Raw genomic sequence first — 60,948 nt, forward strand, 5'->3', positions numbered from 1 at the left:
GGACAAAGAGGCCAGTGGGGGAGACAGGCGAGTTGAGGAAGATGGCTTTGTCCATGTCCTTGATCTCAGTCAAGTTCAACCACAGGTGGTGCTCCAGTACCACCAGGCTGGCCATCGAACGCCCAATAGCCTGAGCCGTGGTCTTGGTGGCATGCAAGGTCAGGTCTGTGGCGCTGCTCAGCTCCTTGAAGGTGGCTGAGTCGTGTCCAGCCTCATCCAGGACCCGCAGGAGCTTAGCCTGGTACACCTGGAGTACCGCCATTGAGTGTAGCGCAGATGCTGCCTGGCTGGCCGAGGTGTACACCCGTCCAGCGAGTGTCGACGTAGTGCAGCATCGATTCAGGACCAACAGGACTTCTACATCATGGTCCTCGAGTGCTTCTCGCACAGCGTGGGTGTCTCTCGCTTAGTGGAAAGCAACGGCGGCAGCATCGACGAGAAGTTTGCACGCTTCATCATGTGGGGGGCAACACTAGTCTCTGATGTGTGCGCCGTGGGGTTTACCATGGGGACATAAAATTAGAGAACCTGCTGATAGACTTTAAGAACCTCAAAGTCAAACTCATTGACTTTGGATGTGGTGATCTCCTGACAGAATCTGCCTACACAAGATTCTGTGGTGTGTATTAGTTCTCAAAACTCTTGTGAATCAGTGAACTCATGCTGCGGTAGAGACTCACACATGGGACAAACTCTCTTTCCTCCAGGCACAATGATGTATTGCCCTCCCGAGTACAGGATGAAGGGTGAGTTTCATGGAAAGCTGGCGACAGTCTGGACTCTGGGAATCCTCTTGTTCAGAATGCTGTGCGGACACTTTCCAGATACTTCCAACCTATACAGGATCAATATGAACACCTGGTACAAACCTGGCTTGACAGAAAGTGATTTGTACAAGTACAATTCTAATGCTAAACTTCATAGGCTTTATAGAAGATGGCAGAATAGATAATGCAGGAATTTGTTGGCCTTCTGACCTGAAGATCTTAGAAGGATTCAGTAGAGCAGATGTAAAGTTTACGGTAATAATCAGACATCTCTCCATCTTTCTGCACAGATTGCTGCCATTTGATCTGCTCTCTTCTGCAGCAGAAGCCTGAACATTTTAAGAACTATTTAAGATGTATTTTGAACATCTTACATGTTCTAAGTGTTATGAATTTAAGCAAGTAAACTAATTTCTGTTGTTTGTTCAAGGTGTAAGACCGGTCACAGCCTCTCCAGAAGTGTCATCGGTTCAGAAAATCTTTCTGTTTGAGGAAAAAAATCCACCAAAAACAAGAGCTCAGGATGAAGTGAAGGACAAAAGTACTGAGATGGAAACATCCAGAAGTAAATGACAAATATGTTATGAGAATATTGAACTCTATGTAGTTTCCTGGAGGTCTTCAAAGTCACTTCGTAATTTACACCTAAAAATAAGAAACTTTCTTACCTGTTCTAAGTGTAATGAATTTAGGCAACAAAACTCATTTCTGTTTTATTTGTTCCAGGTGTGAGACCAGTCACTCCAGAAGTGTCATCTGTTCATCTGTGTGTCTGTGGGCTGAATCCAGTGTCGTCTCCATCCATCCACTTTAACCTCTTACATCTTGGCTTGAAGCAGCAACATAGCATCTGGCGATATTGCTTTCCGAAGGATGTGAAAATAAATAATTGTACTGTTGTAAATAATTTGAGAGTTGAGTAGTTCCCCTGAACAGCCGCAGAGGTTCCTATCAAAGCCTTCAGCGATCTACTGTTGAGTCAAAAAAAGTTATCAGACATGTTACCATACAGTGCCTTTATAGTACATGGATTAATCATAATTGATAAATGAAAAACCTGAATGAAAATTGACATATTGCATTCTTTCAATTATAACTTAAACCTAAATGTAAATCTTTGAATATTTCTTATTTAATTCCATAAAGAAACACTTTTATAAAAGACTTAGAGAAATGTGAATGATTATTTTGCCATATTGGTCATAAATAATAATAAAAATATTTTTTTATTTTACAAAATTTAGGGAGGCTGTTAACTAATATCTGCTCTTATGCATAGAGAAAATGAATATGTTTCATAAAAGTGTTTTGTTTCTGAAGCTTCTCCAGCATTACACATTTAGTGTGTTACCCTAATCAAACACACTTGATTCAGGTCATCAGCTCATTAGTAGAGACTCCAAGACCTGAAATGGGTGTCAGACAAAGGCCCAGTCCCAAATGAAAAGCATTGCCTTTGTGGTCCACACTTTCATAACGTAATGTGTCCTTTGACTGTCTTTTAGAAATCTGCAGAGGCGCTCGCTTCAGTGCGCTTGTGAGCACCGTTCTGAAACCTACAATGACAAATGGGACACCCTATGGTCTTGTAGAGTGCACATGAAGTGTGCCATTTGTACTAATTATGCACTTATATTTTAAATAAATACAGAGGAAGTAATTAGAAAGGGAATATGCCTTTAAACAGTCTAGGCCTTTAGCACCTTTTTGCTTCATTAGGAAAAAAAACATTCTTTGTCAACAGTGGTTATGTGTTATTTGTGGAGTATTTCGTGATAATATTTTACGATTAATCATGCAGTTACCGATAAATGAAATCATGACCATTTTGGGAAAAGTTCGATTCTCAGTAATTCATGGTAAATCTTTAGAAAATTATTTTAAGTCACCAAAATGTAGGCTCATAAATAAATTGGATATGAAAGTCAATGAAAGAGCCTGTCAAATACAGAAAAGATTTTGATATTGTGGTTGTTTTATGAGATTTTTGTCAGTCATTTTTCTTACATGGCAGGTAAAATATTAAATGTTAAAGCAAATTTATCCAGGTAACCTAACAGGCCTATCATATTTTGGTAAATTGCTTATATGGGATAGCTAAAGAAAATCTCAAAGACAGGGGTCACATAAAAATCATTAGTTTGCTTTGTGTTACAATAAACTGTAATATTTTATAATATGTCATATAGGATATTTTGATCATAGGCCTAGTGTCTTTGAAAATAAGCTACATAAAATAGCAAAATAAATATTAATATATTTATATTCTTACATACGTAACAGAAAATTTGCTTTATTTGCTTTACTGCGTTAGATGATAACATGTTGTCTAAAAATGTTTTCACTTCAAATATTATTTTCAACAAAATGTATTTAAAAGATATTTAACATTTATTAATAAACATATATTTCCAACATATTTGTACAATATTTAAAAATATTAGTAACCATACACAGTTGAGTTGTTCATCTTTTAGAAGTTATTGCACAGTCAGATTCAGATGTAATTAAGTATAATGGTGAGATCACCCTTGTCTTCACAGGTGTGAATCACAGCATTATTCATGAAGATTCATGCCAAGGAACAAAGTGTCTTACAAAATTTAAATCAATTGTTTTATATGAACGAGTAAGCAGGATCATTTTTACATCATTTGAAGCAAAAAATCTAGTCTACAAACTCCAATACCCAGAAGTCTTGAACACATTTAATATTTGATTTGTGGCTGTATTTCAGTTTGTTTTTTCAATAACCACACAAACATTCTCTCAAAAATACAAACATGTACATGTTGCTCACATATTATGATAGCCTAGTTCGTGCTGAATAGTGTAATGACACTTTTGCCATTAATAGGTTTACAAGCAACTGAAAAAAGCACAAACGTCAGGACATGTCACCGTTTCCTCAGACCCCAGGGGGTTAATGTCTTTAATACCTTTCTGGACCTTGAATGTGGTGGTTATATTGCTGTCTATGGAGGAGTCATATACCCCTCACATTTAAATCAAATCTCTTAATTTTTGTTTCAAAGATGAATGAAGGTCTTATGGGTGTGGAACAACAGGAGTAATATTTTTGGTAAACTAACCCTTTAAAAAGGCATAGCTCACCCAAAAATGAAAATTGTCATTTACTCCACCTCAAGTTGTTCCAAACCTGTATGAATTCTGCTGAAAAAAGTTCCATATTTTGAAGAATATGGGTAACCAAACAGTTGATGGACCCTATTGACTTCCACAGTACTTCCCAGCCAGAGGACAGAAACAGCAATTGGAATTTTGATATACAGCAAGTTATAACACATTGAGCTCATTAAATTCTCTTTTAAAGCTCAACCAGGAAAAAAGACAATAGATTACATTTAAGCCTGGTTTCACACAGACAGGTCTTAGACCAAGCCAGGATTAGGCCTTAGTTCAAAAAAAAAAAAAAGCAACCCACACACTTTAATGCATCTTGAGACAAAACAATGGCTCTGATATAATTTAAGATCTGTCAGTATAAGTTAAAACTCATGCATTTTAGTCTAGGACTAAAATAAGCGTTGTCTGTGAAACCAGGGTTAAAGTCTACATAGCTGCATTTTATCATTTTTTTCTTAAAACTGGTAAAAAACACGAACAAGAGGCAACTTAGCATGTTAAAAATGGGAAATACCTTTATTTCAGACCATTAAAATAAATACTATACAGAGTCCAATGTAGAAAAGATTTAATACATGGCTTCTGTCTCAAAAAGGTTAATAATTATCACATTTGTAATAAATTTGTTTAAAAAAATAGCACTGACCACCCCACATGTAAACCCTACATCCAAACCCACCCAACAAAAGACAGGCATTTTTTTGAACAATACGAAGACATAATGATCTCTATATACTCTACTACTGCAGTTTGGTCCTTAACATATTTAGACCCCTCCAACACAGTTTGGTGAGGTAGGTTATAGGAGCAACACTCCTCAATAGGACTTTGATGCAGAGAAAATCTGAGGCAATACAATGGTGGGTCATTAACCAGTCATGCCAACCATTCCAAATTCACTTCTAATGCCTTCAGCCACTCATCCCGCCAGAGTAAAGCCTATTTACAAAAATCGAAAAAGCTACAGCCACGCACACAGGACAACACAAAAGATGTAACAGAAGAATTGGACAACTTGAGAAAATTACTTGACCACATTTTGCAATCGTAGAATCGGATTTGTTCCCACTAACCAACTTCCTTTTGGACTGAAGCAACCTTTTCTTTTTTTAAATAAAGCAGATCTTAACCTACCTCGGATGCTTCGGTAAAAGGAAAATGGCAGTGACTCGCAGTTTGGAATAAAAGTCCAAGTCCTCCATATAAAACATGAATCACTACATAGTTTACATCCTTTGCCCTGTGCAAAAAAAAAAACAAACAAAAACTTCCAATGTAAAGTCACATCTCAAATATGGTTAACCCAACACTATCAAGAAAAGCAGGGTATGTCTCCAATCCATTATGCGAGTCAGTGCATTAACATTTACACCACACATGCAAATAAGCCCTGCAACACCTCCTCTTGATCAGTAGATGGCACCATTTAAAATGGGTAAGACCAAATGAGCCTTATGAATCTTGAGTAATCATTCTGAATCATCAAGAATTCAATGATGTGGCCAACATACTGGATTTATGAAAATCATCCCCTCAGAACTGACAGTACTTGATTTGTGAGGGATTTGCATGAAAATGGATGTAGGTTGGAATGAGACTAAAGAGGGAAGAGAAGAAAAAAAAAAAAAGAAAAAAAAATATAGGGAAAGAGGAAAGGGTCTTAGATCAGATCAGCAACGTTCATGGGCATTTCCTCCACAGTAGTATTGTAGAAGGTTTCAATGTCTCGGAGCGTGCGCTTGTCATCTTCGGTAATCATGTTAATAGCGACGCCCTTTCTACCAAAACGTCCACCACGGCCGATTCTACAAAAAAACAAAACAAATTACACAACAGCCACAAATGCACAAACCAGACAACCATCACCACAGAAAAAGCTCTTAGACTCACCTGTGAATATAGTTCTCCCTGTTGGTTGGAAGGTCATAGTTGATAACCAGAGAAACCTGCTGCACATCAATGCCTCTAGCCTATAAAAGTAATAAGAGTACAGTCAGAAACAGTAAAATTCAAAAAAGTGGTCAACTAGTAAACCCAAGTTAATTAAAATCAACACTGTGTTTGAAAAACAAATGTCAGCTGCTTTAAAGTTGTGTTGAGGGATTGGTGACCCAGGCACTGTGGATAGCAGTTAGAATAATCTCCCAAAGAACTTGATTCCCATCACAGCACAGAACGCTGGTGGAAGAGGGATCCTTGGTGTGCCATCTCTGAACTGTGGGTAAAGGGGAAGATGAAAGGTTGCTTACCAGCAGGTCGGTAGTGATGAGGACTCGACTGGAGCCAGAACGGAACTCTTTCATGATGATGTCCCTCTCCTTCTGCTCCATGTCACCATGCTATGGAGTCACAGTGCAAAAATTCATAACAAAGGCATTTTGAAAGACTATACACACCTCAACATGTTATAGTCACTCACCAGCGCAGAAACAGTGAAGTCCCTCGCATGCATTTTCTCAGTCAGCCAGTCCACCTTCCGGCGGGTGTTGATGAAGATTACAGCCTGAGTGATGGTCAGGGTTTCGTAAAGATCACACAATGTGTCCAACTTCCACTCCTGAAAGACAGAGAAAAGACCTTAGCAAATGGAGAGAGCGAGACAGACTGGAAAAAACAGCTCTGCCACTAGGTGGTGCCGTTTTCAGACTCAAGTTATGATCATGTTCCCAGAGTCCTACAGGCTCAAAATGCACTGCCAAGCAAAACGCTTAACAGACATTGAGCACTGCAGTGAGTCTGGGATCAGTTGACACGCATGGGGATCATCACAAAACAGCATTACAACTTCAGTCACAAACAGCTGTACACTTTGGACAAATGACAAAATGAACAGTTGAGTAATAATTCCTTTCTCTACCCTAAAATTATTTCACTCACCTCCTTCTCAACATTGATGTAGAACTGCCGGATACCCTCAAGGGTCAGCTCTTCTTTCTTAACTAGGATACGAATAGGATCTCTCATGAACTTTGTAGTCACCTCCAGCACCTCCTGAGGCATGGTGGCAGACAAAAGAATCACCTAGAAAACAAACAAGGTTACAGCTTACAAAAGGAGTCAACACTAACCACAACCTGAAGATGCCCATAACACAAAAAGGTAACAATTTACAGTCATCATGATCAAATCCACGGCAATCAGCCAAGCTGATCAAGGTGGAGGAGGAAATTTAACATGTATTCATTACTTCAATTAACTCATTGCTTCTACCTTAAATACATTGTTAGCCAACTGTGTGATATGTATACATGTACACTGCTGAAATACATTACTTGGACAAAGTCCCCTCCGGTAACACACTCTAAATTGTAATGTAGACCATGCATCTTCTGTAAAGCTGCTTTGAAACTATGGATTGTAAAAAGCGCTATACAATTAAACGTGAATTGAATGCTATGTCAGCTTTCATCTATATAGAAGTTACTACAAGTTGCACAGCAATTTAAAACATTTAAGGTATGAAGTGTCAGCTGCTTAATAGTCATGAAGAGGGACCAAGAGCCCAATCATTGTGGAAAGCAGTTACATTTCTCTACCAAAGCTCATGATTCCCAAACAGCATACAAAGCTGGAGAGGAGAGGTGACTTTGGTGTGGGCACCAAGAAAAATTGTAAACTGAAAAGTATGAGATTACCTGAGTATCTGTGGCCAACTTCTGAAAGATCTCATAGATTTGGTCCTTGAAACCACGGCTCAACATTTCATCTGCCTCATCCAGTGCAAACATCTTTATATATTTAGGAGCTGAAATAGTAAAACAAAAGTGTCACGTCTAAGACATTAGGCATGCAGAATACTAACCTATGAAATTTCTCAACTACCCATTCAGTTTATTGCAATGAATGCTAAAACAAGTCTCAAGACAGCCCACTAAAACAAGTGACCATTTGTACTTACAGAGATATCTGCGGTTAAGCATGTCAAACACACGGCCAGGGGTCCCAACCACTATGTGGGGCACATCAGCCTGAAGCTTCTGAACATCAGTACGGACATTAGTGCCACCAATGCAGGCATGGCAGGTTGCCCCCATGTAGTCTCCAAGAGCCAGGACAACCTTCTGAATCTGAGGAAGACAAAGACATTTTAGCAATAAAAACTTTATCTGAACCACCACCTGTGCTTACAATAACAAAAAGTTATGTTTTAACATAACTTTAGGATAAGAATCTGTGCCCATAGCATGAAACAGTCTTTGTCTCACTGTGATGAGCTGACTGGGATGAATATGGCCTTCATTTCCTCTGCCCCTAACAGATATAGGACTGCGTCACAGATAGACACAGCCTTGCCCAAATGATAGGGGACATGCTTAAAAACTGAAGCTCTCTTTCCACACTTTTCCTTTGGAGACACAGAAGACAAAGACAACCTGTGTGCTACAGCAAACCTGAATGAGTAATGCTTCTCACCTGCTGAGCCAGCTCTCTGGTAGGAGCCAGAACCATAGCTTGTGTAGCCTTCAGCTCCACATCTACCTGCTGCAGAATGGAGATAGCAAATGTGGCTGTCTTTCCTGTGCCAGACTGAGCCTGTGCAATGACATCATAACCTATAGACAGAAAATTGAAGATTATTAATCAAAGGCCATTTAATTGCATCGAGTTTCAAACTGGCTGTAATGTTAAAAAGTAACGTTGAAAGTACTAGTGTTGTCAAAAACATCGATACCGAAATATCTGAAACTATTCCAATACCCCTTCTCTACAGTATCGATATACAGATACCAGCTACGCATTCTCACTTTCTCTTCCCTCCGGTGAAGTGACTTCCTCTCACGTTGTGTCCACTGGCGTGGAGTGGTGTGAGTGTTTTCAGTTCATTCCTATGGAGTTTAGGAATAAGCTGAAAATGCCCGCTTTGCTCCACGCCAGTCGACCCGCATTATCACTAGTCTCAGTCGCTCCATTTGGATAGTGCTTGCCTCACGCGCATCACTTTAGTAATTCCCACAGGTTTCACGCTCACACCACTGATCTATACAAGTGGCGTTCTCATAAAGCCAAGTACCAAACTGACTTGGTTTTCATGGCATATAGCGCTTAAACGGTCAAATACACAAAATTATCAAAACACCCATTTTGGTGAGTAGGCCTGTTCAGTTAAGTCAGTTTGGGAACACAGCACATGTTTCTGCGCACAAGCTCTTAAAGTGATAGTAACCTAATAAACCCGCTGCCATTGGTCACGATAATAAAAAAAAGAAGACAAAATTAAGGAAATCACTTGCTGCTTTTGTAACTTAAATTGCATTTAATTTTTACAGTAAAGACAATCCAGTGTTTTATTACATTTGTGAATTTGTCCAAATACTATTTTTAGACCCACCTGAAACACCTAAAGTTTGTCATGTTTCTTTAATCTATGTGCACTATTGTCTGCAATTTCTTATTACACTTTTTTTTTGGGGGGAAATACACTTCAGTTTTAAATAAAGCTTCCCCATGCTGTGAACGCTACTGCAGCAAAATTACCCAATTAAATCAAATTATGAGATAAGAACATCTGTATGGCAGTATACATGGGAGTTTTTCCCAGTGGTATAGAAAACGTATCGAATATTGATATTTTTCAAGGTATCGTATTGAAGTTAGAAATTCCAGTATTGTGACAACACTAGAAAGTATGGAAGCAGATTGTGCCCATAGCATGAAACAGCCTATGCCTCACTGTGTTGAGTTGACTGGGATGAGTATGGGCTTTATTTCATCTGCCCTTACCAGATATAGGTCAGAGTGTCACTGTCAGACACAGCCTTGCCCAGTTGATAAGGGTGCGAATAAAGAGCTTATAATTCAATAATTAAATGACTAAGCAGACGAAAAGAAAATTCTACATACCCTTGATACAAGGGAGAATTGCCCTCTGCTGAATGGCAGAAGGTTTCTCAAAACCGTAAGCATAGATTCCTCTGAGAAGAGCCTCTCGCAGGTTCATATCATCAAAACTATCAACAATCTCCTTCCAGTTACTCTGTTTAAAAAAAAATAAATTTAGTTGCTGCCGATTTAAAAAAAAATAAATAAAAATATCAATATAATTAAAGTAATTAAATGGCTCTTAAGAGACACCAACCTCAATGATACCATCTGGCTCCATCCCCTCAGGGCCATTGTCTCTGGGTCTGAAATGAGAGAATGTAATTAGTACAGCTTTGATGTAAAACTCATTTCACATTATGATGCCCAAAGCAGCTAAAGGACTAAAACATAGCATTTAAGTGGATTTTATCCAATTCTTCAGTCACTCAGCCCACTATAGTGTTGGGTTTTACCTACAAACATCCCATACATATTAATCCATTGTTAAATGTTTAAAATACCTACATTAAAGGGAGCGTTCGCGTAAAAACGAAAACTTAAACTCAACTTGTGGGGGGGAAAGTCAGAATGACTGCCTCAGCTACTATTCACTTGCATTGGATCATTTTCCATAAAATGAAAGTGAACGGTTACTGTGGCTGTCATTCTGCCTGATACCTCCTTTTGCGCATATAGGTTTGTATTACGATTTTTTTTATCATTTGTAATAGTTAAAATATCGATTTTGCATTCCTTTAAGACACTGACATCGTAAATTAGGAAAATGACCAAGGGGCCGCCATTTTCAGTCAGCGCCATTAACAACGTGGCTCCGGTACTTCGTCGGAAAAAAACAATCGATCATTACAACGTAACGTTAGCATCTTATACGAGCGGTATAAAATAATACCATGCGTCAATTCATTAAACCAATCCATGTACACATTTCTTTCTAGACCCATAGTATACAACTAATCGTTTCACCTACGACATACTTTCCCCTTTTCTTTCAACATTTTAAAAGAATAAACGGCATCTTTATCATTTATATACACTTTAATAAAAGAGGCCTGTGAGGACAGGCCTTGGGCCTACACGACAAGAACACTCTATTGTCTAGCCCAGGAAAGGCCATGTGCCCTACATATTTTCTCATTTGTAGGCCTACATTTGCGGACAAAATACATTTTTAATATCACATGGCACTCTATACGGGGATCTCAAGTGAAGTACACTACAAAAAACGTTAAAAATATCGACAAACTGTTTCAAACGAGGAAAAGGGAGCGACCATGTGCCGCATGGACGCGCCGGTTACACGAGGAACTGAACGAGCGCGTGAGACACGTTGCGTCACAAGAGCCGGCATTCTAACGGATCGTCGAACAGACGACACAAAAACCATATGAAAAGACTCTTTAATAAACATTGCGAGTATAATCTAAAGTAAAACGACCGGTACTTACACTACATGGTGAAAAAACACACTTTTTACGAGGCGGGAACAGCGAGAGAACGAACGTGCCAAAACGGCTGATAATGCTAGTTTTTGAAACGCCGATGGAAGAAAAATATTCGTTATTATCAAATAAATCATGTTAAATCAGTGATACCGACTAAGCATTTCCCGTAAAACGTTTATAATCTTACATAAGCAAAAAAAAATCTTGGAACACGTTGTCTTACCTATCTTCATGTTCAGACGACATTATTACAAAGGACTGTAGACTGGCGGAAACGCGCAAATACTTAAACCATGACGCCGACCAAAGCTCACTGATTGGACAACTCCTCGCTCAGTCAGCTTATAGACCCGCCCACCGCGACTTCCCATTGGTCAAGAGACGATTGGTACCTCCTTTTTAATAAGGGCCTATTTAAAGACGTCACGAAAAAAAAAAAATTCTTAGCTGGAAGTTGAAAAAACATGTGAACCACAATTTTTCTTTTCTTTTAGAAATGTGATGTGTGGTTTTCCAGAATATATATATATTTTTAAATGATAAATACTTAATTTTCTTTTAGTAAAATAACAAAATTCATTTTATATATATATTCACAAAGTACAAACCACTTTTCTGGCCCTAAAATATTTGTTGTCTATTTGAGTTCGTTTCATAATCAGAAAATGTAAAAGCGACTAAATAGCCACAATATATGAGGACCTATTTTTATGAAGGGATTATATATTGGACCATCAGTTAACTTCGTTTATATGTTAACTTCATCTTAATATGCTTATTTCCATTTGGCCTCCCCTTGGGTTTTGTGTTTGTTTTTTAACTGTTACTAAGAGTAAAAAAAAAAAAAGTTTTGTTCACTTCCAGAAAATATAGTCAGAGGTAACCCTTCCCTTATTACCCAAGAGCTGTTTTCCTGTTCATAAATGTTGCAAGTGTGTCATTTATGATTCACAGCTATTGTTACTACCATTGGGTCATTTTAAAGTCATATAAATGTTTTGTGAAAAGCTTACTGGGATTATTTCCAGTTTGAATAATGGTGAACACATTATTGGTTAACACATTATTAATTGCGATGTGACTAACAGAATAACAATTTAAGTGTTCTGATGATTACCCAGATCGTTATTTTCACAAGATGATTTATTTAAAAACAAAACTGCAGACATGATTCGTCACTTGCATCAGGGCACAGTTACTCTCATCTTTATGCGCAGAACAAATACAAAACCCACAACAGAGTGATCCATTTAGGCAGTACATCACAAGGGCAAGACAGGCTGTCAACAGTTGATTACCTCAGATCTTTCAGTCAAGATGTTGGGCTCCAGTATGAAACCAACTGAAAAGGTTATACAAAATAAAAATAAAAGTGTATGAGGATGAAATATCCTCATTGTGAAGTCTTTCAGGCTTTTTGGACAAATGTATCTTTTTCCCCACTGGTTGTGCAGCCTTTACACAAATATCACAGTGAGAGCTTGCAATGACACAGTTCTTTGTACATAAGTCTCCTCAGCTTGGGCATGTCCTGTTGACGGAAGGTGAAGGGCTGACCCAATGCGAGACACTTGCAGTACTAAAGAGGAGGTGGAAAAAATGAAGAGAGAAATAAAAGGTAAATCTTGTGTGTAGAATTGGGGAAAAGACATCTCGAACAAAATATATTCTGACAATATTTCTCTGTGCCTTTGTGGAATACAGATTGTTGCATTTTGGATGAAGCATGTCAAAGCGATAGTTCACCCAAAAACAAAAATTCTGTCATCATTTACTTACGTTCATGTTGTTTCAAACCCGTAAGACTTTTCATCTTTGGAACACAAAGATGTTTTTAATGAAATCCGAGCAATTTCTGTCCCTCCATATATTAGACAGCTATGCGACTACTACTTTGATGATTTAAAAAGTTCATAAAGAGATCATAAAACTAATCCATATGAATTGAGTGGTTTAGTCCAAATATTCTGAAGAGACTTCATTATATGATGAACAGACTGAATTTAGGCTTTTATTCACATATAAACTTTGATCAGCGAACATAAACAGAAGCTCAATCATACCTGCTTGACGCGTGAAAAACCTCTTCCGGAAGCTCAGAAGTTCTGGGTAAAACATGAGAATGAACCTCAAGCAAACATGCTTGAGCTTCTGTTTACCACAACTGATGTGTGAGTTGATGAATGTTTATATGTGAATAAAAGCGTAAATTAAATCTGTTCATCATATAAAGCAATCAAAGTCTCTTCTGAAAATTTGGACTAAACTGCTCAAATCAAATAGATTAGTTTTACAATCTCTTTATGAACTTTCTGAAGCGTTAAAGTGGTAGTTGCGTAGTTGTCAATAGAGGGACAGAATAGCTCAGATTTCATTAAAAATATCTTAAAGGTGCCTTAGAACGCTTTTTCACAAGATGTAATATAAGTCTAAGGTGTCTCAAAATACCCCATAGATTTTTTTTATTAATTTTTGTAATTATTTTAATTTTGTATTATAAATGTGCCGATTCAGGCTGCTTCCCCTTTAAATGCTCGTGCTCCCCGGCTCCAAGCTCTCGACTTTATATACATTGCATAAAGTTCACACAGCTAATATAACCCTCAAAATGGATCTTCACAAAATGTTCGTCATGCATGCATGCATCAGATCATGTCAGTATAGTATTTTTTTGGATGTTTACATTTGATTCTGAATGAGTTTGAGGTTTCGCTCCGTGGCTAACAGGCTAAAGCTAACATTACACACTGTTGGAGAGATTTATAAAGAATGAAGTTGTGTTTATGAATTATACAGACTGCAAGTGTTTAAAAATGAAAATAGCGACGGCTCTTGTCTCCGTGAATACAGTAATAAACAATGGTAACTTTAACCACATTTAACAGTACATTAGCAACATGCTAACAAAACATTTAGAAAGACAATTTACAAATATCACAAAAAATATCATGTTATCATGTCAGTTAATATTGCTCCAGCTGCCATTTTTCGCTATTGTTCTTGCTTGCTTACGTAGTCTGATGATTCAGCTGTGCACAGATTCAGACATTAATACTGGCTGCCCTTGTGTAATGCCTTGAATGGCTGGCATATGCAAATATTGGGGGCGTACACCCCGACTGTTACGTAACAGTCGGTGTTATGTTGAGATTCGCCTGTTCTTTGGTCTCTTTTAAACAAATGAGATTTATATAAGAAGGAGGAAACAATGGAGTTTGAGACTCACTGTATGTCATTTCCATGTACTGAATTCTTGTTATTCAACTATGCCAAGGTAAATTAAATTTTCAATTCTATGGCACCTTTAATTTGTGTTTCGAAAATGAATGAAAGTCTTACAGGTGTGGAACGACATGAGGGTGAGTAATTAATGACAGAATTTTCATTTTTGGGTGAACTAACCCTTTAAAGGGAATCCCTGGTGTTAAGACTTATATGGCTTAATATAACATAAATGATGTCTCTTACTGAAATATGTAGTAAAAAACCCATGAAAGATTTACGTTATTTAAAAAAAACGTGACATATTTGGACCAATTTGGACAATGGCCATTCTGTTTGCGTTCTATGTCGGTGACATCAAATGGTTGCACTCACTACTCTACTGACACTGTCCTATTGCTATTTTTAATGCAACACAACTCGGAATATAATATACAATGCCACATTGTGCAGCTTTTGGTTGTAATTTTCAGTCGATGAGCCACAAGAGAAGCGATGCAAGTCTTCACTGCTTTCCTAGCGATAAGAGGAGAAAAGAATGGCAAGTAGTTAAGAATGTGGACGAATAAAACTTCCTAAAGATCCGCGTTTTTGTTCTCTTCAACAAGCCCTGGTGCCTTTGAGGGTTTTAGTAGACCACAGCAGAAAGAGCTTACAGTTGGCGATGGATATAAGTGTATGCTTTAACCAAATGCCGCGCCTGTCGTGGAGACTGACGAAGGTAAGCCTAACACATCTCTATTGAGACTGCCTCAAAACTCATGTGTGCCATGATGCACAAGATATCTGTGATCACATAAAATAGTAGCATCTTCTCAGCATGTTTAACTGTGTGTAATGCATTCAGGTGACATAAAACCTCAGACCATGATCAGCTCTATGAATATGGTGTATGTACATACCTGCAGGACAAATGCACCACAGTCACTGTCATTATTCTGTCTGCCAACATTCTGTAACATAAAAGAGGCTTTATCAACTGTCATTCAGACATTTGTGCAGCATTAGATGAAAAAAAAAAGGCAAGCTGAACGTCATTGAGCCATCACAACAAGTAGCAATTTGAGGAAATTGTCACTGCAGTGTCTGGACTCACCATTTTAAAAAACCCTTTCCACCCTGTGAGAAAGTCTTTCTTGTCTTTTATCATGGCTTCTGCCTGCAGGTATTTAAAAATATGCTGTGGAGGGAAAAAAATGATCACTTAACCAATTAGAGTAACAAACATAAAGACAAAGGTTAAGATTTTATTACATTGTTTTAAGCCCGGGACACACTGCACGATTTTTGGCTGTCCCAGACAAATCGTGATCGTGGCTCTAATCGATGGTCCTATGTCATACAGTGAGACTGGTACAAAGATGGCTGTTGTCACAGTCTTGTGACCAAAGATAGCCTATGATCATTTTCTGACAGTGCCAGAAATTCAGCATCAACGCACAGTGTGTTTGCCGCTACGACCTACATCTACTGACCAGTGGCCAGCCGATCAATATGCTTCATGAAATCAATGCAACATGGCGCTAAAGCTTAAAACTGCTTACCTCAAGCTCTTTTCACAACACAAAAACTACAGCTGCCAAAGTGTGATTCAACATGGTCTTTTTGTTTACCACTAGCGCATGCTGATGACGTTTTAATATTCTACAGAAACTTGCATCATAGCCTACGATTCAATAGATGTCATCATCGTACACACTACATGCTTGTTGTACCCAAGTTTAAAAAAATCCATGTCGCACAGTGTGCAGTGTATCCCGGGCTTTAGACATTACACACAGGTTCAAAGAAATGTCATTGTTTGTGGAGAAGATTTTGACTGTACTATAATACATAAAACACTATATTTTTTATGAGGTTTATACCTTGGGGCAACGGCGATTTAGAGTTCGCTGAGAATCGAAGTATGTGATGGAGCGCCGTTTAATATCAACCGAGACCAGTGACCAGTGCACTTCTAAATGAATGGGAATCAACAAAAGATCCTTCTGGAAGATGTCCACCTGAAACATGTTTGAACTTGTGTTGATGAAAGCAAGAACATGAACATGCGTTCTGCAGATTTACTTTAACGATTTGCAATGAAGAATGAACCCATAAAAGGATTAGTTCAACAAAAAATTTAATTTCTGTCATTAATTACTCACCCTCATGTCGTTCCACACCCGTAAGTTCCCATCTTCGGAACACAAATTAAGAAATATTTGATGAAATCTGAGGGTATCTGATCCACACATTGCAACTTTTGACGTCCAAAAAGGTAGTTAAAAACATGGTTAAAATAGTCAGAATGACTGCAGTGGTTCAACATTTATATTATCATGTTATGAAGTGACGAGTATACTTTTTGTGCGCAAAAACAAAACAAGAATAATGACTTTATTCAACAATCTGAACCGTTGTCATACGTAGTTAACTCAGTGGAGGCTTCATTTTTTACGTCCGAATGCCTGCTCATTACTGGCAGGATCCTGTGTTAGCATCACACACATGCGTCGCGCTGCTCATGTGTTCAGCTTCGGCTAATAATGAGTTCACTACATATGACAACGGTTCTAATTGTTGAATAAACTCGTTATTTTTGTGCACAAAAAGTATTGTTGAACCACTGCAGTCATGTTGACTATTTTAACCATGTTTTTAACTACCATTCTGGACGTCAAAAGGTGCAATTACTGCCTACGTGTGGATCAGATACCCTCGGATTTCATCAAAAATATCTTAAATTGTGTTCCGAAGATGAACGAAGGTCTTACGGGTGTGGAACGACAAGAGGGTGAGTAATAAATGACAGAAATTTCATTTTTGGTTGAACTAACGCTTTAAGCAACACAACTGTTTTCAATGTTGATGATGGTAAGAAATGTTTTTTGAGCTCCAAATCAGCATATTAAAATGATTTCTGAAGGATCATGTGACACTGAAGACCGGCGATGCTGACAATTCAGCTTTGCCATCACATGAATATATTACATTTTGAAATAAATTCTAATAGAAAAGTTACTTTAAACTGTAATAACATTAGTTTTCTATTTATTCAAATACATGCAGCCTTAATGAACATAAGAGACTTCTTTCAAAAACATTAATAAGTCATTTTTGTATGGTAATCCAAAATTTTGAATGGTAGTGAACTTCAAATCAAATAATAAGAGATTTACAGTTCTTACATTCTTTGTCCACCGTTTCACTCCATCATAACCTTTGGTCCTCAACTTGTCATAAAAGAAACTATTGAAGAAGTGTACCTAAAAGTAAATGAGATGCCATTAGACACAACAGAAACCACTGAATGCAAGTGGATACAAATGAACTATATGGCAGAACAGAAGAATTACATAGGAGAAATGAGAAGAAAGAGAGGAAAAAAAAAAAAAAAAAAATCACCTTTTCAGGCACTGAATCCATCACAAGGTCTCCATACATGTTCATGACCTTAAGAAATCAGATGAAAAAACAATGCGAGCATAAGCACAACTGAGAAAAGCTAAATAATTAAGGGGATAGTTCACCCAAAAATGAAAATTTTATGTTTATCTGCTTACCCCCAGGGAATCCAAGATGTAGGTGACTTTTTTTCTTCAGTCGAACGCAAATTATGATTTTTAACTGCAACCGCTGCCGTCTGTCAGTCAAATAATAGCAGTGATTGGGAACTTGAACAATAAGAGTCGAAAAAACTTCCATAGACAAATCAAAATTAAAACCTGCGGCTCGTGACGATACATTGATGTCCTAAGACACGAAACGATCGGTTTGTACGAGAAACCAAACAGTATTTATATAATTTTTTACCTCTTATACACCACTATGTCCAACTTCGTTCAGCTTCCGGCTAGTGAGGTCTGATCGCACTCTGACAACGGAAGTGATGACTCGCGCTCATTGAAGTATATGGGCGAGACATCACTTCCGTCACCAGAACGCGTTTTTGACCTCACTAACAGGAAGCTGAACGAAGTTGGACATGGTGTATTAGAGGTAAAAATAGTTGAAGTTCCCATCCACTGCTATTATTTGACTGACAGACGGCAGCGGTTGCAGTTAAAAATCCTAATTTGGATGCATCTTGGATGCACTGGGGGTAAGCAGATAAACATCAAATTTTCATTTTTGGGTGAACTATCCCTTTAAACTTATCGTATATAAGTCAAAACTGACCTGGTCATTGAGCCAATTCTGTCCATAGAGGGTGCTAAGATCATCCATAGTGAGAACATGACGCTTGTAATTCACCCGGAACCCTTTCACCATGGCAGTCCCTGGAGACCTCTGGTAAACCTGAATTAAATGTTGCACCACAACTTTCCTGTGGGAACATAATAAAGAAAAAAATAAGCTTTTTAGCTTTCTTTCTAAAGATCTATGTTACACACATTAGATGCACAAAGACAAATAATTAAAAAGAGTGTATTTGAGGTTGTGCATGTGCAAGACCTGTGAGGCTGAGAGAAGTCCTCATTAAAGACGCCCTGCAGTTCCTCGACAATATCATCTGAATGTACAGGAATTAGACTTCCATACTTTCGAAGGTATTCATCAAGAAGACCTGAGAAATAAATAAACGCATGCATGAGGTACCACCACTACAGAGCCAAGGACATTTTGGCCAGACTAAAGAAATTAGTGTAAATATTTGTTTTTATTGAACAAAATATAATGTTGTCATGTATATTGAATAATGTCTCTTCTTATGTATAAGCATAAATAATCCTTCACAAATCGATCTCATTTTAATGCTGTTCTGTCACTGTATGTCCTTTCAGTCGCTTTGGTAAAAAATATCTAAATTTTTTTCCAGTAACAATGTCTAATGTCTAATCTATTTATCCAGTAACAATGTCTGACAAAAATATGAAGGGAACAGTGCAAAATGCATCTCTAAATCTGCACAACATGCATTCATTTCAACATTAACAACTTAAAAAGGAAAACCTAAGTCTGTTTTCTTCTAAACTGAGATTAACAATCACAATCAATGAACACAAACCTCTCTGATTCAATTAAATCAGATCTCATATCACATGTTATTTTCATTCTCATGTATTGTCTGTACTTTTCTAAATGTAATGTTGAACACTCAGCATCAAGTTGTGACTGCACATCCTGTGCTAACATTTCAGATCTTCTTGTGGCTTTTGCAACAGAAAGGGGGGGTTGTTTAATTTCTCTCAGTTCATGTCTTTCTTTTCCATCTAAAAATGTTTCACATGCAGCATCCATGCACTCCCTTTACTATTTCCCCATCTGTAAAGGGCTTGTTTTGCTTTCCTAAAATCCACTGTATTTTTAATGAACACTCATATGCTCGTTGTTGGGCGGTGAGTGAGTGAGAGAGGACCCGTGTGGATCGCTCATATTGGGCTTTTAGTTCATTTATTTTTCGCAACCTTACCTCGGACTGCTGAGGGTACGTTTCTTCAAAGTGTCTATGTTTAGTTTTGTAATGACGTTTAATGTTCCCACTTTTGACAACCGCCACAGACTCCGAAAAATGAAGCACACAGGCCTCATACATTTCGATGAAGGAAGAATAAATGCACATTTTCCCACCCATTCATCTCGAAAAACTCTGTTTTCAGCGTCAACTTTCTTAATTTTTGAGAATGCCATTGTTTTTCTGTCATCTAAAGTTGTATCGGTGTGCGCCGCTCTCTGCTCTCTTCACTGCACGTCTGTCTGTGACTCCGCGCTCCGCTCTGCTCTCTTCACTAGGCGTTTCTCAATGTCAAGGATACTTCCTTGGCAGGACTGGTCCTTCCAAGTCACTTCCTTCAGAGGCTAGGCAAGGCTCCTCTTTAGCATTCGGAGAACACGTAAATGGAACAGACTAGCAAGTGCACGTCATTGCGACATTACGTCAGTGAAAAGGTCCGCTTTCGGTGCTGAAAAATGCCGGTGACGGCAACCAAGCTAACAATTGTTAAATGACGGTCCTGTTCAGTTAGCCATCAATAACGTAATTTGTATTTGTATTATTTATATTATCAATACGGTAGTAATTTGTACTGGCATTTAAATGTTAAACTTTATTTATCTGACATATTTACTACAGTTATAACAAATGTTTGGTAACGTAAATATACTTACATTTGAAAGCATATTGCCCGCTAACGTCCGACATTTTTTAAAAATTTTTTGCACAAGATCGCAAAACTACGCGCATAGGATTGTGGGTGATTTGAGAGCGCGAAGGCTACACATATGCATCCTTTCCTGTGTATGGGATATTTTTCGAACGAAGGACTCAGTCCTTGTTTGAAATTCCGAGGATCCTCGACATTGGAACAGTCCTTCGACGGATGTCGATGACGTAGCATCCTCGAAATTCTGGCTTCCGAGGATCCTTCCTTGACATTGAGAAACGCCTACTGTCTGTGACTGTTCGTGCCGGCGCCGCACTCGAAACCTGTCGATGTAGGACCCAAATAGCTCTACTGAGCTGACCTTTTTGTGCCTGATATAAATTGGATTTTATAATAACGTTAAATGGCGTTTGCCATTTATTTATTTAATTGTGTCAAAAGGCTTTGCGGTCCGGATGGACGCATCTCCCGGTCCGCCAGTTGGCGACCCCTGACCCATATCATCCAAATATGCTGGACATACTTCCATATGATAACCTAAAGAGATAATATAAGATAGGATGTCATTTTCTGCAGCTTCTAGACAACAGAAATTCTACCTTGGACATAAGACCTGTGCTCCTCCAATAGGACCATCTCCATCTTTTGAGTGGTGGGCTTCACGGGTATTGAAAGGTATTCCCGAACCCCAGTGACTGCTGAATTTGATTGAGAATCCCCATGATAACCACTGAAACCAAAAAACTGCTTTTCTGTGGAGAGAGAACAAACAATAATATAATTCAGTTTTGGCTATCAAGGGTTTTCAATCTTTTAGATGCTAAGGATAGCCAAATATGACCATCCTAATGAGAGAGACTCCATCCTAAAATTTAAAAAGCAGCTATTTATTATTAGGTAACTATTTATTAAAAGGTAGCTATTTATTATCATCATGTATTTTTTTTGTTAGATTTATTATTTATTTAAATCTAAATCAATTTTTATCTTAATATCTTTTTTTAACTTTTTTTTTTAAATCATTTATTTAATTTTATATTTTTTTTCTAAATAATTTTATTCTATAAACTTTGACAGACCCCCTAGCACTCCCTTGTGGCCCCAGTTGCTCTTTATAACAATGAGAAGAAAACATCTCACCTTTTTCTCCTCCACTTGTTGTCTCCAAACCTATTTGTGATGACCCCAAGGTGTCACATCCCTGTTCTCGTCTCTTGCTGGCAATTAGGCTATACTGGCGCCACCTCCTTGCCCGTCGATACCCTAAGGTGCTGACCCACTGCGCCCGCTGTCTCCACGTTTTCCAATTCTGCACGAGCCGGTTGCGTAACCTTGCACTAGACCGTAGTCTTCGCCAGCGCTTCAGTCTTTGCTGCCTAAGTCCATGAAGCCGAATCTGGAAGGGATTTTCGGGAAAGTCTCTAACTTTGAATTTGGCCTCCCCTTCGCGCGAGGACACCTGCTGCCGATAGTTATTGGCAAGCATAACTTGCGGTTGCGATTCAAATGGCATTTGCCAGTCTTCTACTTCATCTTTCTCTTCCCACGGGGCACAATCAGAATCAATCTCTTCCTCATCCTGTTCTTCCTCTTCCATATCTTCTTCATTCTCATCAAATCCAACCTCTTCATCAACTTCTACTGGTTCTATGTACTCTCCAGTCCAGATTTGCTCCTTGTGACCTAGTTTGAGGTGAATGGGGCTGGTGGCGTTGGGAGGGGAGTTCGGATCCATTAGACCACCTCCCATGCCTCCGACACTGCTGGCCTCCTGGCTCACAGTCAAGGAGAGTTCCCCTTGCCAGCGGTTCTGAGCCAGGCTTCCACCACTGTCTCTCATAGTCCACTGGCAACCTGCTACCTGCGCCAGCTTGCCGTCTAGAAGAGAGAAAATGTGAATTAGGGTAAATTCAGTACTCTGAATCTTGTTTTTGTTTCTGGATAATTTGCATAATACAGATGTATTACTTATAACCTACTGATAACTGGTCTTGTGTAATATATAGTATGGTGACCAAACGTCCTGTCCTGGCTGTTTTTTGTAAAGTGATGAAAATGTCCTGGTTTTCATTGTTTTTCATTGGGCCATTAAATTGACCGGTGTTACGAGATTTTCGGTTTCTGAGATTTTCAGTTTCTGAAGGCGGAGCATACATTAATATAAATGAGTTTCGCAGACATGCGCAATTGCACGTGCAACCGAGAATATTAGCTCACATTGTACCTCAAGACATTAGTGGATTATTCCATAAAGGTAACTATATTCTCAGCATCGCTGTTGACTTATGGCTAAACTACAGTTGTTTACTTCTAGGTAACAGTTTATAATGTTTTCATTATTTTGCACAATTTATGCAGTCGTCTGTAACTGAATAACAGATACTTTGTGTAAGAGCAGAGCAACTTTTAGCTATGGTCTACAATGAGTTCAGCTCGTGCTCTTCCTATGTACCTTGCGATGTAACAGTTGATAGGCCTATATAAATTTCTAATAAGATAAACTTTCATGCTTATTTGTTAAAGGTGCACTAGAACTTTTTTTTAAAAAGATGTAATATAAGTCTAAGGTGTCCCCTGAATGTGTCTGTGAAGTTTCAGCTCAAAATACCCCATAGTTTTTTTTTTTTTTTTTTTTTTTTAACTGCGTATTTTGGGGCATCATTATAAATGAGCCGATTCAGGGCTACTGGCCCTTTAATTCTCGTGCTCCACGCCCACGGAGCTCACGCTTGCCTTGAACAGTGCATAAACAAAGTTTACACAGCTAATATAACCCTCAAATGGATCTTTACAAAGTGTTCTCATGCATGTGGCATGTATGCGTCGGATTATGTGAGTTTTGTATACTGTTATATTGTTTACATTGATTCTGAATGAATTTGAGGCTGTGATCCGTGGCTAACGGCTAATGCTACACTGTTGGAGAGATTTATAAAGAATGAAGTTGTGTTTATGCATTATACAGACTGCAAGTGTTTAAAAATGAAAACAGCGACGACTCTTGTCTCCGTGAATACAGTGAGAAATGATGGTAACTTTAACCACATTTAACAGTACATTAGCAAAATGCTAACGAAACATTTAGAAAGACAAGTTACAAATATCACTAAAAATATCATGAATCATGTCAGTTATTATTGCTCCATCTGACATTTTTCGCTGTTGTCCTTGCTTGCTTACCTAGTCTGATGATTCAGCTGTGCAGATCCAGATGTTACTGGCTGCCCTTGTCTAATGCCTTTCATAATGTTGGGAACATGGGCTGGCATATGCAAATATTGGGGCGTACACCCCGACTGTTACGTAACAGTCGGTGTTATGTTGAGATTCGCCTGTTCTTCAGAGGTCTTTTAAACCAATGAGATTTATATAAGGAGGAGGAAACAATGGAGTTTGAGACTCACTGTATGTCATTTCCATGTACTGAACTCTTGTTATTTAACTATGCCAAGATAAATTCAATTTTTCATTCGAGGGCACCTTTAAGCAACAAAAAATTGCTGGGAAAGATGCACTCTACAGCAAAATATAGATGGGCAAACAAGGAGGACGATGAAGAAAAACAGGATGAAGAGGAATACGAAGATGAAGAACAAAACTAAAGATATAGATTTTTTGTTAGTTTTTGTAAGTTTGTGAGAGCCATTTTTGTTAAATTTGGATTGCTAATATAGCAGAGGTATTTTTTTAGGTTTTTTTTTTTCTAATACAGAAGAGACATTATTTCTGAAACTTGTCATAATAAAACATGTTGAGTAACCCCTGAGAAGCCTATCTGAATTTGTGTCTTTGGTTATAGATAGTATTTTGTAATATAACAATTTTCTTTACATACAGAGGAGGCATACTTTAAATGTATTGAAATTATAAGGCATCTTTGAGTAAACCTCGAGTATCATTTGAGTATCTCATTGCTAGGCAGAGTGTCCTGGTTTTCGGTAATCAAAATATGGTCACCCTAATATATAGTGATTGGCAAAGTACATATTATATATATTGCATACATCTTATTTTACATGTTATACATAAAAATAGTGTTATATACTGTTTTCATTTACTCTTATAAAAAAGGATCAAATAAAAAGGAGCAGAACAATTTACAAAGAAAGCAAGTATTAGAATTAGACACTCACAATAGACAATAATTTACAAACTGTGCGAGATTAACCAAACGTGATTCATGAAATGTGCACTTATATTCATGCACAATGGTAAAATGCTACTATGAACAACTCAATGAGCGGAAAACATATATTATACAGCTTCATGTCTACCATGTTATATCTAGAGAACACATATTTTGTGAGTTTTGCAACGACGTTATAAGCCGATTAATTCACGGTTGCTTTGGTAGTATTTTCTCTCTGGCATGTGCAAATTCGCTAATTAGCTGACTGGCTAACAGCTATCTACTGTCCAGTCTCTTGAATTACACCCACATATCACTCACCTTTTACGTGCAGTTTTACACCAGTGTAAGTTAAAAACACACGCTGCAGCTTTGCCTTTACTTCCCACGAATTTGGGGCAAAGAAACCAAATTGTGCATTACGAGGATTTCCACCACAATCAATGAATACAGTCGCGTTCTTTGCACGAAACCACGCACCAGCTGCTGCGCGCAACTGATGACATCAGTGGTCTCGTGTAATGGCGCTACAGATGCTTGCAAAAATGTTCAGCCATTCTGTGCAACAACCTTTAATCCGATTATCGAAAAAACAAAGAAAAAACTTAATTGCTGGCTTCAAAATGGTCTTTCACGCCTCTTTTATGCAATCTCTCTATGTAGATAAGCCACATGTAAACTGATTGATAGCTCTAACAGATTAAAAGCCATTATATGAAGAAGTAGGACTATGTTATTTTAAACTCTTAGGTGGTTTAAATTGTATTGATTTTAGTTCTTTAAATTACACTTTCAAAATAAATTGACTTCATCGATATTTGAAAAATCAATATTCTATCTGGAATATTTTCCCTGAACAAGCTTTTTCATGTATTGGAGGTATAGATTTTTTTATTGATGTGCAACTATAACTTATCAAAAATCAAACTTTCAAATTTCCACCAACAGGTACTTTTAGCATGGGCTTTAATATATAAACATAATTTCACTCCCCATAAATTCTTTATGGAACAATCAAAATATTTTATACAAAAACAGAACTTTATTTTTTGATCAGTGGTTTAATAATGGATTACTTTTAGTTTGTCAGCTATTTAACAACAAAAGTTTTACTAATGACTTACGCTGAATTTCTTTCAGAATACAATGTTCCAGTTACTCCCAAAGAATTTGCCATATAGTTATGGGAGTGATGCCAACAGGAATCTGTATAAGGATTACACTCACTCAGCAACTATAACTACTACCTGAGCCAATAGACACTCCTAAAATATGTTTTTCAGGAAAAAAAGAAACAAGAAGGTTAGATACCTGTTTCTTGAAGATATTATCTTGATATCTCCTGCAATCTTTTACTGGAATAATTTAAATTGGAAAAAGATTTGGTCTTTACAACAAAAATATTTTCTCACCAATGAAGTCAAAGAAGTGTCTTTCAAAATAATAAATAAATTTTACCCTGCTAAATATTTTATGATTAAATATAAAACCAATATTGATACAAGATGCTCATTTTGCCAAGTGCACACAGAAACTGTTTATTTTGGTCATGTTTCTATACTGAACAACTATGGAAAAATATTTATTAAAGTTAATAGTCAACAAGATATATCTGTAACTTTTAAAGGTATTATTTTTGGCCATTCTGATTCTAATAAAAACAAAGCTTGTTTTGTTATAAATTTAATTTATTTTCTTGACAAATTCTGTATCCATAAATGTAAATTCACTAACAACAAACCAATTTTTCTTGTTTTTTTTTTTTTTTTATTTAAAATGTACCTTAACACTATTTCATCCTCTGTAAATAAGAAAGCAAGAAGAACAACCTCAATTTGTAATGACTTTAATTTGTATATTGAAATGTAAATTAATATCTTACCCTCTTTTTTCTTTTCTTTTCTTCTGCTAATTTTTCTTTCTTCTTTATCTTTTTCTGTTTGCAATTATTGTTTTTTTTGTTTTGTATGTTCAGATGACATTGTACATAATGTTGATACATGTTGTATACCATATACAAAATTGTATATCATTGATGTCATCTTTGTAATGTTTGCAACCATAATAATAATAATAAATAAATAAATAAATCAGCCATTCCCTCTGGACTTAAAATTATTATGAATGGTTATTTATCATATAGTCAAATTACACCAATATTACCATCACTATACCTTTGGCCAGTTGAGTTTAAAAGTAAGAAATGTACAAACGTTTATATTAGACAAATATTCAGCAATGTCATTCCTTACAGGTCTGCAAAAATTTTTTTTTTTTTTTTTTTTTTTTGCTTGCAAATATTCTAATGTCTTCTGGGACAAAATGCAATTATGATTAAAAGAAGTAAATGTGGTTGAATTGAATCTGTCCTTTATAGATATTATGGAAATTAAGAAGATGGTAAAAAAGGTTTTTTGATTAATATTTTACTTTTGTTAGCAAAAAAAATTTATTCACAAATGTAGTATTTAAGTTTACAGTCTTTAAGAATTATTTAAGACAATACTCAAAAACTTTGTCAAAAATAAAAAAGCTGGAAATTTGTTAGATTTATTGGACAAATATAATTTATTATAATGTTTTATATAATTTATAATTAATATATAATAATATACAAAATATACAAAATAATAATATACAATAATATACAATTATTAATATAGATGGTTTAAAGTGTTAATTTATATATATATATATGTATATATTCATGTAAACACTTTAAACCATCCATATTAATAATTATATATTAAACACAAGGGATAATATTATATATATATATATATATATATATATATATATATATATATATATATATATATATATATATATATATATATATATTCTATGATAAGTCCAAGTTGTATGCCAATTTGTTTTGTACATTTGTAATATTTTTGTTAATACTTGTAATACTTTTGTTAATACAAAATAAAGCATAAAAATAACACGTGATGAAGGAGTCGCAAAAGAAAAAAGAGTTTCAATTGGAAGAAGGGTGTTTATATATGTTTTTCTGACTCAAGGAGTTGGCTATCTATTTAGATATTTAGTAGGCTGAGAAAGTTAAGTTTATTAGGTTATTGAATAGGTTTTCAGTAGCTGAATTTAAATGGCTATCCGTACTCATCTATTTGGTCAATGATCTTTTTGCTGTCAGTATTTCAAGCCTGAAATAAGATCCTATGGTTAAGAACATGCTGCATATTTCTAGGCCTGAGTCACAATATGATGGGAAGGAAGAACTGCAAAAATTGCACTGGAATAAATAATGAGTCCTTTGAATTACAGCATGCAGTTGACTCAACAGATTCACAGCAAATGGGATTTCCCATAACTCTGTTAAATATCTAATATATCGTACTGATGTGGTTCATTATTATACACAAAGGTTTCCACTTTGTTTATTTGTTTTACTGACAAATAAAAGTATTGCTCACTGATGAATAATTTGGCTGATGACAGTGATTGCTTAAATGTAGTGCTTAATAAGCACACTTCCATGCAGTGAAGTCGCTGTTAGTTTTGTTCAATCCAGTGGGTCATATATGCACATTTTATAGATCACAAAAAAACATAAAGAAAACATGTATACACCACTTTTCTATTGGTCAAACCATGACATTTCTAAATGTATAGGAAATATAGAACCAGGAAGTGAATGGTTCATAAAAGTTCTTTTTACCCTAAAAGCACGATATTTATATAGGTTGACTAAGGGAAATCTAATACATGATTTCACAGGATCATTTGCATATGTGTGCGTATGTGTCTTTGTGACAAGAAGAAAGTAAATATCCAGTCAAACTGGAAAGACAGGATCAGAGAAGCATGACTGAAAAGGGCACTGGGGGAAATAGTCTCTGTTTTCAAGTGCTTCTAATGATGCAGGTCTTTATGCAATCCAAACATGAGAGTTCCTTCATACTGAGTGTACTAATACAATAACACCAGGTTTCCTTTCACACCCATTTATTTTCATGATCACACATTTATTGCCATTAAACAGGTGTTTACTTCCTTTATTTCAACACTTCTATTTTTTTTAAATGTATGCCTATAACAAGAAAACAAGCCTATAGACAGCTGGACACGTGGCTGCTTTGGAATATTGCTTTTATCCATTATTACCACAATCTAAAAATCAACGGATTTAAAATTATTTATCTAGTTAAATGTAACTAACTGGAAAACCACGATATTGTCCAACTAAGCTACATAATATTCAAAATAAAATGATAAAAATTGACAAAGTGTAAAGTTTTATTTATTATAAAGAGAATTAACTACTATAATAATATTTCATAATTACATGGGGACGACAAAAACAATAACGTGGTTGTCAAGTATAGGCTATACAGGGGATGTATAGTAGCTTTTTGAAACCATGCACCATGAGGAGGAAAATAAATATTAAAATCTACATGATTGTCAAATTTGGGGAGAAAAGCAAGAGTCATTGGTATGATGTAATGAGGGCATAAATCCAGCAGGTGATGAGGGGTAGTATTGGTGAAGGGAGGAGGACGCAAATAGGAATAGGCGGAGTGAGGGAGAACTCAGCCTGAAGGTTTTGTTATCACACAGAAACCTCAGACGCAGTCTATAAAACACTTGTCCTTATTTTAAAAACTACTCTTTAACCTTCAGATTAATGATAGTCAGATTAATTAAACTACTTTGTATAAACTGTTCTATTACGGCGGATTATAGCATAGTAAACATGCGTGAAACTCACTGAAAATGAACGACGTATAATGGACATCTTATAGCAGGAGTGCATTTGACACGAGCTGAAGAAGAAGAAGTGATTCGACTGTGGACAAAACGTTTTTTTGTAAGTATACGCTTTTGTTTACTGCAAGTAGCATCCTCATTCCGCAAAGAACAGTGAATTATGTCTTGAAATAAATAATATATTTAATCAAAGTGTATGAGAGTCTAAACATAAGGGCTGGTTGGTCAAAACTAACGATTTACCATGAAATTATTTTTTAAAGAGCGTCATTTCCGCTTTGGTGTTATGCTTCAAACACTCACCTGGGCACAGGTTTCTAAGTCGTCCTTATCTGTTGTCATGGCTGATTTATAGCACAAAGTGAAACTATTATATGTACGTTTGCTTTCTAAAGTAAAATTTCGGGTTAAAAACAACCCAAGTTGGTTTGAAAATGGACAAACCCAGCGATTGGGTTGTTTTAACCCAGCGGTTGGATTAAATGTTTGCCCAACCTGCTGGGTAGTTTTATTGATGAAAATTGCTATATGGCTAGCTTAAAATGAACCCAAAATAGTTGGGAAATTAAAAACCAGATGCAATTAGAGGCAACAATAATAGACAAAAGGTGAATGTTTATTAATAAGCTTTACTATTTTATTAATATAAATTTAATAGTTTATTAATATAAATTTATTAATAAGCAATTTAATAAATGTTTATTGTTTAATAATTATTCATTGAACATTAATAAATGTTCATTTCCAACATTCTTTGGGTTAATTTTAATTAAGCAATACAGTAAATTTTAAACAATAGTTGAGTTAAATAAAACTACCCAGCAGGTTGGGCAAACATTTAACCCAACCGCTGGGTTAAAACAACCCAATTGCTGGGTTTGTCCATTTTCAACCCAACTTGGGTTGTTTTTAACCCAGCATTTTTTAGAGTGTATTAATAGCTTTCCTTCTATTCTATATTCTATATAGAGAATTGTTCTCGTAATTTAACAAATTTTTTCTCATAATTTAATGAGTTTATTCTCAACATTTTATCTTGACTTTTTTCTCGAAATTTAACGAAATTTTTCTCATAATTTAACGAATTTGTTCTCGTAATTTAATGTGTTTATTCTCATAATTTGAGTTTATTCTCAACATTATATCTCGACTTTTTTCTCGTAATTTAATGACTTTATTCTCATAATTTAATGAGTTTATTCAACTTTTTATCTCACCTTTTTCTTGACATTTTTCTCATAATTTTATGAATTTGTTCTCGTAATTTCACAATTTTTTTCTCGTAATTTAATGACTTTATTCTCAACATTTTATCTCGACTTTTTTCTCGAAATTTAATGAGTTTTTTCTCGTAATTTAATTACTTTATTCTCAACATTTTCAACATATATTCTATAGTCTATTTATAGACTGTAGACATCTATGCATTTTTCCTATCTACAGTATCTGTAGTTTCAGTTTCAATGAAGGACTGTGTTTTTGTATATATTTGTTGAAATGACATCTTTTGTGATAAAAAAAAAATATCCTCCCATAATTGAAAATATTGCATATGTATATGCTGCATATGTTTGACAGATTTCTATCGTTTGCGAAGAAGTCACACCTTTTGACAAACAGAAGCTGTTATTTGTTTCAATGAACTGGGCCACTCTTTTCTGCTTTGACTTTCAAGGGTAGAAACACACATTTGATTACAATAATGCTGTAGAAGCTGTCAGTTCACATCCAGTTTCAGAGGAAACTGTATGAAATGTGAGCAGAAACAACAAAGCAGTGCTTTATCGAACAAGATGACTAGAGCAAAACAGGCCTGAAAGTTACAACCTGTTAGAACTGAAAATTATTTACATGACAATCTTTCACTGTCCTCTGAAGATACGTTTTCTCTTGTCATTCGGGGTGTGGATTTTGGGTGTGTAGTCTTAGAATCTTATTTTGACACTCTCAGGTTACCTGCTCAGACAAGCCCCCGTAGTTTTAGAGAGCGGTCTCTTCATACTAGCAGCATAGTTGCTGATTATTCACTAAAGGTCATGTGTCTGAGTTGGTCTGTATGTTGTCATGCTTCTGTAAACACAAGAGTGCAGAGAGTTTCTAGTTGATTCTTTGTACACATGCTGATAAGAGTAGGAGGTTCACATACATGTGAAGGCAATGACAAAAGTGCTTGGTAGGCCAAAATAGTATTTTTCTTCATATAACTTTCAAACAATGCTTTGCATGCATGTGCATTCATTCAGTATGAAGCTGTTAGAAGGGGATTTCCTTGCCAATACAAACAAGTTAGAGTACTTTAGAGAGGTATTCAGTGGTCATTCATAGCATAATTGCTTTATGAGTTTAATGGTATTGAACAGGTAAATCATTCTCTTTTACACTCACATGCATGAAGTGGTTGGCCAAATACCTTTCTCATTGGTATCTGCTGAAAAAAAGTGGTTCGTTTGGTTTATAAACTTCTATGCTTCCTTGATTTTAGTGTGAGATAGTTTTGTCCCGTCTGTTGCTATGGTTATATCACTGTCAGTCATTGCTGTCTCAGATAGAGTTGTAAATCCAGAAACTTTTATTCAGATTGTATATGGATTATAAACAGAAAGCGAGCAAAGAGCGCTCCCTTTATAATCACTAAAGCTTGGTGTGTTGAGTGGATTCTGATGAACCTAAAGGATTAGTCCACCTTGAAATAAAATTTTCCTGATAATTTACTCACCCCCATGTCATCCAATATGTTCATGTCTTTCTTTCTTCAGTTGAAAAGAAATTAAGGTTTTTGATGAAAACATTCCGGGATTATTCTCCTTATTGTGGACTTCAATGGCCTCCAAATGGTTGAAGGTCCAAATGTCAGTTTCAGTGCAACTTCAAAAGGCTTTAAATGATACCAGACAAGGAATAAGGGTCTTATCTAGCGAAACGATCTGTCATTTTCTACAAAAATACAAATGTATATGCTTTATAAACACAAATGATCGCAATGCACGTGCTTCCGCTTTCCGTATTCTTCAAAAAGCTTACGCTGTATGTCCTACCCTTTCCTATTGTACTTACGGAACGAATGCGGTGCCAGTTCTGTTTTTCCGTAAGTAGAATAGGGAAGCCCTTTGAAGCTGCACTGAAACTGACATTTGGACCTTCAACCGTTTGGAGGCCATTGAAGTCCATTATAAGGAGAATAATCCTGGAATGTTTTCATCAAAAACCTTAATTTCTTTTCGACTGAAGAAAGAAAGACATGAACATCTTGGAAGACATGGGGGTGAGTAAATTATCAGGAAAATTTTATTTGAAAGTGAACTAATCCTTTAAACACCTGATTGGCCATTGCGTTCATGCGCTCAACTACGGAAGAGGATTAGGGCCAAGCAATAATAAAAAAATAAAACCACCTCGATATTAATGTTGTTAAATTTTGAGAAAAAACAAGTTAAATTTTGAGAAAAAAGTCGAAATAAAATGTTGAGAATAAACTCATTAAATTATGAGAAAAAACTAGTTAAATTACGAGAACAAATGCGTTAAATTATGAGAAAAATGACGTTAAATTTCGAGAAAAAAGTCGAGATAAAATGTTTAGAATAAAATCATTAAATTATGAGAACAAACACATTTAATGACGAGAAAAAAGTCGTTAAATTATGAGAACAAATTCGCAATTTAACGAATTTGTTCTGATAATTTATCGACTTTTTTCTCGTAATTTAATGAGTTTATTCTCAACATTTTATCTCGACTTTTTCTCGAAATTTAACGAGTTTTTTCTCGAAATTTAACAACTTTAATCTCAAGATGGTTTTATTTTTTTATCATTACTTGGCCCTAATCCTCTTCCGTACTCAACAGATATGACGATCAATGCTTCAAAAAAAAAAAAAATCTTGTAAATAGAAACCTTTGACGCTCTTTACAGAGTGCTTACACAGACATGAGAGCGATCAAGCATCCGCCTATTAGCGGTTAATATGTAAAACATAAAAAAAATTCTGAAGTTAATGTTAATGTCAACATTTACATTAACAGATTATTCAAATCATAAGTTGTATCTCTTAATATTACTCCTTGAACCTGAGCTAACATGAACTAACATTGAGCAGTTGTATTTTTATTAAATAATGTTAACAAGGATTAATAAATATGGTAACAAATGCATTGCTGGTTGTTAATTAATGTTAGATAATGCATTAACTAATGTAATATAAGAGGACCTTATTATAAAGTGATACCAAAAACAGTTTTAAATGTATATTTTTAAAACAGTTTTACATTTATATAAACATTTAGTTTATCTATTTATTTAGTTGATCATACATGCAGGTGAACTACAGTTGAAAATGGCCTCTAACAGCTAAACTGGCTAATTTTGTGCACCATCCCTGTAAATCTAAACTGAATAAAGTAAAAAAGGATTAGAGCACCATGCCCTTTAAGAGGACATTTTCAACACAGCTCTCTCTTGTTTCTCCCTTGTTTTTGTTTTTTTTGGCTTTCTGCAAATTCCCTACAGGCATCCATAGCAACCCAGTGAAAACTCTAATTCTAAGGAACAGCCATGTGGTTACTGTTCAAGAGATATTTGAATACAGTACTCTAGGTGTATAGAGGTAGTTTCTATGAAAATAAATACAAAACTGGAAAGTGCTAGCCAGAAAAATATAAACAATGTCTTTCAATCGAGTCACGCTCTCATAATTTTTAGCTTAATTTTACTTCCTTTTTTTTGATCTCATCTCATTGCTCTGTTTGACTCTCAGAGTTGCTGTGGGACAGTCTAATAATGATGGATCATGACACACAGTGGCTGTACCAGCTCCTCGCTGAAGTGCAGCTAGAGAGATTCTACCTAAGGATGCGAGATGGACTCAATGTGACGCGAATTGAACACCTGAACTACGTTAAAGAAGCAGATCTTGAACAGATTGGCATTAGTAAACCAGGTTTGTCTTTTAAAGCAGTTTTTTATTTGAATGTCATGTTATTTTGATTTGTTTTGTGCCCTTTCAGTGCTAAATATAATGTTTCTGATATCATTAGTACCTTTACAGTTTTTCACAATTGCTAAGACACATTTCATGAAAACTTCAATCATTTTCTTACGACATTAAACACAAAGCCAAATCTTCAAACTACATTCACAAAACCACTGACTCTTCTGGCAAAATCAAACAATTGTCATTAATTAGACTACATAAAAAATGGACAACACAGTATTCAGAGCATGAGGTTACAGAAAAAAATGTAGATTGTATACATTAAACAAATTTTGCAGTTACATAAAAAATATAGTAATCGCAACTTAAGGTGAATATATTGTATACTGTATGTACTGTAAGTATAGAATTGTATTGAATATTGTATAGAATTGAATTTCTTTATATCCAGCACTTGCATAGTGTAAAAATGCAGTAGTCCAAATGCAAAAGCTAAAAGGTCAAAGAAAACTGTAAAGGAAGTGCCTCTTACAGTACACTCAAAAAAAAAAAAATTGCAAATATTGCTAAAATGTTGTCTCTTGCCAGGCAAATGGAAAAACCCTCAGGTGTTTCTGATCCAGCCTTGACAACACTGACCACACCTTATTTTTTTCTCATCCACTCTTCTTTTTATCTACCACCTCTTACACATACTCTTCCTCCTCTCCCTCTCAGATTGTTTCCATCCATTGTTCATGTCAACACACAGAAACAAGTCGGTACAATACTGAGCCGTTGTGTGATGTCTGTGTTGTAGTTGTGCAACTTTTGCCACTTGTTTATGTGATGCAACACATGCATCACAGTGCAAAATGTGTTTTAGTGAGTGAGAATGTGTGTTTTGCAGGAGTGCATGTGAATTGCAAATGGTGTCTAATTACCTGAACCTGTTTATTTGAGAAATAATTTTAAGCCACTGAGCATTTGGTTCAGAGAATGGGGTTTAGTGTTTGAGCAATTGTGAAAAAACTGTAATATACTCTTAGAAAAAAAGGTTAAAGGCACAATATGTAAGATTTTTGGATTAAAATATCCAAAAACCACTATAACAGTGTTATATTTTGTTGACTTGTGTACCTACATTATCTCCGATGTTTCCAAGAATGTTTAAATCCAGAGAAATAAGCAATTTTAACCAGGACACATGTCAGCTCAACATCTCCTTTTCTTGATTTTCTGTGACTGCATGTTTTCACCATGCCTCAGAGAAAAACACTATTTTGTCAAGTGGCTAACATAGCATTATCAGATGCAGCTTTATTTTTAAAACAATACAGTATTTTATCCCTCATACAGTGTTTTAAAATTAAAGGATTAGTTCACTTTCAAATTAAAATTAGCCCGAGCTTTACTCGCCCTCAAGCCGTCCAAGGTATATATGACTTTCTTCTTTCAGATGAACGCAATTGGAGAAATATTAATAAATATCCTGACGTATCCGAGCTTTATAATGGCAGTGAACGGGGGGTCACACTATATGAGCTGAAGAAAGTGTTTCTGTCTACATCCATCCATCATAAACATATTCCACATGGCTCTGGGGGGTTAATAAAGGCCTTCTGAAGTGATTAATTTATGTAAAAAATATCATAACAAGTTATGAAGTAACATATTTAGCTTCTTCATACGTTGATTACGGAAGGCAGTCTGGTGGAAGCTAGATATTTTTCTTCATAACTTGTTAAATATGGATATTTTTTCTTACACAAACGCATCGCTTCACTTCAGAAGGCCTTTATTAACCCCCCGGAGCCGTGTGGAATATGTTTATGATGGATGGATGTAGACGGAAGCACTTTCTTCAGCTCAAACTAGTGACCCCCCGTTCACTGCCATTATAAAGCTTGGATGAGTCAGGATATTTATTAATATTTCTCCAATTGTATTCATTAGAAAGAAGAAAGTCATATTCACCTAGGATGGCTTGAGGGTGAGTAAAGCTTGGGTTAATTTTCATTTGAAAGTGAACTAATCCTTTAATTGCATGCCATTTATCAACACAAGCCATCCAGCATTTATTAATGATATATCTAATATCAATCTATCTTACTGCAGTGTGCAACAAGTGTCTCATAGCAGCCGCCTAGCGAACACACAGAGTAACGTTATAACATAATTTTTCAACACACTCAAATGTATCTAAAATGATAAAACAAACTGCTTTACCCCATGTACACTTGACCAGAAGAAGTGGAAGAGGATGAGGCGAATGTGGCATAATAAAATTTCCGCTTTCACAAGGCATGTGTTGCGCTCGTCCCTCATTAGCAATCTCTCCAGTGGCCTCGCTAAGCTCCCACAGCACTCGGCCCTGCTCTGCTTCATACTACAGCAATGTTAATAATCTCATCCATGAACATGATTTCTGCCCGAGTCCAATCCGGATTCTTTTCCACCGACTGTGAGGTGAAGACGACTCAATCTCGGCGTCATCAAGCTACGCATTTGTTTTGAATAGGTGACCTCTAATGGTGAAAATTTACATGTTGTGCCTTTTAAATGGGGCTATATATAACCATAGGGTTCTTGACTCAATTTTAAAGAACGCTTTATGCCAAAAAGATTCTAAAAAGAAATGCCTTAAATGATTGCATAATTCTTTCGTTTAACAGGTTAATTTTTTTCTTGTGGTAAAGCATGTTTATGAACTGTTTTATAAATAAAATTTAATTAAAATTAAAAATTAATTAAAACTAAATTAATTAATTAAAACTAAATCCATAAAATTCCTATGATGGAAACCCCTAGAAGGTTTTATATATTAAGCATCTAACAAAACCCTTTAAGGCTCTATATAGAACCTTTTCTTCTAAGAGTATAAAATGGTTTGTCTGTCTGTTTGTCTTATTTTATTAGGTTTGTATTTATTGCAATCTTCCTGTGATTTTTCTTTGTCAACAGGACAGCGACGATTATGGGAAGCCGCCAAACGTTTCAAAACCAACATGCGACAACGGCAGTGGGTGACGAAGGTATAGTATTTGACATCTTTACATACCCTCACTGTTTATTCATTCACTTTATTCTACCTGTGATCATCACTGTCTGTTTTCTGCTAGGCCTTCAATGGTCGCACCCCTGAGGGAAGTGAGCCTTATAACGGTGCTGGACCAGGCCAGGGGCCAGACCCAGGGCGCGCACTCACCTGTCTTATCCAGGACAGTGAACTGATCTTTGGCGACAGGCTAGGCTCAGGTTCATTTGGGGTAGTTAGGAAAGCAGAATGGCACACACCGACTGGACGAGTGGTGAGTACTCTGTACCAAATACGAGTATCTATGTTCTCTTTTTGTCTATCAAGAAGCATAATGTCATCATAACTGTCTTGTTTCCCTCTTTTTAAGTTGCCTGTAGCAGTGAAAACCTTGAGGAGTGGCTCATACAGACAGGAAGACATGGTGACTGATTTCCTACTGGAAGTTACGACCATGCAGTCTCTGGACCACCCCAACATTATACACCTCTATGGTGTTGTCCTTACTCGTCCTCTTAAAATGGTAAACATAACCTTTTGTCTAAAATTGTATTACTCTTATCTTATGTTACAAAAGCTTTCTATTTTAAATAAATGCTGTTCTTTTTGAACTTTCTATTCATCAAAGAATCCTGAAAAAAAAAAAATGTGTTAAGGTTTGCACAAAAATATTAACCATTGATAACCATAAGAAGTGCTGGTGATGTGAAAACGGATGACATAATTACACTTTTTTTTTTTATCATCAGGTAGCCGAGCTGGCTCCTTTCGGTTCTTTATATGACACTCTGCGTCTACGACGTGGAGAATATCCTCTTTCACGACTCTGGCTCTTCAGCACACAGATTGCTGCAGGTATGGAGTACCTAGAGTCCAGACGCTTCATCCACAGAGACCTTGCTGCGCGGAATGTGTTCTTGGCTTCTAGAGAGCAAGTGAAGATCGGAGACTTCGGACTAATGAGAGGCTTGGATCAGGACAAAGACCACTATATCATGACGGCACACAGACGCATCCCCTTTGCATGGTGAGAAGCTGAATTAAAACACCAAAAAAGAGTTCTGAGTTCAATTCAGAAAGCAAAAAGTAGAAACGGTGAGCTTCACTGTTTCACTATTACCCACTTAGGTCAAGGATAGTAATTCCAACCTCCTTTCTGTAGGTGTGCTCCTGAGAGTTTGCGTGTGGGTTCTTTCTCTCATGCTTCAGATGTCTGGATGTTTGGTGTCACATTGTGGGAAATGTTCACTTACTGTGAGGAGCCCTGGTTGGGACTGTCTGGCAGACAGGTATATAGTTGGTTTGATGCAGTTAAACTGTACAAATTTTTCCACTATTTCCATTGATGACTAACTGATGTGTGTTGTGTTATGTGTAGATTTTGTATCGTGTAGAGCGGGAAGGTGAGCGGTTGGAGAGACCTTCAGACTGTCCGCAGGAGTTGTACTCTGTAATGCGTAAATGTTGGGCCTGCAGTCCTGCTGACCGACCGACCTTCTCACAGCTCACCACTATTGTAGCAGATGTCAGTGAAAAAAATCTCATTAATATACACTACTGTTCAAAAGTATGGGGATCAGTGAGTGTGTATCAAATAAATGCAGCCTTGATGAGCATGAGAGACTTCTTTCAAAAACAGGGTTTGTTCACCCAAAATAAAAGCCTTTAAAGGTGCCATCGAAAAATTGAATTTACCTCGGCATAGTTGAATAACAAGAGTTCAGTACATGGAAATGACATACAGTGAGTCTCAAACTCCATTGTTTCCTCCTTCTTATATAAATCTCATTTGTTTAAAAGACCTCCGAAGAACAGGCGAATCTCAACATAATACCGACTGTTACGTAACAGTCGGGGTGTACGCCCCCAATATTTGCATATGCCAGCCCATGATCGAGGCATTACAAAAGGGCAGCCAGTATTAACGTCTGGATGTGCACAGCTGAATCATCAGACTAGGTAAGCAAGCAAGGACAACAGTGAAAAATGGCAGATGGAGCAATAATAACTGGCATGATCCATGATAACATGATATTTTTAGTGATATTTGTAAATTGTCTTTCTAAATGTTTCATTAGCATGTTGCTAATGTACTGTTAAATGTGGTTACCATCGTTTCTTACTGTATTCACGGAGACAAGAGCTGTCTCTATTTTCATTTTTAAACACTTGCAGTCTGTATAATTCATAAACACAACTTCATTCTTTATAAATCTCTCCAACAGTGTAGCATTAGCCGTTAGCCACGGAGCACTATCAAACTCATTCAGAATCAAATGTAAACATCCAAATAAACATTGTACTTACGCGATTAGACATGCTGCACGACGAACACTTTGTAAAGATCCATTTTGAGGGTTATATTAGCTGTGTGAACTTTGTTTATGCAGTGATAGAGTCGAGAGCTCGGGAGGGGGCGGAGAGCGTGAGCAATTAAAGGGGCCTAGCCTGTATCAGCGCATTTCAAAATAGGCAGTTAAAAAAATTAATTTAAAAAAATCTATGGGGTATTTTGAGCTGCAACTTCACAGACACATTCAGGGGACACCTTAGACTTATATTACACCTTGTAAAAAAACGTTCGATGGCACCTTTAATTTGTTCAATCAGTCAAATAAAGCGATTGTGTTCAATTCATATGGATTAGTTTTACTGTGAGTTCATATCTCTTTAAGAACATTTTGAAGCATCAAATTGGTAGTTGCGTAGCTGTCAATGGAAAGTACAGAATGGGCTCAGATTTTATTAAAAATATCTTTATTTGTGTTCTGAAGATGAATGAACGTCTTACGGGTTTGGAACAACACGAGGGTGAGTAACTAATGACAGAATTTTCATTTTTGGATGAACTAACCCTTTAAAAAAATCTTACCAAGCCCAATCTTTTGAACAGTACCACTATTGATTTTACAAAACATGTATCTAAACTCAGGACCAGTTTTCCCCTGGTTTTGGCACAGTGTTGATTTTGAACTATAAGTAATGATAATTATACACACAGAATGTATTTTCTCTCTAATTTCTCTTTTTATATATATATATATATATATTTTTTTTTTTTTTTTCAGGCACAGCCTATGGAGGTTCGTGCAGTCAAAGATCTCATAGATCCCAGAAAACTCTGTCTGCAGGCGAATGATCTAGTGACTGTAATAGACCATGGGTAAGAGAGCCTAAATATTTTAATTGATTTTTTTATTTGAATTTAAATGTATTTTTTCTTTCTTTTATTTACCCCTTTCTTTCTCATTTTTTTAAAATACTATATTAATTTGCTATATTGTCTATTTCCTTTACCTTATGCTCTTTGGCAGTATTGTTACAGTCATGCCAATAAATCTAAGTTGACTCTGACTCTCATAAAGGTAGTGGGAAATTATTAACCCGTCTCCCCTCCCTTTGACCTAGTAGCATTCCATTCATAGTTCAACCCTTAGTTTCAATCAACAAAAAAAGACCACACTTGGACAGTACAAAAATTCAACCCCCCAGGGATGACAACAAATTCAGCATAATTTAATAATTACAGCAAAACTAGATACCAAAGACTTTATACAGGTGTACATATACATTAGTGACACTATGATACTATTGAAATAATTAGCATGTGCAATATGCAGTAGATAGATTTCACAATAGATTGAAGTTTGGAACACAAATTAAGAACACTGATGCTAAAGCAGACCAAGGCTTGTCAGAAAAGGAAAGGCACTGTGGATTATTCATCTAAATGTATTTGTAAATTACAAGTAGAGAAACTAAATAGTACTCTGTGGTAGTCCTCAGTCTCAGATGCTATAAAACTCTTTTGCATTAAGTCTTTTCTATGCTCTTTTGTTTCCTCATAGGCTGGAAATGTGTGAGTGGAAGGGGCAAAACCAGAGAACTCTAAGTGTTGGCTGGTTCCCCCCTGTATTAGCTGCCCCTGCTGTCACAGCAGTTCCTGTGTCTGGTCCGACACGCAGCTGGGGCACCCCAGAACGAATAGAAGATGAGTGAGTGACATTTTAAATGAAGTTGTAAACTTTAAGGGTTGAATTCACTAAACAGCTGGATGTCAGTCTAATGGGGCTGTTTATGAGACTTTTGCCATTCTATGTGAACTTTTCAGACCCAGACGTTGGAGGATTCCATTATCAAGAGAGAAGGAAGGCTCAAATCTGAAGAAAATGTCAGGTTAGAACTTAAACTATGCTGTAACAAACTTCACACATTATCATTTGAGTTTTATTCAAGGCCTGAACTCACTACAAAAGAGGTTATTGTCTTGTACACATACATTAGCATTCAAAAGTTATGGGTCAGCAAGATATTTTTTCAAAGAAATTAATTCCTGTATTTCTAAAGGATTCATTAAATTGATCAAAAAGAGACAGTTGTTGTTACAAAAAAATCTATTTCAAATAAATGCTGTTCTTTTACCCAGTAATTCTGCAGAACAACTGTTTTCAACATTGATGATAAGAAATGTTTCTTAAGCACCAGCTCAGGCTATCAGAATAATTTCTGAAGGATCATGTGACGTTGAATACTGGAGTAATACTGCTGAAAATTCAGCTTTGCCATCACAGGCGTAAATTATTCAAAAATATATTCAAATAGTAATAATAATATTACTGTTTTTACTGTATTTTTGATCAAATAAATGCAGCCGTGCTGAGCATAAGAGATAAAATCATTTAAAAATTATTACCAACCATCAAATTTTGAATGATAGTGTATCCAGTCCCAATCTGTGTCTTATTCTCAATTCTCAGGCGTATCGAGAAGCCTGGAGTCCATCCTTGATGGTTCACAGGACAAAGGTCGAGGTGCTGGTGGGAATGCAGCTCAGAGACCCTACCCTCGCAGACTCATGCAGAGTAATTTGATGCAAGACCCCCGCAGGTTTAGTGATGCTGTTGTCATCCCACCTCCACGCCCACCACCCCCCAGCATCAAATGCATCAGCCCACCAACCACCAGCTTCAAACCCCAGATGATGATCCATGATCGGAGAACAGTAAACCCAGCTAACTGGACCCCTCAAACTCATCCACAGCTACAGTTCCATTTCCAACCACAGCAGCAGTGTTTCGGGACTAACAACCTTGCCAGGATGGCACACCTGGCCAAGTCAAGCCCTCAGTTAGATGATGGCATTGAGAAAGAGAAGGAGAGAGAGAACGAGCAAGAGAAAGAAAGAGAGCGGGAAAAGGGAAGGGAGAGGTATCCACCGCAAGTTGACAAGGAAGCAGTCATAGTGCAAGTATGCAGATTTCTTCATGTTCAACAATTTTGCTTTGTCTTATAAATGTGATTTGAGTAATAATGATATAAAATTTGTATAAAATAAAGAACTTACACATATTTATTATGCATAATTAGTTTATGTGTATATATATATATATATATATATATATATATATATATATATATATATATATATATATATATATATATATATATATATATATATATATATATATATATACACACAGTCCCCTCCAAAAGTATTGGAACAGTGAGGACTATTCCTTTATTTTTTCTGTAGACTGAAAACATTTGGGTTTGACATCAAACAATTTATATGAGACAAATGATCAACATTTCAGCTTTTATTTCCAGGTATTTACATCTGGATCTGATACACAACTTAGAAGATATAACGTTTTGTTTGAACCCACCCATTTCTCATGTGACCAAAAGTATTGGAACAGATTAACTTAAAATAGATTAAAGTGAATAAGACTTAATATTTAGTTGAAAATCCTTTGCTTGCAATAACTGCATCAAGCCTATGACCCATTGACATCACCAAACTTTTGCATTCTTCTTTTGTAATGCTTTTCCAGGCTTCCACTGCAGCCTTTCAGTTGTTGTTTGTTTTGGGGGGTTACTCCCTTCAGTCTCTTTTTTTAGCAGGTAAAAAGCATGCTCTATAGGGTTTAAGTCTGGAGATTGACTTGGCCAGTCTAAAATCTTCCACTTTTTGCCCCTGATGAACTCCTTTGTTGCTTTGGCACTGTGTTTTGGGTCATTATCTTGCTGCATGATGAAGGATCTCCCAATCAGTTTGGTTGCATTTTTCTGTAAATTGGCAGACAAAATGTTTCTGTACACTTCAGAGTTCATTTTGCTGCTGCCATCATGTGTTACATCATCAATGAAGATCAATGAGCCAGTCCCAGAAGAAGCCATGCAAGCCCAAGCCATGACATTACCTCCACCGTGTTTCACAGATGAGCTTGTATGTTTGGGGTCATGAGCAGATCCTTTTTTCTCCAAACTTTAGCCTTTCCATCACTTTGGTAGAGGTTAATCTTTGTCTCATCAGTCCATAAAACTTTGCCCCAGAATGTTTGAGGCTTGTCTCTGTAGTTTTTGGCAAAATCCAGCCTGGCCTTCTTATTCTTCTTGCTAATGATAGGTTTGCATCTTCTGGTGTAGCCTCTGTACTTTTGTTCATGAAGTCTTCTGCGGACAGTAGACTGTGATACCTTCACTCCTGCCCTCTTGAGGTTGTTGCTGATGTCACTTTCTTTACAGCTCTCACAATGTTTCTGTCGTCAACAGCTGATGTTTTTCTTGGTCTACCCATTCGAGGTCTGTTACTTAGTACACCAGTGGTTTCTTTCTTCTTCAGGACATTCCAAATGGTTGTACTTGCTATGGTCAATGTTTGTGCAATGGCTCTGATTGATTTTCCATCTTCTCTCAGCTTCACAATTGCTTGTTTTTCACCCATAGACAGCTCTCTGTTTTTCATGTTGGTTACACGTCTAACTAAATGCAGTCTGCACAGGCAAAACCCAAATCTGAAACTGAGTGCAGACATCTAGTGCTATTTATTGTTTGAATAATCAATGTAATAGGACACACCAGGGCAACAAAACACACCTGTCAGTCACATGTTCCAATACTTTTGGTCACATGAGAAATGGGTGGGTTCAAACAAAACGTTATATCTTCTAAGTTGTGTATCAGATCCAGATGTAAATACCTGGAAATAAAAGCTGAAATGTTGATCATTTGTCTCATATAAATTGTTTGATGTCAAACCCAAATGTTTTCAGTCTACAGAAAAAATAAAGGAATAGTCCTCACTGTTCCAATACTTTTGGAGGGGACTGTATATATATAATATATATAATGTTATATATACACTAATATATATATATATATATATATAAATAATATATGAGCAATATTGCTTTATATCAGCACGGCTGTGATTCGGCCATAGGTAATCACAGTATGCTGATATAGAGCCATATAGCACAGCTATGAGTGTGATATTGCATTTATACAACAGTTCAACGGCACAAGTATGTAAATGAATAAGAAACAACAACAAAGTGTTTTAAAAACCCTCTTTTGTGCAGAACTTCTTCCTTCTGCCATGGATTCAAATCTCAGGTTGACAGTTGTGCCCAAGCCTCCGTTACTATTTTAAAACGTCACTTTAGAACTAGCAATGAAGGAACGCTGAGTTGCTTCACAGAAGCTTATTGTATTATGTAGATTAGAGTATTATGAGAGAGAGATTGACTAAGCGAGTGCATTATCTGTATCTAGGTGATATTCTTCAGGTCAATCTTATATTCATAATCACAAAATCAGTTTGAATGTTCCCTAAGGAAAGTGATTTCTTTGTCTTTGTCCTTTTAACAGTTAAGGCGATTTCCCTTGACAGCTCTAGTCAATGCCATTTGTAAGTTGTCTTAAAGGTGTTGTTTAAAGTAAAAAAAAAAGTCTTTGTTTACAACCTTGTTTCAGTCCCTTTCAATATAAAAGTTTTTGCCACTGACTCACTCATAAAGACAGTCTTTGCTGCCATCTAATGGCACATTAATGTAACTCACAATCACTAATGGACCCTTTCTTAATACCAAATATGGCAGAATCTCGACAAAATGCATTACGGTTTCCACAAATATATTAAGCAGCACAACTGTTTTCAACAGTGATAATAAAAAGCAATACTTCTTAAAGTGTAACTTTGCTGATTTTTAATCAATTTTTGTAACGTTACCAAGTCAGAAGTATATTGGTATATGTAAATTAACAGTTTTTACTCACTATTTTCTTTCATTTTTCCCCCCTTTCGTTTGGCCAAAAACACTGTGTTTGTACGGTCATCCAGTTTTAAATTTTGACTACAAACATGGAGGTTTTTCAGATTTTACTTTAGCCACTGCCTACAACATGCTGGATCTTTCACTGTAAACCAAAATTAAACATTTACCCTTTGAATTCTTGCACCTTGGAACAATACAAGTTGACACCATTATTCTAAAAGTTTGCCAAGAAGTATTTCTTACTAAAGCAAGGTGGTATTTGAGTCTGGTAACTTATGGGATGAAAAATCAGCTTTGCCATAACAGGAATAAATTACATTAAATAATTTGAAAATGGAGAACAATTAATTTCATTAAAATATTACTGATTTTACTGTATTTTTAACCTTTTTATTTTTAATAATGTTTTTGTATAATATAATTCTCTTTTGTCATCAGGTTCAGGAGGCGGTACATGGAGTGACCATTGAGGAGGTTCAGAGAGCTCTGCATCGCAATGACTGGAATCCTGCACGAGCAGAACAGCAGCTTAAGGTAATAGAGAATTAACACTTGTTCAAAGTGAATGATTTCATACATTGCATACATTACTTTGATTCTCAGTGTCATTCACTGTCATTCTTTGGGTTTTCTTTACGTTATCAGACAGAACAGCTGTATTACATGAATCAGTGCTCTCGTGAGGAATGTCAAAAAATTCTCACTCGCTACAACTGGGACCTGCAAGTGGCAAGCCGTTACATCTGCCGACTGGCTAAAGACAGAGAAAGAACTGCAGTGGATAGACGAGGAGAAAGAGTTTAACGCAGTACAATGTTAACAGTAAAGATTGTTTATAATTATTGAGTATTTAAAGTTTTTTTTTGTGTATGTGATATCACTGAGTTGTCAAGAGGCCTATAAAAAAGTATCCATTAACCTCCAATGTGAAACTATCTTTAGTGACTCTGTATTATATGTGCTTGATGGATAAATTGGTGATATCAGTTGTTATTTTACATCTGTTTAGAAAGACAGCATAATCGTTCGTATTAAATGCAGAATGTTTTTTAACAGATGCCATTCCAGTTGCCATTGTGACTGCTTATTGTTAATTTACAATTTTTTTGTATTCGAATAGGTTTGTTAAATTTTAATGTGTGATAAATTCAGTGAAACTGTAAATGTATATGATTGTTTATGAAATGTTAGAAATATTTTTATCTGTTTAATAAAGTAACACTTGTATGAAAATCAGCCACAACTTTTTTTTAAATGCAATTATTAAAAATTAAACAAGGGTTACATACAAGGTTATGGAAAAAAAAATTCCATAAAGAGATTACTTAGTTTCCACTAGTGTTTTTTAATGAACATTTTCCACATAAATACCAACATTAAAGCTGCAGTCTGTAAGATTTGCCTCTTTGTCGCCATCTCTGTTTGAAACCTGCAATTGCAGTTATTTGCAGAATTATCATCTTTAAGTGCGTTGTGTATCGGCGCGGATGAATCTAAAGTTTGCTGTCAGTCACCGCACCAGTGTGGATACTGTACTTCAGAATCACAGATTCTACGTCTTGGAAGTATGACCACCGGAATTTTCACCGGAAAATGAACAAGTAAGCATTAAACTGATTGAGATTGAGGAAGCTGTCCTCAGCAAAATGTGCTGCACATAGTTTTACATGTGGATTATAATTTTCAGGAACCGAGTTAAACATAAATTGTAACCACTGATCTCTAAGTACAGCGTCCCTGGGACCAAAGGGACCAAAGGTGATTGGACTGCGGGATGAAAATAACAGCGTTTCGACGACATGGCGACAAACACACTCTACAAATGCAACTCTTGCTCTTCTCTGTGGGAGCGCAACAAGACCACGCCCCCTTTTTTGTGTATTCCTGTGGGCGGAGGTTAGTCAAAAAACTGTTTTAGTGGCGTCACTAAAGAAGGAAGTAGAGGGATGTAGTCCAAACTGGCCGTTCGATGTAGGCGACTTCTGTTAAATTAAATATCAAGCTTGGCATTGAACTTTGAGCTTTAAAGTTTTACAGATTTTATTTATACTCTAACAACAACATTACACACTAACTAAAGTTTGAAACATAGGATCACGAAGAACGGGACCTTTAAATCTAACGATCACTTAACTCATATCACACATTAAACCGTGCAAATTATTATTATACTTTGTTCTAAAATTGTTAATGTTACAACATCAGCATTAAGGCTTAAAGGTTTAGTTCACCCAAAAATGAAAATAATGTCATTTATTACTTGCCCTCATGTCGTTCTACACCCGTAGTACTTCGATCTCTCTCAAGATCGATAAATGTACTAAAACATATTTAAAACAGTTCATGTGAGTTCAGTGGTTCTACCTTAATATTATAAAGCAATGAGAATACTTTTTGTGCGCCAAAAAAACAAAACAAAATAATGACTTTTCAACAATATAGTGATGGGCCGATTTCAAAACACGGCTTCGGAGCTTTACGAATCGAATCAGTGACTCGGATATCCTATCAAACGGCTAAACTGCTGAAATCACGTGACTTTGGCGCTCCGAATCACTGATTAGATCATGACTTGACGAAATTACGCAAAGACGAACGGCTGCACACTCGAATTTTCCGCGGAAACCCACCAGTATGCTACCATTTACATTATAAAACATTACAAGCTTACAGTTGTGACCGGGCTAAGGTAAGGAGATAGTTTTGAACACTGGCTAATTTACTTGCTCATAAATTGATTTTGGATCATTGGATCAAAAGTTACGGAGTTGAGGTACAAATGTGTATATTTATTACAAGAACAAAGTGTGACACAAAACGCTGACATAAATTTACCAATACGTTATTGTTTCTGCAGTGTTAAACCTGTGCTAGTATGTCGATCCTGGAGGGCCATTGTCCCGCAGAGTTTAGCTCCAACCCTAATTAAACACACCTGAAGCTAATCACGGTCTTTGGGATTACTGAAGTTACAGACAGGTGAGTGCTTTTTTTCAGGGTTGGAGCTAAACTCTGCAGGACAATGGCCATTCAGGATCAACGTTCCCCTGTTGAAACATATTGAGAAAATAAAGCAAGACCTCAAATCGCACAAGAATATGCGTTAACAAATAAATGTTCCCATTCAATACTTGAATGGAAAGTGCAAAGTGTTGAGGCTAGAACTGAAAAGAGTTGCTGTACCCAAAACAACCACAATGTGTCATAGTAACACAAATGTCTGGGAGAATAGAGTGTTTCAATGTTTTGTAGAAGGCCTATATTGTTGCACTATATAACACAAGGAAACATCACTTTCTCTAAAACTTGTCCAGATAGAGGCCTTTCCAATGTCACGAATGAACTAAATGAAATAATCTTTACTCAGTCATTATTTTGAGAACCTTTACTACCAAAATTTTTGTTTGTTTGGGGGTTTTTTTAACGTAAAAAGTGTACACAGATGCGTGCCTCTCTTTGGCTGAATGCTAATTATTTGACAGATTATTGATCACATATATTTGGTTTTGGCTTTTGACACCATCGAGTGCTGTAGATGTGCCAGTAAAATTTGCACTCAAAATATGATGAGATTATCCAATTACAATGACTGCCTTTGATGAAAATAAAAAGAAACAGTAAAGACGAGTAAAAGTATGCAATGTAAGTCACAATGAACTACAAGAAAATGCATTTAAACAATATTTTATTTTAATATTATTTATTTCAAAATCATGTGATTATCAGATTAGGAGTAACATACAGTCTAGCATAAAAGGGAATGTATGTATTTTCTGTTTGGAGATGCAAGGTGCTGATGAAACATCAATCCATTCATGCAATGAAGTGATAACAGTTACAGTTGTGACTTTGATTCACATCACTGAGGATAATATCATATAGAGCCTGATGGTTAAAAGGTGATATAAACTTACTAAAGAAAACGAAAGTTAATGCCGTAGACATGAGGTGTTAGAAACTCATTTCATAACATGCATGCCTGCATTCCACTTCTGCTATCTTCCTTGAAAATAGTATGTTCTACAATAAAAGATAAACTGGAGCAAAAAAAGCAAAACCACAAGCTAAACTGTGAATCAACATATGATTTACCATTTGTTTAAAAGGAAATTAATGCTTTTTTTATTAAAAAAACACGTTTAATTGATCAAAATTGACAGTAAATTCATTTATAGTGTTACAAAAGATTTCTATTTCAAATAAATGCTCTGTTGAACTTTAATTACACAATTGTATAACATTTTCCACAAAAATATTAAGTGTTTATTGAGCACCAAAACCGAATATTATAATATGTATCTAGCCATTGGGAAAGGTTAAAGCAGATTTTGGTACAAAGAGAATGAATGGAAATCAAAATATAACTGCTTTATAAAATAAAATAGATCAAATCTGGTCCAGACATGCTGAAAACACATTGAGGACAAGTAACCTTAGACAGTCAGCAAGCCAAGGAGTCCAAAAAACATTCTGACTGATTAGTTTGTAGTAATCTTTTTTTATTTAGAAGGTTTTTGGTGCCATAGTTGAATTTGCCAAACAACACAGCCTACTGATATTCATTATCAGTGCAAAATTAAAACTTGCAAGTGGCATTGACCAAGCTTGTCACAGATTATGGATAAGTTTCTGGAGATATTCTGGATATATTATTAGTAAAATCACCAATTTATAGAATATATTTAGACATTTGTCTGATAATTATTTAACCTTGAACATTGGGGTCTCATATGAAATGCTCTGTGACACCTTAAAGCAGTATCAAATTGCTGTTAGGACTGCTAAATCAAATTATTTCTCTGAAGTAATTGCAAAAAATGCCCATAGGCCTAAAGTCATTTTTAAAACAATTGATTCAGTCTTGAACCCTTCTACAGCAGGCTACCTTACTGCAACACCTGAGATTTGCGAAAAGTTCCTTGAATTTTCTGTGGACAAAATCCAGGACATCGGAGCACAAATATTGCCATCAGTTGTTTCTCGCTCCGAATCTCTGGTGCTTTCCAGTTCTTTCTGGCACTTCGACCCTGTCTCGCTCAACCAGCTGTCAGATATTTGAAACCGACTTCTTCACCTATGGATGTGTTTCCGTCACGTTTTCTTGAAGACATTTTTTATTTCTGTCGCTCCCATCATACTGGCCATAATAAAAAGTTCTCTGATTAGTGGAGTGGTTCCCACAAGCTTCCTACATGCTGTGGTGCAGCCTCTCCTGAAAAAAACAAACCTGGACCCTGACATTTTAAATAATTATAAGCCTATCTCAAAGTTGTCATTTCTCTCCAAAATTCTGGAAAAGGTAATCTACTCACAGCTTTCATCTTATCTCGCTGATTGTAACATGCTTGATAAATTTCAAGCATGCTCCCTGGATCGTGGGGACGGGGTCATCTTAATTCTTTTAGATCTCAGCACAGCATTTGACACAATAGATCATACCATGTTATTACATGGTCTGGAGAGAGTGGTTGGTATTCAGGGGGTTGTGTTAAGTTTGGTTCTCCTCATATCTCAAAGGTCGCACTTTTTCAGTTAATATTGGCAAATATAACTCATGTTCAACACTGATCACATGTGGCGTTCTGCAAGGCTCCATTCTGAGTCCTCTGCTCTTCTCTTTATACATGCGTCCTCTTGGTTCTGTCTTTCAGAAATATGAGGTTTCTTATCACTGTTATGCTGACGATACACAATTTTATCTTCCTGTTAAGTCCAGCAATGGAATTCCATTTTAAATTTTATCTCCTGTTAAAATGTGGTTAGTTAAATGGGACAAAACTGAGGCCATTGATTTTGGATCACCTTTTTGTGTCGCTATTATGGAAAACCAATTGGGTTCCCTGTCTTTAACATTGCAAAATAGAGTTAAGAACCTTGGCGTTATCTTTGATTCTGACTTATTATTCGATAAACAGATCAATTCTGTTGTCAAAGGAAGCTTCTTTCATCTCTGGTCCATTGCCAAATTAAAACAGTTCCTCTCAAAGAAAGACCTAGAAGTAGTGATCCATGCACTAGTTACATCCCAGCTTGACTACTGCAATTCACTATATAGGTCTACCTCAATCCTCCACACACCGTTTGCAATTGGTTCAGAATGCAGCAGCTAGACTTCTGATGAGAACTAGGAAAACACCTTACATTGGTTACCAGTCAGATACAGAGTCGACTTCAATGTTCTGCTGTATGTGTATAAAGCTTTGAATGGGTTAGCACCACAGTACATTTCCGATCTTCTCCATCTTTACTCTGCTCCAAGATCTCTCCGTTCATGCAATAAATTCCTTCTCTCGGTTCCTTGGTCCCGCTTAAAGACTAAGGGTGACCGAGCTTTTGCAGTTGCGGCTCCTATAGGTTGTGGAATGTGCTTTCAGTTCTTCCCCCACATTGGACACTTTTAAATCTAGCCTAAAGACTCATTTATTTTCTTTAGCTTATGATGTTGCCTGAATTATATAGGGCGTTTTGAGTGGTTTATCTTGCATGCTTTATATTTTATCTTAATAGTTTTATTATCTTTTATCCTTTGTGTAAAATTGTACAGCACTTTTTTTCAACTTGAACATTGCAAAATATGATTCCAGTAAAGGTTATAATCTAAGCAAACCAGTTAGACAAGAACAGGTATATCTTGTTGATTTCCATGTCTTGTTGTGTTTGGTTGTCTTACATCATTGTACTGGGTGGTCTTGATTGAATGAGGTGCATTTCATTTTATTTTGGTGGGCATAAAAGTCTAAAACATTTTTCCTGTTTTCAAAGTCACAGAATACCTTTGAAGTATCTTTTGAAAAAGATTCCTTGGCTGACTATTGGTACATGGACACTAATGATTCTCTTCATTTTGTATAGCAAGTTGTGGTGAAAGACATTAGTTGGTGATTCTGTTGTGCAAGTCCTTGGAATTCATAACAACATTTAATGAACTGGTCATCAACTGGTCACATTGTTCAAAACATATATTGTATGTGTAAATAAGTTGTTACCAAATAAGTATATATGAATAACAAATTTTTGACAAAAATGTCAGATATAACCTTATAGTTCCAGGGTGACGATATTACTCTGATCCTTCAGAAATCAATCTATTATTTTGATTTGGTGCTCAAGAAACATTTGTTTTATTATTATTGTTGCGCTGCTTAACATTTTTGTGAAAACTATGCTGCATTTTCCCCAGGATTCTTTGATGAAAAGAAAGTTCAAAAATACAGTATTTATTTGCAATATACCTCTAATAATTCTGTAGCTGTCTCCTCTAATGCACTAAAATATGAACATAGTATTTGTACTATTAAGCATGTATTAATTTCTATACAAAAATATTTAACACTCAAGAAAGTTGGGTGTTTATATTGAAGTCTTAAAGGGCAAGTGCCCTCAGACTGAGCTTTTCAGTCGGTCAGACACCTCCGTGAAGTGGGCACCCCATAAAACGAAATAATCCCCAAAACTATGTCATTCGTTTGTGATACGTTTGTGCTGATTTGTGCCGCAAAAATGAACGTTTCTGCTGGTTTGGTGTTTGAGATATTGAGCATTATTTTTTTGGTCATGTGACATCATTCTCCACCCCATGTTGTTTAAATCGCTTCAAACTGATGCCATTAGTTTGTGCTCGATTTGTGCTGGTTTGTGCCGTCAAAACAAACACTGTAACTGTTTTCCTTCCACAGATATAACAAATATAATTCGGGAGCTGTGACGTCACTCTCCAGCCCACTTCCTCTAAATCGCATGAAACCGGCGTCATTCGTTTGTGCTCGATTTGTGCCGTTAAAACAAAAATTGTAACTAAGACCTCTTCTTAAATATAACGAAAAAATGTTTTATGAACAGTTATGTAACTCTCCACCTTCATGCCATCCAAAATTGCTCCAAACCAGTATTGTTTGTTTGTGCTCGATTTGTGTTGTTAAATGAATCCCTGTTATTGATTACCTTTTTTTTTTTTAAAAATTATGAAAAAACCCAATCAATTCACCCAAAATAGTCTCATTTGTTTGTGCTTTGTTTGTGCTGGTGCCAAAAGTTTCGTTTGTGCTGCTCTGGTGCTCCTGGTTTGGGAGTCACACTTGTGCCCTTTGCGGTCAAAAGTAATATATTATATTATAGCTAAAGCCTATACATTTAACAGAAATAGTAGGAGCAATGTGATTTCAAATTGAGTCTCTGTTTGCTTTCCTAATTTTCAGTGTCAGAAACAGAAAGTTGTGCAGCATCAGTCCGTGTAATTCCTTCAATTAATTAGCCTACGTTGAGAAAAACAACAACTTATTTCACTGTCTACTAAACCAAATCAAAAAAACAAATAAAGTCTTTCGTTTAATTTGATTTTACCTGATAATAAACAAAGATAAATACCTTTTTTTTGTATATAAGAAACTGAAAAATTAGCTTTAAGAGTTTTTTTTTTTTTTTTTTTTGTATTTTTGGTTTATGGGTAACACTTAAATTAGTTTATGCTTTAAAATTTGTTTCGAATGTTTGGGCGGCCCCTTAAATACTCATTTTAGATTTATGTGGTCAAACAATATTGAGGATTTTTTTTTTATTTATTTCTATTTATTTTAGTCTTAAAATGCCTAAGAAAAACTTAATTATGCGTTTTTAGAAGCTTTTTTTTTTTTAAATAAATAATAACATAATTTGTGTTTCATTGGAAAAACCCAAAATATCAGAAAACAATGGAAGGGATCGCGCTAGCGCCTCCGCGAACAAGAGAAGTGTGTTGTTGCCAGATGTACATTGGCAAGAAATATATGAAACAACCAATTAGAAAAACTGTAAATAAAATGCAGAGCAGTACCCTACATCAAATGAAAAAAATCTAATCAGCCTACCAGGTACACGGACCTGGACCCCAATCCAATATTGTTATTATTTCATTATTTCTGTACAAAACCAAAATGAAAAACAAATAAGGAATTATCACCAATTAATTATGTAATCATGATCAATTATCCTTCAGGAAACACTGAATATTATATAAACCTTTTTAACAATGTTGATTTGTGTACCGGGAGTAGCTAGTAGGCCTATTTTCTATGATGATTCCATATTTCTTTGAAATATGAAACAGTTTTTCTTGATGGTTTTTTTGAGTGTGTGTGTGTGTGTGTGTGTGTGTTTTTTGTTTTACATATAACGAGAGAAAAGAGTCTGATGTTTTTTATTCAATCTTTTTTAATTTTTTGGTAAGCTAAAAGTAAACATTTCTTTAACCTTTAAGACTTAAAATAGCCTATAGGCTATTTCTGATTCTTCATTCAGGCTGGTGAGGTCATTGCCTATAATTCAGTGTCTTATATTTTAAAAACCTGAGCAGCACAAACAAAACTTTTACCTGCACAAGCCAGCACAAATGACGCACAAACAAACTAGACTTTTTTGGCCAAATTTGGAGCATGTGAGCGGCCGAGTGACCTGAGAATGACCTATAAAAAGTTATTTTAATATTTTAAAAACCAAAGCAGCACAAATGGAAATTTTACCTGCACAAACCAGCACAAACAAAGCACAAACAACCAAGACTATTATGGGCGAAATTGGAGCATGTTGGGGGCTTTGTGACGTCAGCGCCTAGAATTCAAAGTCTAATATTTTAAAATCGAAAGCAGCACAAATGAAACTTTTACCGGCACAAACCAGCACAAATGATTGAGACTATTTTTGGTGAATTTGGAGCAGTTGGGGGGGCTGGGTAACCTCAGAATGAAAAATAAATATACTTTTACTTATACCTAAAAAACCAAAGCAGCACAAATTTTTTACGGCACAAACGATTGAGACTATTTTGCCGACGTTTTGCATTGGTTGGGGGGCCTGTCTACGCCTATCTAAAAGTCATCATTTAGAGATTCTTTTAACGGCAAAAACCAGCACAAACGAACAATACTGGTTAATTTGGATGGCATGAAGGTGGAGAGTTACATAACTGTACATAAACTGTTCGTTTTTTCCTTATATTTAAGAAGAGGTCTTAGTTACAATTTTTGTTTTAACGGCACAAATCGAGCACAAACGAACAACGCTGGTTTCGTGCGATTTAGAGGAAGTGGGCTGGAGAGTGACGTCACAGCTCCCGAATTATATTTGTTATATCTGTGGAAGGAAAACAGTTACAGTGTTTGTTTTAACGGCACAAACCAGCACAAATCAATGGCACCGGTTTGAAGCGATTTGAACGACATGGGGTGGAGAATAACGTCACACAACTAAAAAAATAATGCTCAATATCTCAAATACCAAACCAGCACAAACGTTCATTTTTGTGGCACAAATCAGCACAAATGTAGCACAAACGAATTACATAGTTTTGGGGATTATTTGGTTTTATGGGGTGCCCACTTCAAGGAGGTCCTCAGACTGAGATTTTCAGTCAGGGATCGGGTGGAAAATGGTAGTATAGGCTATTAATAAAAAAAGGAAAAGAATAATAACAGTAATAATAATAATAATAATAATAATAAAAAACCTCACTAACATTATAAGTGACCCCTCAAGGAAAGGAGTAGAAATAGGGGAAGAAAAGCATTTCATGATACCTTTAATAATTTTAAAAATAATTGTCCACCTTTGTCAAAGAACATGATGTCCTATGAGGAAGAAGAAAGAGAATGAAAAGAGATTAGTCCCCCCAAAAAAATCATAATACTATGGGCCAGATTTAATAAACGCAAACTGTATTATGACATGCTTTTTTCAGTGTTAAATAATGCCACAAATTCCAGTAAATTGACAAGCGCAAGCCTTAATAAATCACGCTGTATGATTTCAATAAGTATTCTCCTCCCATACATTTTCTGAAAGGAAAAAAATCTGAAAAGAGAAACTCCTACAAATGCATTTGCAAAATGATAAGCCACAAAAATAACTGTGTCCATACCTTTTCAGCGCTAATTTTGCACTGCATGTCTTTAGTAAATCCTTGCCAAAAGAGGGTTACACTGGCGCAAGCTGTTAGTAAATCTGGCCCTATATATTTTAACACAATAAACTTCCATAAAACTGTAAAATGCAGATCTGAATGAACTTCTCCAGCACACAATACATAGGCTACAGCTAGATGTCCTGTGAATCAGTGAAATCTTTGACTTAATACTCACAATAAGGAAGCAAGCGCCCATAAGTACAGTCTTCATTTTAACATCCATGTCCAGAGGGAATTGGATACAAAAGTTAGTAGCATCAGTGAAGCATTTCTTTATGAAGCCACTTCGTTGTTTTATGATTCGACCAATTGGCTTCTCATCAATCATGCCTTTTACCTAAAGACAGACCTTCTTAGTGCATTGGTGAATTAAACATGCATTGGTGCACAAAATGCCTTAACATGTTTAAGTCTAAAAAATATTTAATTCTAGCACTAACACTACCTGAAGTAAAAGTTACCTCAAAGTTTACGTCACCACAGCATTTGAATGGAAGGAAGGGCCCATGGATTTTCAGCAGTACCTCATAGTTGGGGCCCAGGATGGAGAATCTTGGTAAAAAGAAGGACCAATCCTGTTTCACATAGCCTATGGTAACTCCAAGGGGAGACTGTACCTCAATCTAAGGTTGGAAAATTAACATTAATTAATAAATAAAAAAGGAGACCTATGTGAAAATGTGTGCAATAAGTACACAGAAAGTTATTTGAGGCACCTACACTTACAGATTGTACAAGAACACTGAATAGAAATAGAGTTCTTTATAACTAAATTTATAGCAAATTCCCAATTTATTAATAATAATGCATATCAGTCTCTGCTCTAATTTAATTGGGCATTTAAAATACTTAAGAAACAACTGGGTATGTGATGTGACTGCAAAAATCTGGTTCTACAGCTTATTAAATATTTAAATGAATAACTCAAAAGGACACATGATACCAGCATGTGTGTAAACACACAGCTAAAAATAGAACACTGTCCATCTCATGCCAAATTAGTTTAACTCCTCATGCCACTGTCCCATAAAAAGAATTAGCTCAATCACTGCACAGCTGCTTGCCAGATCCACTTGGCAAGCAACCCAACAACTAAATTATATCTGTATTTATACCAGCATCAGCTTTGTTTAACAACAACAGCAACAACTTAAATTCACTTAACCCCCTTTTGACTGAATGTTAAAACTATATATATATGTATAAAAAAGGAATGCACTGGTTCTTTTTTAAGGAGTCAGTCAAAAAGATTCACAAAACAGCATTTGACTTGTATGCGAGCGGTTTGAATCAGATTGTCAGTGAATCATTCAGAGCTGATACTGAGTTCACAACTTCATTTCCTCACTGAACTGAAGTCATTTTTTAAAATGAACCGGGATTTGTCATGTATTGGGCCGTGAAACTTTACATCTCTCGTCGTAGTTCCTTTACAAAGCAGCAACTCTAGTTCAAGGGTTAGTTCACGCAAAAATGAAAATTCTGTCACTAATCACTCACCCTCATGTCATTCCACACCCATAAGACCTTCGTTCATCTTCGAAACACAAATGAAGATATTTTTGATAAAATCCGATGGCTCAGTGAGGCCTGCATTGACAATTAACACTTTCAATGCCCAGAAAGCTACTAAAGACGTATTTAAAACAGTTCATGTGACTACAGTCGTTTGACCTTAATGTTATGAAGCGACGAGAATACTTTTTTGTGTGCCAAAAAAAGAAAATAACGACTTTATTCAACAATATCTAGTGATGGGCGATTTCAAAACACTGCTTCATGAAGCTTTGAAGCTTTACGAATCTTTTGTTTCGAATCAGTGGTTCGGAGAATGTATCAAACTGCCAAAGTCACGTGATTTCAGTAAAGGCGGCTTCATTAAAGCTGCTGTCCGCAACTTTTTTTTGTGTTCAAAATTTACAGAAATTATATAATGAGAATGTACAACATGAATCCATTTTCCAAACCGTGTTTTTGTCTTACCCTGACTCATTATGGTACACTTATAAGTGTTTATATTCTGACTATTTCAGACCGGACTGGTAGGACCCGCCGCAGAGTATCACAGTTACTGTGTGACTCGCCATAGACATACACGGAGAAAAGTAGCTCCGTCTACAATGTTCTTCCGCAAGACGCGTGCAGTTCTGTTTATTAACCGCTAGAGGGCCAAAAATCGCGGACTGCAGCTTTAAGTCATAAGTGATTCAAAATTTCAATGGTTCACCACTGGGGGGGCGTGACTTTGGATTGATACATGCTCCGAACCACTGATTCGAAACAAATGATTCCTAACCCTTAAATGCATGACTGTTTCGCCGATCATTCTTACATATTCGGGTCTTTATCGACCCGGATCTATATCTAACACGAAAGGATCTCTACCTGTCGTGATAATATAAAACTCCTCTGATATTAGAGTAACAATTACAGAATAAAATAAAGCATATTTTGTTACCTTTTGGAGCTTGAAAGGGCTCCGTTTGAGCAGATGTTTATTGCCATCATCACTGTCCTCGTCAGAGCTCATTTCCCAGTAAATTCAGCAAATAATAGGCACGTTTTATGTTTGAGGTCGCAAATATTAGCCCATTCGCGATCTCAAACGTATTCTCAAAACTATATAATTTTCAACATCTTCAAAATCAATATTTCGATCGCTAACAGCTTCACCAGATCCATCCAGTGACAGTTACAGTCATATTTGATTGCGTTCAGTACTTGCTCTGCAGTAAATCACTGAGCCATTTCATATTTTTCTTATTATTTCGTTTTCTGTCTGAAAGAGTCGTCACTTCAGCATTGTGTATCAGACATTGCCACCTTGTGGAATAAAGGTGAATTGCACTTATTCCGTCATCTAAGATTCAATTATTGTTGTGCAGAAAAAATATACGTACACTCATACACACCTCGGGTTGTTAGCAATTTTTTACAAAAAATGAATTCAAAAATAGGCATTCTTTTATAATTTTATGATTATATTTATGTTATATTCTTTATAATGAATCGATTGAGGAATACCAAGAAGGTTGAAGTCTAACTTTAAAAAATGAATGAGGAGGGTAGTGAATGATGTCCCGGGTCACTAAAGACCCAAGGTATGCATTTAAGGGTTAAAGTTTAGAAGTGTTTTGAAATCACCCATCATTAGATATTGTTGAATAAAGTAGCTAATTTGTTTTTTTGGTGTACAAAAGGTATTCTCATCGCTTCATATAATTAAGGTCAAACGACTGTAGTCACATGAACTGTTTTAAATATGTCTTTTGGGCATTGAAAGTGTTAATTGTCTTTCTGGTAATGGAGGGCTCACTGAGCCATCGAATTTTATCAAAAATATCTTAATTTGTGTTCCGAAGATGAATGAAGGTCTTAAAGTGTAGAACGACATGAGGGTGAGTAATTAATGACAGAATTTTCATTTTTGGGTGAACTAACCCTTTAAAAGCTAAACTACACACAATTCTTTAAGTGATTCTGTAAATTGTCACCCAAATAAATAGTTTTCCCTGATTCTGCTTAATGTGTGTCATTTTAGGTGCCAGTGGTATCCTCGTCAGTTTTTTTTGTTGTTGTTGTCTGAAGCCTTGTATGTTGGAGCTCCTTTCAACATCTCTACAAAGACATTTTATTTAGATGTTCCAGAACCCCTGATAAGACTGACAGTCTATTCTACCTCTTGCAGGCAGCAGCGCATTGGTCTATTTAGCCGTATGACCTCCTGGCCCATGTTGTCTGTAATTCGCATTTGGAAGCCGCGCGCTGAACCACAGATATTGCGTGTAAAGCAGTCGCTCTTTTCTTTGGCGTGGTAGATCTCTTGCCCGATGCTGTTCTTGATCTCATACTGGTTGTTGGTCTCAAAGCCAGTGAGCACTGTAGACAAGTAAGGTGTGAACAAAAATGCTTTTAAACATTGGCAGTGCTCTAATATGGTTAAACAAGGAACATGAACAAGAAAAGACTCACTCTCTACTATTGATATTTTTTGGTGAATAAGCACCTGGTTGATCTGAAATGCACAACAAAATTCCAGGTATTAACCAGACATCACACTTAAAGACAAATGTATTGATAGAAAGAGAGAGGCCCACCTGAGTGAGGTACTCGAGACCGGGTGGTACTCCATAAGGTATAACCAGCGGTGGAACTGCAGGTGCTGTAGAGACATTTATGAGGAGGATAGACATACATCATCGTTAGCCTTGCATTGTCTTTATTAAATGCATGAATTCCACACATCTAAATATTATATCACACTCCTGTACACATTTATTCTTTGTTTACCTGCGTATGGTTGAACCTGGTGAGGTGTTGGATTAATTGGACCAGATGGATTCATGACCGGCTGAACTGGAGCTGGTTGATTCACTGGTTGGAGCTCTGCAGAAGCCGCTGGTGCAGGAACATGAGGAATGATATTTGGAAGATTGTTTTGGACTGGAGAGCCTAGTTTAGGAAAATAATAGATCTTTTTGTATTGATTTGCTTCTGTGTTCTAGATCATTGAATGAACAGACAATAAAGAGACAAAGTAAATCTGAAAATATTAACTTTTTATTGTTTATGGAACGTAGAGCCGTTGGAGATAGTGTCCAACTACCCTTTACATCCGGTTGGTGAGGTCAGAAAACACGTTCTGATGACGGAAGTGA

At 36.2% G+C, this 60,948-nt stretch overlaps 4 protein-coding genes and 1 non-coding gene across 6 annotated transcripts; 1 reads left to right on the forward strand and 4 right to left on the reverse strand.

Moving 5' to 3' along the window:
• Positions 1–3,224: 3,224 nt before the first annotated feature.
• On the reverse strand, positions 3,225–11,496 carry eif4a1a (eukaryotic translation initiation factor 4A1A). Its single transcript, XM_067401693.1, has 11 exons — positions 11,403–11,496; positions 9,991–10,039; positions 9,756–9,888; positions 8,328–8,467; positions 7,813–7,981; positions 7,550–7,659; positions 6,792–6,935; positions 6,334–6,471; positions 6,164–6,253; positions 5,805–5,884; positions 3,225–5,719 (listed from the first exon to the last, which is right to left on the reverse strand). The coding sequence occupies exons 1-11, from the start codon at positions 11,423–11,425 to the stop codon at positions 5,575–5,577; spliced, it is 1,221 nt and encodes a 406-aa protein (XP_067257794.1). The 5' UTR covers positions 11,426–11,496; the 3' UTR covers positions 3,225–5,574.
• LOC137031386 (small nucleolar RNA SNORD10) lies at positions 6,552–6,688 on the reverse strand. The gene has a single exon (XR_010896529.1). It is a non-coding gene; the product is annotated as a small nucleolar RNA SNORD10 (small nucleolar RNA).
• Positions 11,497–12,317: 821 nt separating the features above from the next.
• Positions 12,318–25,111, reverse strand: senp3b (SUMO specific peptidase 3b). Its single transcript, XM_067401691.1, has 11 exons — positions 24,938–25,111; positions 21,628–22,365; positions 21,087–21,239; positions 18,839–18,950; positions 18,563–18,710; positions 17,789–17,836; positions 17,572–17,649; positions 16,267–16,404; positions 15,498–15,581; positions 15,304–15,354; positions 12,318–12,758 (listed from the first exon to the last, which is right to left on the reverse strand). Exons 2-11 carry the CDS (start codon positions 22,325–22,327, stop codon positions 12,648–12,650), a joined length of 1,623 nt encoding a protein of 540 aa, XP_067257792.1. The 5' UTR covers positions 22,328–22,365; positions 24,938–25,111; the 3' UTR covers positions 12,318–12,647.
• Positions 25,112–29,172: 4,061 nt separating this feature from the next.
• On the forward strand, positions 29,173–46,519 carry tnk1 (tyrosine kinase, non-receptor, 1). Of its 2 annotated transcripts, XM_067400427.1 has the most exons (14): positions 29,173–29,450; positions 34,105–34,287; positions 37,225–37,295; positions 37,383–37,571; positions 37,668–37,820; positions 38,047–38,324; positions 38,460–38,586; positions 38,676–38,822; positions 40,366–40,460; positions 41,146–41,292; positions 41,409–41,473; positions 42,055–42,545; positions 45,796–45,891; positions 46,003–46,519. In XM_067400427.1, exons 2-14 carry the CDS (start codon positions 34,128–34,130, stop codon positions 46,159–46,161), a joined length of 2,178 nt encoding a protein of 725 aa, XP_067256528.1. In that variant the 5' UTR covers positions 29,173–29,450; positions 34,105–34,127; the 3' UTR covers positions 46,162–46,519. The 2 variants fall into 2 exon arrangements, with proteins under 2 accessions (XP_067256528.1, XP_067256529.1); XM_067400428.1 differs by lacking the exons at positions 29,173–29,450; positions 34,105–34,287 and adding an exon at positions 36,654–36,781.
• Positions 46,520–50,925: 4,406 nt separating this feature from the next.
• LOC137030704 (phospholipid scramblase 1-like) lies at positions 50,926–60,635 on the reverse strand. The gene is made up of 8 exons (XM_067401142.1): positions 60,581–60,635; positions 60,388–60,452; positions 60,263–60,305; positions 59,970–60,169; positions 56,752–56,913; positions 56,466–56,627; positions 55,905–55,955; positions 50,926–51,060 (listed from the first exon to the last, which is right to left on the reverse strand). The coding sequence occupies exons 1-8, from the start codon at positions 60,633–60,635 to the stop codon at positions 50,926–50,928; spliced, it is 873 nt and encodes a 290-aa protein (XP_067257243.1).
• Between the last annotated feature and the right edge of the window lie 313 nt (positions 60,636–60,948).

This window comes from Chanodichthys erythropterus, chromosome 11 (genome assembly GCF_024489055.1).
Source record: "Chanodichthys erythropterus isolate Z2021 chromosome 11, ASM2448905v1, whole genome shotgun sequence".
Classification (NCBI taxonomy): domain Eukaryota; kingdom Metazoa; phylum Chordata; class Actinopteri; order Cypriniformes; family Xenocyprididae; genus Chanodichthys; species Chanodichthys erythropterus.

Coding starts and splice junctions, on each gene's coding strand:
- eif4a1a (XM_067401693.1), bottom strand. CDS start 11,425: ATGTCGTCTGAACATGAAGATAG. Junction 10,040..11,402: donor TCGTCTGAACATGAAGATAG/GTAAGACAACGT, acceptor CTCTCATTTCAG/ACCCAGAGACAATGGCCCTG. Junction 5,720..5,804: donor AGGGAGAACTATATTCACAG/GTGAGTCTAAGA, acceptor GTTTTTTTGTAG/AATCGGCCGTGGTGGACGTT.
- senp3b (XM_067401691.1), bottom strand. CDS start 22,327: ATGAGAGACAGTGGTGGAAGCCTGGCTCAGAACCGCTGGCAAGGGGAA. Junction 16,405..17,571: donor TGAAACGGTGGACAAAGAAT/GTAAGAACTGTA, acceptor AACATGTTTCAG/GTGGACATCTTCCAGAAGGA. Junction 15,355..15,497: donor GGAAAGGGTTTTTTAAAATG/GTGAGTCCAGAC, acceptor TTTATGTTACAG/AATGTTGGCAGACAGAATAA.
- tnk1 (XM_067400427.1), top strand. CDS start 34,128: ATGATGGATCATGACACACAGTGGCTGTACCAGCTCCTCGCTGAAGTG. Junction 38,823..40,365: donor TCACCACTATTGTAGCAGAT/GTCAGTGAAAAA, acceptor TTTTTTTTTCAG/GCACAGCCTATGGAGGTTCG. Junction 41,293..41,408: donor CCAGAACGAATAGAAGATGA/GTGAGTGACATT, acceptor TGAACTTTTCAG/ACCCAGACGTTGGAGGATTC.
- LOC137030704 (XM_067401142.1), bottom strand. CDS start 60,635: ATGAATCCATCTGGTCCAATTAATCCAACACCTCACCAGGTTCAACCA. Junction 60,306..60,387: donor GTCTCGAGTACCTCACTCAG/GTGGGCCTCTCT, acceptor TGTGCATTTCAG/ATCAACCAGGTGCTTATTCA. Junction 51,061..55,904: donor TATTTTTAAAATTATTAAAG/GTATCATGAAAT, acceptor TGGACTTAACAG/GAAGATAAAATTGTGTATCG.